The sequence below is a fragment of the Thalassophryne amazonica genome, chromosome 17, assembly GCF_902500255.1.
Source record: "Thalassophryne amazonica chromosome 17, fThaAma1.1, whole genome shotgun sequence".
In the NCBI taxonomy this organism is placed as follows: domain Eukaryota; kingdom Metazoa; phylum Chordata; class Actinopteri; order Batrachoidiformes; family Batrachoididae; genus Thalassophryne; species Thalassophryne amazonica.
Genome location: NC_047119.1, coordinates 1599818 through 1671906, shown reverse-complemented (window position 1 = coordinate 1671906; position 72089 = coordinate 1599818). Strand labels below are relative to the sequence as shown.

Here is a 72089-nt window from a genome sequence, read left to right as displayed (position 1 = left end):
ATGATATGAATGTGGAGCAGGACAGTTCCACATTCAAAGTCAGAGAATTGTGGGAGTTTGAATTTTACTGTAATGTGCAGACAAAATCAGTTTTTCATAAGTGAGTTAACATTGAAACATCACAAAGGCCCCTTTCCTATATAATTGACTAGAGGAGTATTGTCGGGTTGCATTGATAGTTTTTCACCAGAGTCTGACCTGGAATAGGAATATTTAAAATTTATGGTATAACATGAATTAGTCAGATGAGTCAGCCGACTAACAGACGGACTTCTTTTACTGTATTTTACAGGTCTGTTTATATACAAAACCTTTGTCATATAGTTGAGCCATATGATTAATGAAATAATCAAACACCACACTGTGCCACAGAGAGATGATTATTGTTTGCAGGTTTTTATTTTGCAGACTCTGTTCTGTTTTCAGGACACTTCTGCTGTCAGACACATCAAAGATAAAGGGCCCTATCTACCACCCAGTGCAAAATACAGTGCAACTGCCAGTGACAGATTAGAACTGATGCTGATGTCATTTTCTTATCCAATGCCCACATTCTGTAAACAGCAAACTAACCTGTGCTCATCTGTGTAATTGGGGGGGGGGGGGGGGGGGGGGTCAGTTGTAGTATGGGTCAGTTGTAGTATTGGTTCCATGGACTGTATATGTACACTGGACAAACTGCCCAAAGTTTTTCTGAATGCAATTTTGAAGCACATTGGGGCAACTCTAAGTATCTTCATCTTATCGGTGGAGCATGTGACCTGGGAGGGAATCATGAAGCTCAAACACCATCTCCAGGTTTCAAATCCTGCAAAATCTCACAAAACTTCAAAGAGTTCGCCACACCGCATTCAGTCAGCCTGATCAGGCTGCACTTTAACCACTGCACACGGACAACAGCATTAACATCCCAACATAAAACTCTTTGTATATTGTGCCTAAAACCCTGGTGAATATATTCTCTGGGTTTGTAGACGTTGTTATTGTGTTTATTTTATGTAAACATACAAGAAGCTCAGGTTGGTTCTCCGTTATTTTCAGCACAAGTCGCTATGAACCGCGATCACTTCCTGTTCACGTCGTTCTGGGGGAAGTGAAGTTTGCTCTTTAACGTCCTGCTTATTGTCCTTAACAGCACTGTTTGTCCTCTTTGTTTTAGAGTCACATATGTAAGATGTCTGAAATTCGGAATTGTTTAAATTCCATGTAGGTTAAATGTAGCAAACACGGAATATTTGGAATATTTGTTTTAGCAAGTTTTCAGGGTCTCATGCAGCCTCTGATTAATGTGATTGAAAGCATAAAAAATTACATTTTGGTCATATAATGTTCATTTGTAATTGTCATCATGTGGATTCTCTATGTTGTTTTGACTACAGTGACTCTCTGGCATGCAAGGGATTGTGGGATATCTCAATAGGGCAAATAGCAGTGTGTCAGATAATGATGCACCTGTTTCTTAAGGACAGGTGAGATTCTGAAAGGTTTATTTCATGTCGCACCCAAAACACACCCACAGCTTATGTGACTAAATACAGTTAAATGGACTGCATTTATATCGCGCTTTTCCATCTGCATCAGACGCTCAAAGCGCTTTACAATAATGCTTCACATTCACCCTAATATCAGGGTGCTGCCATACAAGGTGCTCACTACACACCAGGAGCAACTAAAGGATTAAAGACCTTGCCTAAGGGCTCTTAGTGATTTTTCCAGTCAGGCGGGGATTTGAACTGAGGATCCTCTGGTCTCAAGCCCAACGCTTAACCACTAGACCATCACCTCCTCAACAAGTCGTGTTCAAAATAACGTGTGTTTAAAAAAAAAAGTGTGTAAAGCTCAAACTCCTCATAATATATTTTGTTTCCATACATGCACATAGGTTGCGAACACTGTACATTCTATTCCAAATCAAAACATGAAGAAAAATGTATCTAATTTGTTGTTACTTTACAGAAAGTGAAGAAAAAAGGAATATTAGGCTGTTCAATAAAATATCAGTGTTTGTATTGTCTTCTTTACAAACTCAAACATTTCCTGTATAAAGTGAAAAATGCTTGAACTCATATTTAGTTGTATGAACACTGTTTCTGAGACCTGCTTCACATCTGTGTTTCATGGAGTCGACCAGCTTCTGTTTCCCAGTCCAGGTCCTTTGGACTACAGCCCACAGTTCCTCTGGATTTCTTGGTTTTGCCTCAGAAACAGTATTTTTGACGTCACCCCACAGGTTTTCTGTTGGATTAAGGTCCTGGGATTGGGCTGGCCACTCCATAACTGTAATCTGCTGGGTCTGGAACCGAGATGCTGCTGACTTGCTGGTGTGTTTGAGGTCGTTGTCTTGTTGAAACATTTCCTCTTCGTGACTTCTTCAAGTGTTCTGATGTGTTCAAACTGGTCCCTGATCCTGGTTTGTGATCAGTAGACCCGAGAAACTTCTCCACATCATGATGCTCCACCAGGCTTCACTGTCTTCACAGTGGACTGTGGCTTGAGTTCAGTTTTTGGGGGTCATCTGATGAGGAAAAAACTATCCTGCTGTCCTCAGTCCACCAAACGTTGTCCCGTTTCTCTTCAGTCCAGTCAGTGTGTTCTTTGTCAAACCTCTTCAACACCTGTAGTTTGTTTTTTGTGGGGACGTCTTGTCCATCCTTTGTCTTCACACAGACGTCTTCTAGTTGTTCCAGGACTCACAGGTACCTTCAGACCTCCTCTGATCCTCCTGGAGCTGATCTTTGTCATTCTGTCTGTTCTTTGATCCATCTGAATGGTGGTTTTTCGTTTTCTTCCACGTCTTTGTTGCCATTTTAAAAACATTTCAGATCATTTTATCTGAGCAGTCTGTCATTTTCTGCACTTCTTTATATGTTTTCTCCTCTCCAGTCAACTTTTTAACCAAAGTACGCTGTTCATCTGAACAATGTCTCGAACGACTCATTTGACTCTGATAGTCAGAGAAAAACACGACGACCAGCAGGAAGAACATTTACTGTCTTAATCCTTCAATAAGTTCCACCTGTACGGGTGAAATGAGGGTCACAGAAAGAAAAAGACAAACACTGATATTTTATTCAACAGCCTAATATTCTTTTATCTTCACTTTATGTAAAGTAACAACAAATCTGACACATTTTTCTTTATGTTTTGATTTGGAATAGAATGTACAGTATTCACAATGTATTTTTGATTTCGGAAATAAAAACTTATAAGGATTTTGAGCTTTACTCACTTTTTCAAACACACTGCTGTTATTTTGAACATGACTGTATTTAGTCACATAATAAGTAAGGGGCATGTTTTGGGGTTTTTTGTTCACATTATGTGATGTGTAAATAGAAAACTGGAGTTAGGACAATTCTTCTTCTTACTTATAAGGTTTTGAATAATCAGGTCCCATCTTATCTTAGGGACCTCGTAGTACCATATCACCCCAATAGAGCGCTTCGCTCTCAGACTGCAGGCTTACTTGTAGTTCCTAGGGTTTGTAAGAGTAGAATGGGAGGCAGAGCCTTCAGCTTTCAGGCTCCTCTCCTGTGGAACCAGCTCCCAATTCAGATCAGGGAGACAGACACCCTCTCTACTTTTAAGATTAGGCTTAAAACTTTCGTTTTTGCTAAAGCTTATAGTTAGGGCTGGATCAGGTGACCCTGAACCATCCCTTAGTTATGCTGCTATAGACGTAGACTGCTGGGGGGTTCCCATGATGCACTGTTTCTTTCTCTTTTTGCTCTGTATGCACAACTCTGCATTTAATCATTAGTGATCGATCTCTGCTCCCCTCCGCAGCATGTCTTTTTCCTGGTTCTCTCCCTCAGCCCCAACCAGTCCCAGCAGAAGACTGCCCCTCCCTGAGCCTGGTTCTGCTGGAGGTTTCTTCCTGTTAAAAGGGAGTTTTTCCTTCCCACTGTAGCCAAGTGCTTGCTCACAGGGGGTCGTTTTGACCGTTGGGGTTTTACATAATTATTGTATAGCTTTGCCTTACAATGTAAAGCGCCTTGGGGCAACTGTTTGTTGTGATTTGGCGCTATATAAATAAAATTGATTTGATTTGATTTGTGGATGAAAGTGGACGAAGCCTGTGACTGGATATTCCCACATGTGATTAATCCTGAAAACATTACATGTTGCAGCATTAGAAAGTGTTTATTCTACACTGAACGATGAGGTAATGATGTTACTGTGGTTCTGGTTTGAAATATCAAAGACGTTTTCTTGTTTTGAACTATAGATACAATAAAAAATAAAAAGCCTCCCAAACTAGAGAAGTGTAGATTTTGCTGCGTCCATCCGAGGGTCTTGGACTTGATCACTGCAGCTTCAGGTTTGTTCTGCTGCTGGAGGTCTGCAGGTGTCCTTCAGCAGGAGGAAGAACCTCCACATTGTAGTTCACCTTCTTGGACTGCAGGAGGCTGTAGCTGTTGTCAAAACACACCACGTCTGCACAAAGTAAGAGAGAAGGACGAGGGCCGTCAGCGGGCATGAGGCGGCGCCCGGAGAGCTCCGTGTTACCGGTCGGTTACTCACAGACTCCAGGCTCAGGACAGGTGAGACAGCTGTCTTCTGGGACCAGGTGTGCATTGTAGCGTTCACTGGGCAGAACCTGTAGCATTTCAGAAAGCTTTTGACTGTCGCCTTCTTTGGTGCGCCTGTACACGCCAAACCCAATATCTGCCCCGTCGCTGGAAAACTGCCACCTGCAAAAGAGCAGGGACATCGATACAGTTCAGACAGGTTTCAGGTTTGGCATTAAAGCCATGAATCAGCCGTTTGTTCTGTACCTCAGAAGGCTGCTGGGAGCTTTAACGTCGTATTCCAGCTGTAATGTTGAGCCGCGGCTAACGGTCACGCTGCTATCGTACTGAACCTTCACAGAGTCCTGAACATAGTACGACTTGGGGACAACACCGCCATATTTGATCTGCAAACACAACAGAACAACCATCACACACACAGTCGTGGTTTGGCAACACTCGTATGCTAGCATGTTACATGAACATTCTACCGCGTCTGGACTTTGCACCAATTGACAGAAAACTGTTTTTAATGTCTCGAAAATGATTTGGCATCAGGTCTCAACATTTTCATGTTCAATGATCAAATATTTTGGTGGACAGAGGATTTTCCTTCAAGTTATACAATTTTCAAAATAGTCATTTTGTAGCTCTGAACCATATTTTATTGTATTTAGTCAGGAAAAGCAAAAAACATGTAAAGAAGAATCGGTCTGTAAGTTGGATTTTTTTTAAGATAATGTGGCACAAGTGCTTCATGCAACAAGATGCAAGATGAATTTAATTAGTGCACCATTTATTTGTAAAGCAAACACTGTGTTAGTGAGCAGAAGCTAATGGGGTTCATTAATGTTATTGAACAAGGCACAAAGAACTCTGTAAACTGCTTCTGGTTTATAGAGTTCAAAGCTAAATGTGTGCATGTTTACTTCACTAAATGTAATAGCATGTTCTGCTGCCATATGCTAACAGACTTGTTATTTCAATAATACAACAAGCTAACTGCAATTGTTTCCTTCTATGTCATTCATTAACTTGCCTTATGACATCACACAGACATCCTACAGGAAAACAAACAGCTGTTGTTTTCACTGCGATCCTTTTATGTGCTTGGATCCACGCCCACTTGAAACGTTACCACTTTGAAACGTTATCCACCCTGTGTGTTGAGCCTCACCTTGGTTCTGCAGCGAGGATCCCCGTCAGGGTCAGTGAGGGTTCCTCCGTACACCACCGGCAGCTGATCTGCATCAATGTTTTGACGCAACACTTCCTGCCAGTTACCTAAAAATGTATTAAACATCTGCAGGAATGTAATCCACCATCAACAGTCACAAGATAGTTTTGCACACTGCAGGAGTCATGTATTGAAAATAAGTTTCTTACTTCCTACAATGATGATCTTATGTTGAGTTTCCTCACACAGGAAGTGTTTGATTAGGTTGTAGGCCACAGGAAGAAGTTTTGGAGCTACAAGACACAAACTCAGATTCATGCAAAAATAAGAAATGCGTCTGTGGCTCCTTAACTTGAGACGTGTTTTAGTACCTTTGATGAGAAAGACCCGTTTCAGCCCCTCTGGGTAATTGTCCTCAAACATGGTGAGGATCTACAGGAGAAGGACGGAGTCAGCAGAGAGTGGCAGCACGGGCGCAGTGTGAGCAGCAGACAAACTAACCTCTCCGTAGACGTCAATCGCAGGCTTCCACATGTGTTTGAGTCCCAGCCCTTCACAGTCGTAGATCAGAGTGATGGATTCAATGTTCCTCCCCAGCTGACAAGAGGAGACGGTCAGAACGGAGACGTCGGGAGAAGGAAGGAGAGGAAATGAGGAAAAGAAAAGGCAGAGAGCAGGAGGAAAAGAACAGAAGGTATTGAATCAGAAAACAGACAACATGAGAAAATGTTCCAAGGACAAGATCAACTTTAAGGACCAGTGAGAAATAATTCAGTCAAATTGTGTATTTCTAACAGAGGGCTGTATGTATCTCTGTTTTCACTCCGTCCAACATAACATTTATCTGATCCTTTGGAGTGCGTGGGATACCATGATTACGTACGATAGTTCCGTAGGTGCGACTATGTTTGTTTGTCTCTACAGTATGTGTCTCTGAGACAGACTGGCGTCCTGTCCAGGGTGAACCTGCCTCACGCCCTGTGACTGCTGGGATAGGCTCCAGCACCCATGCGAGCTCACACAATCGGCACCAGTGGGCACTCATACCATGCAAAAGTACAAAGCTTCGTCTACATAAGTATATTAATTCAGTGTTTGTATTAAATTATTCTCAAAGTGTTACACCTTTGAATCCAGGGATCCATCATCTGCAAACCAACCATCTGTACACAAAGTTTACACATGAATCTGTGTGTATGAACAAACATTTCTATGTGTTTTATCTGCAAATGTATTTCTACTTAGAAATATGTGTTAATATTCACACAGTACTGACCAGGCATACACACAGCACCTAGTGGTCGAACCGGGAAACTGCAACTAGAAAACATTGGTGCTGTTGCAACATGTAGCCTCATCTACATACGTCCTTCATTTCCTCTGGTTAATAAATACACAATTCATAATTATGTTGAGTTACAAACAGACGTGTAGCCTCACTGGCGTCAAAACCAACAAAACGCTCCTGACCCGTGTGAACTAAAACCTCATCAACGGGCATCTCGTTCTCTTCCTGCTATAAGGCACAAACCAAACCGTTTCCCTCCTGAAGTTTTATACTCACAACGAGCTCATCCTATTTCTGCTGCTCAAATTTCATGAGGAGAGTTTATCTTAATAAAGACAGCGCTGTGATGTCACAGGAGCACAAAGCGTATTTTGGCTTAACTGCACTGATAACTAACTGTCCACTTTGTTAATAAGAAAAATTTGATGCTTGTTCTCGTGATGAGCTTGTTAAAGCTTGTTAACATTATGTTCATAAACAAGTAACAACAGGAGGGAATGTCGGCATGAATCATCATCGGCACCGAGTGTTGGCACTCACAGCATTTTTTTGGGGGGGGGTCATTTGTCCAAGGTGGATAGTGTTCGTGTCTTGGTAAAGGCAGCTTGTTGAAAACAGATTTCCGTTACATTTTTCAAAGTATTCCAAACTTGCCACAACAAACACAGCTGGGCCTGGAGCTTATCCCAGCAGTCACAGGGTGTGAGGCGGGGTCTCCGCAGATGGGATGTCTGTCTATTGCAGGGCCATCAATTTAATTCAGTTATACAGTGCCAAATCCCAAGGTCACCCCAAGGTGCTTCACAAGGGTCCAGTCAAACCTTACCAACCTCAATAATTTAACAGTTTCTGTCATGAAACAGAAGAAAAGCTTTCTGTATTTTCTATTACACTCCTGTATCAAAAAAATAGGGGTGCAATGGTACAGAAAAATCAGGGAGTGAAGCGTTTTCAACAGGGCGGAAACAAGAAACACAAGAGTAATGATATGTGGCTTCTGTACTTTAGGCTCCAGTGCGACTGGATACTCGAGTTTATACATGGGTAGAAAATGCTTTTTCTTGAATTCTTTTCTTTTTAAACTTTTTATTCATCACATTTTCAAGGAACATTTTCAGAAAAAAAAACAACTTATTTCCATCATTAACAGGACTCAGAATGACAAAAAAGAAGGGCTACATTAAATAAGGTCAAACTAGGGAAAAAAGGGGTAACAAGTAAAATACCAGAAATGAATCATAAGTCTGTATGTCACAATATCAGGGTATCTTTATGTCGATCTGTTTCAGTAGATAAATACACACACCATTTTTTTCCCCATGTTTTCCCTCTTCATGATACATTTTTACACAGATGGGACTTCCTGTGGTATGACTTAATAGTCCCCAAAACACAGTACTTCAATTTTTGTTTGAACAAGAATACTTCAACATTTCAAATCTAGATTTCTGTTAACTTGCTGTGTGTGTGTGTGTGTGTGTGTGTGTGTGTGTGTGTGTGTGTGTGTGTGTGTGTTGAGGGGATTAAACATGTATTTTCATTAAAATTCTAAAATTTTGTAGAGCACTGAAAGTAAGAAGTCAGTGCACAGAACATGAGAAAAAGAAATGTAATGAGGGAAAATATTGTACTCACCATCTGACTGGTGATGCACAGTCAAGGAAAGGACACAAGGATAGAGAAAAGGAAACAAGAAAGGACGCAACAGGAATTTTTTCCTGACCTTCTCAGACTGTCGCCGACATTCTCTTGCCAGCTTCTCTGTGTGCAAGATCTTTGTCTTAAGATAGTCCTGTTTGGAAGCTGACGACAGAAGGCCTTTGGGATCCAGAGGACCGATGACATCATACCAGACGGGACTTCCCTCGCGGTCGTACCCGCACATCCCTCCAGACACATATTTCTCAATCACCTGGTGACACCAAAAGTGTTGAGTGAAAAGGACACATGACAATGAAAAACACAGGGTGATAAGCACACGGCGTCTGTACCTCTGGAGGCTTCCAGTCTGATACAATGGTGTCGACGTTCATCAGTCTCCTGAACTCCAGGTGCTGCAGAGAGAAACTAGTCAAAACCTTCAGTGAAGACATTCTGCACGGACCCACGGCTCCCTGGACAACTGATCTTAAGGCTGCCGTTGACAAGTAGCACAGCTCTGCAGAAGATTTTAACAAGTTATGGTTCAGTGATTTTTCACCTTTGACCCAAAAACCAAAAGGCGTCTTGAGGTCACACATACACAGTAAATTTTGCTGAGTAAAAATAACATTTGGTCCCAGTCTAAACAGAGTTAAAAAATCAAGTGTTTCTACTCCAATAAGAGTTGATTTTACACTGTAATAGAGTTGATTTAACTCTAATTTGGACTGGAACCAAATGTTATCCCAGAAGAGTAAATTTTACTCAGCAAAATTTACTGTGTAGCAAGTTTAGTGACAATCAGGCAATTCAGAAAGAAGTTATTGTGTTCACAAGCTTTGGTCAAAGCACACTCCAGTGAGCTCGACCTTTTGTTCCCAAAGACAATAAATAGTCTTCCTGGGGTCAAAATACCAAACACACCTACCACATTTTGTGGCAATCAGACAATAAAACAAGAACTTACTGTGCTCACAGTTTTACAAACTACACTTCAGAGACCTGAATGTTTTTGTCCCCACATCAGTATTTTTCATGGAGTCACTGTGTCCTGCAACATCACGTCTGGTGACAATCAGACCAGTACAGCTGAAGCCATCTCAAACCTTAGGTGACTGACTGACTGTCTGTCTGTCTGTCATCCAGCCTACTGTCTGACTGACTGTCTGTCTGTTTGACTGACTGTCTTTCTGACGTCCAGCCTACTGTCTGACTGACTGGTCAGTTGACTGATGTCCAGTCCACTGGCTGTGTGTCGTGGGAACAAACCAAAAACCAAATGGTTGCCGGCCAAATAACAACAAACCCTCTTACCTTACGAATCATTGCTTCAGCTTTCTGCACATTGAAGCTGCGAGCTGCAAAAAGAGGAAAAATGCTGCCAAATTAATTCTGCATGGTCAAAATTCAAGATGACAAAAACTGTTGCAAGTTCAGCTTGAAGCTAGTTAATAAGGATGCTTACAAGCACCTTTCCTGGCACAGAGAGCTGTGTGAAACCCCTGTAGATGTTCCACAGAGGACGTGCCCTTTCTTGCACTCTGTTGCTTGTAACACCACAAGAACCTATCTGAGGATCATCCGTCATGGTATCACACATCCCCACAGCTTTTTTAACGCTCAGTTGTTTCACCACCTTTGCAGTCTGAGATTTTGTGGTCCACATCTGAATCCCATCAGAACCGTGGCCCAGGAGGCGTCCAGTGTCCGAGCAGGAAGACCAGCCTCAAAGTTTATTTTTCTCATTTACAATTTTGGAGCTGTAATGTTTGGGAAATCTTAAAGTTAACCCTCTGAATGCCACAACGGAATACATACATTATATACGTGTGTGTGTGTATATATATATATATATATATATATATATATATATATATATATATTTATGTTCGGGATGAGGAAACTGAAGCTCCTCCAACCACTTGTTGAATATTTCAAGTGATATTATTCCACCTTTTCAAATTTTGTGAAAGTCTTTTTTTACTGTACTTGTATGAGGAAAGCTGGCAGGAATATACCGTGATTTGAACCGTACCATGACCTCCAAACTGTGATTCATACTGAACTGTGCCGTTACACAGAGTAAAAACACAGATTATCATTAGGGTATTACATTTCTGATGGTCCATGAACTAAACTTGCCCATGAACTCATAACTGTTGCATAAAAAAACCTCTGATTAATACAGTAACAAGAGTCATCAGGAGATGACACATTCAATTCCCGCCTGTGGCCTTTCTGTGTGGAGTTTGCATGTTCTCCCCGTGTTTGTGTGGGTTTCCTCCCACATCCAAAGACATGCGGGTTAGGTGGACTGGAATCTTTAAATTGTCCGTAGATGTGCGAGTGGGTGTGAACATGTTTGTCTGTTTGTGGCCCTGCGACAGACTGGCGTCCTGTCCTGGGTGTACCCCGCCTCCTGCTCTCAGTAAGCGGTTGAAGATGAGTGTGTGTGTGTGTTTGTTTGATCTAAATTCTGTCAAAAGCTAAAAAATAAAAATAAAATCCTGGACTCCTCAGCACAACTGTGAAATGTCAATGGGACAAAAAGTCAAGAAACCCTCCAGTGATCAGCAAAGAAATAATAACAACAACAACACTGAAAGACATTAGATGGCTGATGTCCAACCGACAATCTACACACAGATATAAAAATGTACAGTCACAGCGCTTCACTTTTTCTACATTTGGTTATGTTACAGTCTTATTCTAAAATGGATGAAATTCTTTGTCCCTGCCCCACCAACAAAATTCTACACACAATACCCCATAATAACAAGGTGGAAAAAGTTTTTTTTTTTAGATTTTTGCAAATTTATTAAAAATAAAAACTAAGAAATCACACATACTTAAGTATTCAGTTTGTGCCATGAAGCTCAAATTGAGCTCAGGTGCCTCCTGTTTCCACTGATCATCCTTGAGATGTTTCTGCAGCTTAACTGGAGTCCACCTGGGGTCAATTCAGTTGATTGGACATGATTTGGAAAGACACACACCTGTCTACATATAAGGTCCCACAGTTGACAGTCGGAGCACAAACCAAGCATGAAGTCAAAGGAATTGTCTGTAGACCTCAGAGACAGGATTGTCTGGAGGCACAAATCTGGGGAAGGGAACAGAAACATTTCTGCTGCTTTGAAGGTCCCAATGAGCACAGTGGCCTCCATCATCTGTAAATGGAAGAAGTTCAGATCCACCAGGACTCTTCCTAGAGCTGGACGCCCGTCTAAACTGAGTGATCGGGGGAGAAGGACCTTAGTCAGGGAGGTGACCAAGAACCTGACGGTCACTCTGTCAGAGCTCCAGCATTCCTCTGTGGAGACAGGAGAACATTCTGACTACTCGCAGTAGTGCCTGTGGAGTTTTTGATCCAGGGAAACGTCTCTGTGAACCACTGCTCCTTTGCTGCAGAGTGCAGAGGGGCGAGGGGGGTCTGAGCTGAGGCGTGTCCGTCACTGAGACGAGAAGCCTTCATGTGAGACGTCCAAGTGTCTTCCGCACTTAGCAGTTCTGTCACTGAACACCGCAAAGCCAAGACAGCAACGTGCAATATTTGCAAAACCGTTGTTTATTTCAGTGGAAGCGCCAGGCGGAGGCAGATGTGACCTGAATGAAACATTAACCAGAGCAAAAAGACAAAATCAGCCAGGGAACGACGATTTACCCAGACTGGCTTCAAATATGAGTAAATTAAGTACTTTTTAATCTTTTTGGTGGTTTTGTGTTGAGTTTTGTAAATGAGGAAATGCTCTGACCGACCTGAAAGCACTTAATGCATTCAGAGCAGGTGTGCCATCTAGTGTTCAAGAGATGAAACTTCAGCCACTGACCAAAGAATAAATACATTTCTTTAATTCTTTCACCAAAACATCAACTCTAGGCTCACATCTTAGATGTACCTTCTGGCAAACTGTAGCTGTAGTTCTGAGATCTGCACAGTAAATGTTCACAAAATTACATTTGATCTGTTTTTGTTTTTTGTTGTCATTTTAAAAACAAAGATCAATTTAGCTTTGCTAAGGGACTCATTCAGAAACACAATTTTTACACTCAAGTTTATATTGCGATATATACTGTTACCGTGATATGAATTTTAGGTCAAATTGCCCAGCCCTAGGCTGTATACACAGATTGTTATGTGCAGACGCAGGTTGAGGAGCGGACCAACGTCTGACCGAACCCAGCGCTAAATAACCAGAAAGCGTTTCCACAAACAAAATGATTTTATTTCCCCTCCAGTGCAATAATTAGTGTACAACATAAATATTTAGTTTGTCTGGCGGAGTGAAGGATGGCGCGCTCTCCAGCGCCCAAAAGGATCGAAGCCTCGGCGCTTCTGGACTCAGATTCACCGCCAAACACCCCACAGGTGGACACGACAAACTGACTCTGTGAAGGATGGAAAAGGTGAGGTAAGTCAACAAAGCTACAGCAAATATCTTTCAGAGGCACACACTATCAGCAACACATTCAGGTCTGAATTTAAGCTTTATGTAAATGAGCAGCTTCTCACAACAGGTAGAGGATCATCAGTCCGTACGCCACGGCAGTGAGAAACAAACTGCACAATTCTCATCAATGTTCAAATATACTGCGTAACAAAATGCCAAATTACTATTAACGATCATTCAGACAATAATCACCTCTGATGTGTGCTGACAGCATGTGTCCCTCACCCGTCCTCCTTCACAGGCACGATGTGTCAAACCCTGGCGCGGTCCTCAGCGTCTCACAAACGAACATCACAAGGTCGAGTTCCCGGCAATTCTGCTTGAATCACTCATGGCTTAAATGCAGAACGCCATCTAATTATCTGCCTCAGCTGAAAGTCTTTAAGTTTGCACGTGAAACATCCTCCACAGGTGCAGCTAATAATGCTGATGAGGGTGAAGTACTCTTCTGCCAGCACCTTCTCCACAGACAAAAACCAGTTTGCATACCACCTGGAGAGCAAAGAAAAGAAAACACCAAAACATCCAGCCAAACCCCCCAACACACAACAGATATTTCATTTTTAAAAAAAAGATAAATTATTAAATAATTTAAACTTACTTTTTCTTTTGTGATTTATGACACTATAACGGCAGTACACTGAACAAAAGACATTTCTGAGTTGCACCTGCTGCTCATCACAATTGTGCTGTTTCTAAAGAGGTGCAACGAGGTTTAATGTCCAGAGGCTTCATGTTGTTGATGTGAACAAAATCCAACAGTTTCTACTGTAAATCTGCCGATGAACATGATTTGACTTCAACGTTACAGTAAACAACTACTACAACATTACAATACAAAACACTAAACACTTTAAGTCCTTTGTTAATTATTAAAGAACTGCAAATAGCATAAGAGTTCAAGAGTACAAATACCTGCTGACCACAGAGCAGAAAACATGACTGTTCAGAACATTTTACCTGTTTATTGAGGGAAGGACAACATCCGAGGTTAACAGCTAATACAAATATTGAACTATATTAACTATCGACTTATCTGAACTAAAGAAACACCGACAGGCTCAACATCCTGTAGCACAGAAAAGTTACCCAGTAACACTGGATAAAAAAAAATAAAATAAATTACATACGATGGTCAAATGGTTAAAACAGTGAGTGGAATGATGCTTTGGACCAGAGGTTCATTGGTTCAAACCTCTGTCAACCCAGAAAATCACTCAGGGCTTTTTTCTTTTTTGTTTTTGTGTGTCATGGAGTGACGTGTGCAAACAGTGATATGATTATTTTTAAATGCAATGTGATTTATTTGGAAGTCTAATAATCCTTGTCCATACGTTAGTTCCTGTTCTATCAAAAGGGAAAATATTGGTATCCTTGAGAAATTGCTTACCTGTATTTTCCAGACTATATGTCACACCAGAGTATTAATCGCATATGTACAAAAACACGCCATGATTGGGGTGTGTGTGTGTGTGTGTGTGTGTGTGTGTGGCATAAATAAGTTGCACCAGTTTATAAGTTGTATTTATTTTTGAAACGAGGTACTGGCAACAAGTAGCAAACTTAATTTGCTTGGCATATTATTTATAATGCAAACACTGTGTTAGCCAGCAGAAGCTAACAAGCTACATAACATTATTGTATGAGACACAAAGAAGTCAAGTAAAATGATTCTTCACCGTTACCCCCATAATGTGAATCATTTGCAAATCATGAATTATCCAAAACCATGAATTGCAAATCATGAATATTGAAAAATATCTTCCAAAACGTGAATTTCTTGACAATTTGGTGTCTGTGCAAGGCCAAGGAGCCAATGGTGCAAAGCTGCCAACTGTGGGATTATGACTGCATGCCTCCCAGTTTCACTGCACCGCGGGGCTTCACGTCACCCCTCGGCTCGCGCGCGTTAGACTCTTTCACGTTCCCGGTGAACAATCCAACGCTTGATGAATTCTGCTTCATGATGACAGGAAGAATCGACATCGAAGGTTAAAAAGTGATGTTGCTATGAACGCTCGGCCACCACAAACCAGTTCTCCTTTTGGTCACTTTTCTGACACCTGTTGCTTAAAACTCCGAAAATCAGAAGGATGGTGAGGCCCTGCTGTCACAGTCTGTATTCATACTGAGAATCAAGATCAAGCGACCTTCTGCTCCACAGGAGGTTTCTGTCCTCCCTGAGTTTGACACCTGTGTTACTGTTTGACAGGTGCACCGCCCCAGTCAGACTCCCCACCTGCTGCTGTCCCCGGAGCGGGTCACATCCAGCATTTGGGGCTCACCTCACTGGGTGTAGCAACAAAATGTATGTCATGAATGACATTCATGTTTTGTGAGACCTGCGTTCACATTTTGTGGGATATGTTATTCATGGGTTGCAGAAAAAAAATTATTAATGGTTTGAGAAAATTCAGTTTGCACAAATTTTCATTAATTCATTAATGGTTTGCCAATAATTCATAATTTGCAGCAGATTCACATTTTGGGGGTCAACAACCTCACTAAATGTAAATAAAGTTCATAAATGATTATACTTTTTTTTTTTTTTAAGACTTTAGCTCATTTAGCCTCACAGTTCTCCTCAATGCAGTTCTGAATGTCCCACAAAGTGCAAACAAGTGCCAACTAGTATGAAGGTTATTCCCTGTCTTTATTCAAGACCATATGAAAGTTATTGCCTTGCTTTATTAGCGTATGGTCTTTCAGATTAAGAGCATGATTTATTAAATTGTTCATTCTCTCAGACCTAGCACTACTCCTCACACAGACCACCTTGTTTTATGGCAGTTGGCATCCAGCTTAACAGTTCATTGCTGCCACCTTCTGCTCTGGAGTGTGAATCACAGTACTTCTTTCACATCAGTATACAGGAGTGACTTGTCACTTGGGTAGACTGTGCCACAGTGTGCCACACAAGTGCAAACCCTCAACGATGAAACTATTTCTTTTTACATATGTAATTCAGTTCTAAATATAAGTTGCAGGACGAGCCAAACAAGTAAAAAATATAAAATAAATCACAACTCCACATCCACCCTTACCAAAAAGTAGTATATGCAAGCACGTTTCAAGTATACTTTTTATATACTTACCAGTACTATTTTTTGGTAAGGGCAGAACCCCCCCCCCCCCCCCCCCCCACACACACACACCCACCTACCTTCAACTGCTTAGTCCAATTAGGGGTCGCGGGGGGCTGGAGCCTATCCCAGCAGTCATAGAGCTCAAAGCGGGGTTCACCCTGGACAGGACGCCAGTCTGTCACAGGGCCTCCAGAAACTACAGTACTTTTAAATTTTTTGGTAAAGTTCACCCCCAAAAATGTAACAAAATTCCTGAAAAATTAACAAACTGACTTACATTCAAAGTCACAAGGAAAAAAAAAAGACATGTAAACATGGTTTTGCTTGTAACTGCCCTCATGTAATATGACATATATCTGTCTGCCCCCTGCTGGTCACATCTCTGCTACTTCCAGAGAAATTGTGAACAGATGTGGTTGAACTCACATGAAATAAATTTATCAGTTTCTTTCATTTCTGACGTCTGGTGGCCACTAAGGTCATCGCTGCTACTTCATAAGCAGAAGTAGCAAAAACAGCTTCACGCCACATTTCTTGTCCCTCGAGTGTTTGGCCCAAAGAACTGTGGCTCTTTTTGAACTGGTTCTTGTCCACTACACTGTAAACATGCGATAAGACATGAAGACTAAAGGAGTAAATCCTTCTTTCACGTTGCACTGATACACAAAACTGAGTTACTGGTTAACTAGGACAAGACTCGGAGTCTTCTTCATTATTATTTCACCAAACACTGTGTCCGGGCTTTAAACATATCACCTCTGAGTCAAGACCACATAAAACAAACTTTCACACAGATTAGATTGGAACAGTAACCTCAACACGTGTGTGTGTGTGTTGTTAAGACTTTAGGTTACTAGGGCCTCCTGGATCACAGAGTCCGGTCTTAGAGACATCAAACAAAGGCATCAGATTCATAAACCTTTATGTGCCGAGTTCATTTCCATTAAAGGAAACATGAGCAACTTTAATGACATCAGCTAATGACAGAGGACGTTATTTTTCAGAGTACAACGCTTTAAAGGCTGAGTGGTGCAGTTACATGTTTCTAGGAGAACTCAGACATTTTGGAACTTCAGGCCTCTTTTTGGATTGTTTTGGGTTCAAGTTTTTTTTGTGTGCTTTGCTGGAATTTGTGGTTCAAATAAATATGGATAGACGTCAAATTCAAATAGCTTATCTGTATATTCAAAATGATCCAAATATTCTGCCATGACATTGTAAACAGACGTACGGTAACGACTTCTTTGGTCTCTCTATGTGTTAACAGACTGCCACCACAGAGGAACACTGGCGTGAGGTGTTGTGTTTAAACATTTATTTGTTTATGTATTAATTTTCTGGGGTTAGGAAGGGCATCCGGTGTAAAACCTGTGCCAAAATCAACATGCAGGATGTGCTGTGGCGACCCTGAGTGGAAGAACGAGGGAGCAGCTGGAGGGTCTCCCTTACTGGGGTTCAGACGCAGACGTGCACCTCCGTGAGGAAACGCATCCTGACACAGCTAATGACATTTTACCAGCAACAAGTGTTTTAGCGTGACACTTTTAGCTTAGCCGTGTGCTAACAGTGTTAGCTGTGTAGCCTGTGACAGCTTTAACCATCAAACTAAATACGGGAAGAATTCAAATTGAACATGTGCACTGGGCATTAAAACTGATGTGCAAAACTGTGCACTAACTGTGCACCTGTTGCAAGTTTATGATTCAGACCTGAAATGTATTTAGCTCTTAAACAAACAACAAAAGCAAAAAACAGTTTTACCCAACACGATGACTTTAATATAGCTAAAAAAACATAGAAAAAAGCTAACACTTACCAGGCATTTGTCTATTTTTCTAGTCAAAACATCTAATCCACACTTAATACAAGATATAATCACTTAAATAAATTCTCTGTAAAACGTAAGGATACAAGGATGAGATAAACGGATACTTTTTAGATAATACTTCTTAAAATCATGTTAAGTGAAAGTTTCTTGAAACATCTTATTTGGAATTATTTATATCCAAGACAATTTTTTTTTGAGTCACCATGAGATTTTTAGTCAGAAAATTCACTCAAGAAGTTATGGTGAGTCAAAAATACAAAAAAGAGGCTTGTTTTGTGTCAGATACGACTCAAAACAAAGGAGGGGAGGTGGCCAAGTGGTTTGCGCACTTAGTTTCAGTGCAGAAGGTTCCCGGTTCAAACCCCGCCCCCGCCACATTTCCCCATGTAATGTGGAGTTGCAGCCGGTGTGAAACTTGTGCCAATTCAACATGCAGATCCACCTCAGATTTGCTGTGGTGAACCCAAGTGCAAACAAGAGAGCAGCTGAAGAGACTTACAGATAGTTTGACTGGAAATTAGATAAATATGGATAATTATACTTTTTTGAAAATTTTTTATTTTTGTGTTTTCCCTGTAATCAATGCCAACATGATAAAATTCATGTCATGTTCAGTGGTTGGATTTCCAACACTCCTGGTAAACTCCCCCCCCCCCCCAAAAAAAAACTCTGGTTAGTTTTACTTTCACTCTGAGCATCCGACTGGTTTTGTGTCACTGCTAATGGTGCAGACCATGTAGGTGAGAGTGGGCGGAGCTCTCTAGTCTCACCTCTGAGCCAGCGGAGGAGGTAGTGGTCGTGCTGAGCGGGCAGGTTAGGGAGGATGTCCTGGAGCCTTCCCCGAAACTGGAACCAGACAACAGAGAAAATCAAAGACAGCTAATAATCAGATCAAACCATAGGCCTGATAGGACCGAGTATTTCTATGACCAGCCGTAGTTCTACTACTGTGAATACTTCAGACGTAGTATGCAGCTACACTGCAGCCAGGTTATCAGGTTTGGACCCAAAGACAGTCTGTATGTACAGGGTCAGAAACTCAAAACAGATCATGACAGGTTTCTTTAGAAAAGCCTTTGTTGATGTTCTTACCTCTGTTAAGATTTGGGCCTGTTTGGGGCTCAGGACTCCGGCTCGCCCGCTCATGTCTGCCGGCGCTGTTCTTCTCTTGTAACTGAGAGACCATCTGTGAGAACAAACCGGTCTGGAGGTAAACACCCTACAGTCACAGACCCAGGTGAGGCGGTGGACTTTAATCCCTTATCTGCAGCCCCTCTCTCTCTCTCACACACACACACACACACACGTTTGCCTTCTGGAAAACATTATCTAATCAGGAAACTAACGGTTTATATAACAGACTTTTTCTTCACAGGGGACCTGGGGAAGGGAAAGCAAAATCCCACCAGAGAAAGAACTCAAACAACAGTGGCCATAAAGTTTATTTTATTCTTTAAATATACAAGAAAGTGATTTAGGGCCAGATACCAGGTTCACCAAATAAAGCTGGTGCTTATGAATAAATAGGTGATTTACAGAAAACACTTCCAACAATTACAAAGCTTTAAAGTATTTATCATGTTGACAGGACAGAACGTTTTAATCACCCTGAAAAGAAGAAAGAGCTAATAATGCCAAGAACGATGCTGCCCTCTTAAAGAAAACTGAAAAGAAAAAAGTCTCGGCATTTTCCCGTTTCCAATAATAACAAAATTCAAAGATCAATGAGCTCTGCAGAAACTGACACCTGCTCTTTAAGGTATTTTACACAACAGGTGAAACAAGATGAGATTCAAATGAAACCTTTACTCCGGTTGCTCAATAACTCCTTTTGTATTATTAAAATCTGTGGTTGCTGCAGCTGAGAGCACAGAAACTGTTTAGCCGAGTGCGTGGACGCGCCAAAGGTGGACAGATCTGGAGAAAAGCAAAGTTTAAAAGTCAGACCAGGTACTACGTACAAACAGAGAAACCTGTTTGTTTAAATGACTGCAGATCCACAATCATTTTTTTTTTTTTTTGCCTGAGTTATGGCAGAATGTACAGGCTGTGTGGGCACGTTTAAAGGGGTCATATGGTACAAACTGTCAGCAGGTCAGTAACAGTCACCAGGTGTCTTAGAGACATATTAAGATCTGCACCCAATTTACAGTCGTGTTCAGAATAATAGTAGTGCTATGTGACTAAAAAGATTAATCCAGGTTTTGAGTATATTTCTTATTGTTACATGGGAAACAAGGTACCAGTAGATTCTCACAAATCCAACAAGACCAAGCATTCATGATATTCACACTCTTAAGGCTATGAAATTGGGCTATTAGTAAAAAGTAGAAAAGGGGGTGTTCACAATAATAGTAGCATCTGCTGTTGATGCTACAAACTCAAAACTATTATGTTCAAACTGCTTTTTTATCAATCCTGTGAATCACTAAACTAGTATTTAGTTGTATAACCACAGTTTTTCATGATTTCTTCACATCTGCGAGGCATTAATTTTGTTGGTTTGGAACCAAGATTTTGCTGGTTTACTAGTGTGCTTGGGGTCATTGTCTTATTGAAACACCCATTTCAAGGGCATGTCCTCTTCAGCAGCAAATTTTAACCTCTTCTGCACGTCTTATTTAACAGAGGGACTTTGCAGGGGATTCTTCAAATAAATTAGCTTCACACAGGCGTCTTCTAACTGTCACAGCACTTACAGGTAACTCCAGACTGTCTTTGATCATCCTGGAGCTGATCAATGGGTGAGCCTTTGCCATTCTGGTTATTCTTCTATCCATTTTGATGGTTGTTTTCCATTTTCTTCCATGTGTCTGTTTTTTTTTTTTTGTCCATTTTAAAGCATTGGAGAAAATGATTTCAGAATTGCTCATTTCTGGAATTAACTGCCTCATGTTTTAGTCTCATGAAACTTGCAACACTATCAAAAATAGGAACTCTTGATTCATTCATGAAAAGTTTTTTCAAAAAAATAACATTAAAAAAAAGCAAATATCTGATACAATCTCTGCGCATTCAGTATATTATTCTACACATCTGGGAGTCTGAAAGGTTCCTGATTGAACACAGACACTGAGACATGTGGCTCCTTCCACAAAAATGGGATCACATGAAGCTACTGGAAAGAGTGCATGCACACATGGATTTGTATTGTCATATTACAGACTCCGCCTTCAAACAGCAAAGCAGCGATTCCAATTTACTTCCAATTCCGGTGGGATGAAGCTGGTGAAGAAAATGTACAATCTGCTGATGGCACTGAAATGAGACACGTCACATCTTTTAGAAACCAGGCAGGCCATTTTCAGCACATGAATAAGATGATCCCTGAGCACGGGGCGAACAGCGCTCATTACACTTTCAGTCAAAGTCCTCAGACTATTTGCCTCAGACTATAGATATTTGGTACCATCTTGGAAAACCAAAAGTATCGGTCAGTGTCATTTTTGCCTCCCAGAGATTTAAAAATGCATGTCAGACTTATGGAAAACGGAACTACAGCCAGGCAGGGGCTGAAAAGTACACCACGTTTTTTGTACAATCATAGGGATCTCAAAAAGGTCCAACTTGTACTACAGAACCTGACCAATATATCAGTTAGCCGATAAGATCAGCCGATATGAGCCTTTCACAAACATATCTGTATCGACGTTGTTTTTGATGGCATGAAAACACTTTTTTTTAACCAAATAATGTAGAAAAATCATTGTCTGTTGGAAATGTCTGTTTATATTGCTTACAATGCTGTCAAGCATGGCTGGGACCCCCACCACTCCTTGGTCACATTAGCTACAAGAGACAGAGGAAAAATGAGCAGGTGTCATTCATTTTCAAATATTAGAGTGACCCTTTTACAGTCACAAGAGACACGTGGTCGTCCTGCTGTCAGCTAGGCGGGACTAAAATAGATGAGAAGTCTATTTTATACAAATGCTGGGCAATACCACATGGTGACTGCCAATCTGAATGAAGGCAGTGATGGCAGGCTGAGGTACATTGGTTGGATGTTGGTTATACTTGTAGTTATTTCTAATAATGAAGCTCATGAGCCTCAATACAGCTGTATCATTCATTCATTCATATATATATATATATATATATATATATATATATATATATGGAAAAATATATCAGAAAATATCAAAGTATAAATAATACTGAAAATATGAGAATGAGAATAAATTGAAGACTAAACAGAGACACTCCGAGAGTGCAGATTTACATCTTTGACACAGATTCATGCACACATTCTTTGTGATTCAGTGATGCCAGTTTTTGGTTCTGTGTGGTCTTGATATTTGATCAATTCGATCCAAAATGGAGCCACTTAATCCTCGACTAACACACAGCTCCAGCAGGGGACCCCAGACTTCCCTTTCCCAGGCCACACTGACCACCTCTGACTGGGGGATCCCGAGGCCTTCCCAGGCCAGTGTGGCGATATAATCTCTCCACCTAGTTCTGGGTCTTCCCTAGGGATGGACGTGCCTCAAACACCTCCCTACCGCCCAGGAGGCATCCTTACCAGATGCCCGAACCACCTCAGCTGAACAAGACAGAAACAGGATGAGACTTAGAATTTGTTCTTAACTGAGGTGGAGTCGGGGGGGGGGGGGCACCGTACCACTCAAATAGAAATAAAAAGGGAATCAGAGAGAAAGTATAGTGAGAGAAAGTATCAAATTGTGAATTACACAGATTTCCTTGTGCTCTTGCTGTCAAGACGAAAACCTGTGTTTTAAAAATGTTGAGGACAACATGCCTCCCTCAGTATATATGTACCACTTTAAGAAAAAAAAAGGGGGGGCATATATGAAGAATTAAAGAGGAGGCTAACAGAAACTTGGCTGCTTCACTAACTATCAGTGTGCAAAATATTAAAGAATTTGAACATACCATTTTCATTTTCTTTATGACAATCTGAGCATTTTTAATTTATTTTTCTTTGAATTCACTTTAAATGGCATTTTTCTCCAAAAAGGTTCCTTCACGGTTTTGCATTTGAACTCTTCATATAGGAGTTTATAGATGTGTTAAAAGTTATGTATTAAGGAGGAATTTTTCTTGAAGACCCTTAATGTAAAGATCCCATCAGCTGTGTGAAATGTCATTAAAAAAATAAATCAGACAAAATAATGATAAAGTAATTAAACTCTAAAGAGTGAGTGAGAAAGAAATAAGGCTGATGTGTACTTTTAGAGGATTGACCAGCTGCTCATTCAAAAAAGAAAAAAAAAAAAAAAGATCAAAACGTCTAGTCACTGTAGTAATAAAAAATGAAAATGACAACTGTTAAAAAAAAAATAACACCTTTTAAAAACATTTAAAGTTCATTGGTAGACAAATGTTAATGAGCCGTGCCCTACACCTGGCACAGAGCAGTGCAGCTCCGTGACATTACTCATTTCCAACAGACGTAATATTTGTCCTTTTCACGAGGTGCTTTAATGAGGTGTGCTCGGGGGCGGTGGGGGCGCATCACAGTCATGAGGCAGCAGAAAGCAAATGCAACACAGACCACCAGAAACCAGGGCTAAAGCTGAGTGTAAAGGTTTTCTGCTATGTATACAGCACGATATTCAGCTGCACTTACATAGGCAGGATGGCAAAACACCTACGCTCTGCTTGTGCAAACAGGGATGTGTATTAGCACATCAAAATACAACAGAACTGAAATTTTTTTTTAAGAGAAATAAAAGTAAAAACTGGGAAATGTTGCAGGAACCAGGTGTGTAATTACTTCTCAGGGAGCTTTGGTGGCTGCTCCTATAATTGACCTGTTCACAGGTTTTGATGCATTTCACACACATCCGTTTCCTTGGCAGAAAACCTCTCACTTTAGTCCACTATCTAAATAGCAATGTGCCAGGTTCTAGCACATTTAGAACACTCCCTTTCAGCCCTGTACATGATTTAGTGCTCAGCTCATCACAAAATGGAGTTTCATTTGCTCTTAACGCACCTATGCTTTAGATCACATGCTTTAGGGTCATCATGATAGGAGCCAATGCCTTACAACCATGAAAATGGTCCACAGCCCAAATATTTTGCAAAGAAAGAGGACGCTCTCAGTGAGCAGGTTTATACTCTGGATCTTCCTCATGCATATCCACATACTGTGCTTCATTCAGGAGATGCTGATAGCAGATAAAGATTCAGTCTTTGCGTGTGTACAATGTCTATATAAGAACATGTAGCATTGGTCCATGTTTTCTCATTTCCAAATCTGTTTATAGAAGAACAAACCAGCATTACGATACGACGCAGGTGACTTATTTGAACGTCCACAGGGTAAAGGCAGACACTTAGAGTACATAAATGGACATTACTTTACACCTGATGTTTATTACAGATGTCTTGCATACATATGATCATTAAGGATGGCAGGTGTCCCAACCCGACGTTATCTATCCACTGCACACTGTTTGTATTGTTGTGGTAAAGGAGGTTTGTATGTTCTGCATTATCACTGCATGAGTGGAGTGCTGGAGGAGAAAAGAAACAGCTGAAGACTTCACCTCACCAATTTCACTTTAGGGGAGGTGATGGTCCAGTGGTTAAAGCGTTGGGCTTGAGACCAGAGGATCCTGAGTTCAAACTCCAGCCTGACTGGAAAAATCACTAAAGCCCCTTGGGCAAGGTCCCCTAGTTGCTCCCGGTGTGTAGCGAGCGCCTTGTATGGCAGCACCCTGACGTTGTGGTGAATGTGAGGCATTATTGTAAAGCACTTTGACTGTCTGCTGCAGATGGAAAAGCACGATATAAATGCAGTCCATTTACCTTTAACCCTCAGGGGTTAAAGGTAAACCCACATAAATGGTTTTCATGTTTTTCTATCCCTAAAGGTTAACTGTTGAAAATATAATGGTCATTTAAATTTATTTTCTTATGATTACAAATTCACGCAATTCTAAATGAATGATGTTATTAATAAATACAAATGGCTGTTAGTTGCAGCTGTTATTATACAACCCCAATTCCAATGAATTTGGGACATTGTGTAAAATGTAAATAAAATGATTTTCAAATCCTCTTCAACCTATATTCAATTGAATACACCACAAAGACAAGATATTTAATGTTCAAACTGATAAACTTTATTGTTTTTGTGCAAATATTTGCTCATTTTGAAATGGATGCCTGCAACACGTTTCAAAAAAGCTGGGACAGTGGTATGTTTACCACTGTGTTACATCACCTTTCCTTCTAACAACACTCAATAAGCGTTTGGGAACTGAGGACACTAATTGTTGAAGCTTTGTAGGTGGAATTCTTTCCACCTACAAAGTTGTTCAACAGTCCGGGGTCTCCGTTGTGTATTTTGTGCTTCATAATGCGCCACACAGTTTCAATGGGCGACAGGTCTGGATTGCAGGCAGGCCAGTCTAGTACCCACACTCTTTTCCTACGAAGCCACACTGTTGTAACACGTGCAGAATGTGGCTTGGCATTGTCTTGCTGAAATAAGCAGGGACGTCCCTGAAAAAGACGTTGCTTGGATGGCAGCATGTGTTGCTCCAAAACCTGGATGTACTCTGAATCTTCTGATTATATTATGGACTGTAGATGATGGAATCCCTAAATTCCTTGTAATTGAATGTTGAGAAACATTGCTCTTAAACTGTTGGGCTATTTTTTCCACGCAGTTCACAAAGTGTTGATCCTCGCCCCATTTTTGCTTGTGAACGGCTGAGCCTTTTGGGGATGCTCCTTTTATACCCAATCATGACACTCACCTGTTTCCAATTAGGTGTTCTTTGAGCATTCACCAACTTTCCCAGTCTTTTGTTGCCCCATCCCAACTTTTTTGAAATGTGTTGCAGGCATCCATTTCAAAATGAGCAAATATTTGCACAAAAACAATAAAGTTTATCAGTTTGAACATTAAATATCTTGTCTTTGTGGTGTATTCAGTTGAATATAGGTTCACTATTTTATGAAGCCTTTTGAAAGGAAAAATGGGAGAAACATGAATTTAGGTAACGCGTTGCTGGTAAAACTCAATTTGCGACTGTAAAATCCAGCATAAATGTCCGCAAATCAGACACAAACGGTTATTCCCATTCTAATCAAATTCCATCATATGCACGGTTTATTTTTCTGTAAGTTGGTCGGTGAAGCTTACCATAGCAACAGCGTTGTCGCTCCAGCGCCATTATTAACATCTGCGAAGCAAAGCGGTTTTGCCACCGTCCAATCAATATTGGTTTGCGGAACAAACGAATTGGATTAGAATGAGGCTCAATGTATCCTATCATTTCTTAAGCAAAATCAACAATAAACAGAATGTTAAATGGCAGCAGGCAAGATGCTGATTTTGTCATCCTGCATCATCTCCACACGCGTAGCTGTGACACCTCAGCGCCCAACCTACTGCAGTCAGTAGTGCATCTTACATGAACATGTTTTCATTCAATGTGTCCTGTCTAAAATAACAATAAATCCACCCAAACCAATTTCAGAACGTCTGTGGGAAATATTCACCGAGCCAGTGCGGAAGGTTTGTATTTGGTTGACTTTTCATTTTCTGTCAGATTTAGTGTTTGGCTTTTTCTACAAAAGCAGCGTCAGTGACCGTTACACATACAAATGTTCCTTAATAGGAAAAAACATTTTAGATCACATCCCGCCACAATCCAACCAAGGGCACGAAACACTCAGCCTCAAGGTGTGAATATTCTACCAGCAGTGACCGGGCTGCATTCATATGTCCAGCCACAATCAACAGCTCCTGAGGTGCATCATGGCCGGCACGCACGTTAGATGGTGTGTGTGATGTACAGGAGGAACTCCATGTCCATGGCGGTCTGCGGTACACCGGCACTACCTCCGTGGATAACAGGGATCAGGGAGCTGTCCAGCTGGTTCATGTAGTGCTGAGGGAGGAGCCTGCCGTCACAACCAGCCTGGTACTCCACCTGAGGAAAACACAAAAACATCACCTTATTCAACTGAACAGGAGATGACCTGTGTCAGTGGTCACCGAGCTTCTCTGAAGCTCAGATCACCTTTTATGCAGTGGTGAAGTGAGCCTGTGCTGTCTGGTACCATGTACTGCTAAAAGACAGAGGTGGTAGTACGTCGCTGTGGTGAAACCAGAGGGCTGCTGTCTGCCAAAAACCCACATTCAAAAAACCAATCAGGACCACAGTTTCAACAAAAACACATCTACTATCAATATCTCATCAGAAACAAACCTTATTCTCCTCATCAAACGCTTGCAAGTCGTCTCAAAATCCCTTTGAAGTAGCCGTGCAACAATTTTGAGCAGTAATTTTCAAATTCAATTTATTTTCATTTATATAGTGCCAAATCACAACAAAGTTGCCTCAAGGCGCTTCACACAAATAAGGTCTAACCTTACTAACCCCCAGAGCAAGAACTCAGGCCACAGTGGGAAGAAAAAACTCCCTCTGATGATTTGAGGAAGAAACCTCAAGCAGACCAGACTTAAAGGGGTGACCCTCTGCTTGGGCCATGATACAGACATAGTTGACAATAAAAATATACAGGAAATTTTGGGAGTCCATGCTGATACACAGGACAGAAGGCTTGAAGAAGACACCCACTCCCATCTCTGGATGGAGCCGCACCTCAAACAGAGAGAGAGAGAGAGAGAGAAAAAAAAAAAAACACACAATCAAGACGTGAAACGTTATCTATCCACTGCACACTGTTTGTATTGTTGTGGTAAAGGAGGCTTGTACGAGGTCTGTCAATAAAGTATAGGTCCTTTTTATTTTTTTCAAAAACTATATGGATTTCAGTCATATGTTTTTACGTCAGACATGCATGAACCCTCGTGCGCATGTGTGAGTTTTTCCACGCCTGTCGGTGACGTCATTCGCCTGTGAGCACTCCTTGTGGGAGGAGTCGTCCAGCCCCTCGTCGGAATTCCTTTGTCTGAGAAGTTGCTGAGAGACTGGCGCTTTGTTTGATCAAAATTTTTTCTAAACCTGTGAGACACATCGAAGTGGACACGGTTCGAAAAATTAAGCTGGTTTTCAGTGAAAATTTTAACGGCTGATGAGAGATTTTGAGGTGATACTGTCGCTTTAAGGACTTCCCACGGAGCGAGACGTTGTGCAGCGCTCTCAGGCGCCGTCGTCAGCCTGTTTCAAGCTGAAAACCTCCACATTTCAGGCTCTATTGATCCAGGACGTCGTGAGAGAACAGAGAAGTTTCTGAAGAAGTCGGTTTCAGCATTTTATCCGGATATTCCACTGTTAAAGGAGATTTTTTTTAATGAAAGACGTGCGGACGGGTCTGCGCGTCGGGACGCAGCCGGCGCGGTGCGGCGGCACAGGAAAAACACCTCCGTGTTGATAACCATTTGTAAAATCCAGGCGGCTTTTGATGGCTTTCAGTGGAGTGAGTATATGAGAAATTGTTTAACAGCTGGACATGTTCCAACTTGTCCTTAAGGCTTCCAACAGAGGTGTTTTTCCTGTGGCGGAGCGTCGCGGCGGCTGCGAGCCGACACTGCAATCCGCCCGTACGTCTTTCATTAAAAAAAATCTCCTTTAACAGTGGAATATCCGGATAAAATGCTGAAACCGACTTCTTCTGAAACTTCTCTGTTCTTTCACGACGTCCTGGATCAATAGAGCCTGAAATGTGGAGGTTTTCAGCTTGAAACAGGCTGACGACGGCGCCTGAGAGCGCTGCACGACGTCTCGCACCGTGGGAAGTCCTTAAAGCGACAGTATCACCTCAAAATCTCTCATCAGCTGTTAAAATTTTTACCGAAAACCAGCTTAATTTTCGAACCATGTCCACTTCGATGTGTCTCACAGGTTTAGAAAAAATTTTGATCAAACAAAGCGCCAGTCTCTCAGCAACTTCTCAGACAAATAATTCTGACGAGGGGCTGGACGACTCCTCCCACAAGGAGTGCTCACAGGCGAATGACGTCACCGACAGGTCTGGAAAACCTCACGCATGCGCACGAGGGTTCAAGCATGTCTGACGTAAAAACATATGAATGAAATCCATATAGTTTTTGAAAAAAATAAAAAGGACCTATACTTTACGGACAGACCTTGTATGTTCTGCATTATCACTGTATGAGTGAAGAGTTGGAGACCTCACCAATTTTACTTTAGGGGAGGTGATGGTCTAGTGGTTAAGGTGTTGGGCTTCAGACCAGAAGATCCTCGGTTCAAATCCCCACCTGACTGGAAAATCATTAAGGGGCCTTGCCCAAGGGCCCTTAGTGATTTAATCCCCTAGTTGCTCCCGGTGTGTAGTGAGCACCTTGTATGGCAGCACCCTGACATTGGGATGAATGTGAGGCATTATTGTAAAGTGCTTTTAGCATCTGATGCAGATGGAAAAGTGTAATATAAATGCAGTCCATTTACCATTTAAATAATGTGTAATTTGTCAACATTAAGCAACAGGAGAACAGATGAAATACTAAGGTGATCGCCGGTAAGTGCTGGATGTTAAGACCTGACTGTGATCACTGGACTCAATGACTACAGACTGGTGGCACTGACTTCTGTAGTCATGAAGTCATCTGAGCGTCTGGTTCTGTCCCACCTCAAATCTCTCACGGCCTCCCTCCTGGTCCCCTTGCAGTTTGCTTACAGAACCAATAGGTCTGTGGATGACGCCATCAATCTGGCTTTGCACTTTGTTCTGCAGCATCTGGACTCCCCGAGAACCTATGCTACGATCCTGTTTGTGGACTTCAGTTCTGCCTTCAATACCATCCTCCCAGATCTTCTCGAGGATAAGCTTTCCCAGATGAATATGCCTGATTCCACCTGCAGGTAGATTGCCAACTTCCTGAAGGATAGGAAGCAGCACGTGAGGCTGGGGAAGAAGGTCTTGGACTCCCGGACCACTAGTATCGGTACCCCTCAGGGTTGTGTCCTCTCTCCTCTGCCTTTCTCCCTGTACACCAACTGCTGCACCTCTGACCACCAGTCTGTCAAGCTTATCAAGTCTGCAGATGACACCACACTTATCGGACTCATCTCAGATGGGGGTGAGTCCACCTATAGGCTGGAGGTCCAACAACTGGTGTCCTGGTGCAGCTCTAACAACTTGGTGCTGAACACTGAGAAGACAGTGGAGATTATTGTGGACTTTAGAAAGAACACAGCCCCTCTCCCCTTCATTACCCTGGTAGACACCCCCATCACCATAATGGACAACTTCTGTTTCCTGGGAATCACTCCACCATTGCATCATTATCATCACTGCACCATTATCCATTCTTCCTGCTCAGACGGCAAACCAGGGGCGAATCCAGACAGGAAAGGGGGCGTGGGGGAGATGCGCCCCCCCAAACACCCCTAGATTAAAGGTCCACTTTTGAAGGCATTTTTTCAAACTACTACTACTTATAGTAATAATAATTTCAACAACTAAAATGTTTAGGAAGAACTTAAATGTTAGAAAAATGGTAGAAAGAATTTAATTGATACATTAACAATGTAAATTATAAACGGTACACTGGCTGGACTGTTAGTGTTGTTTAGGCACCTTAATTAGAATTGATTGGCTCATACTTGGGTTCAGGCTCATGGACTTTAGTGAATGTAGCATACTATCACGCTTTGTAATGGAGGTTGGACTTTAATAAGATCACCCAGAAGACCCGTCCTGTACGTGACATGTTAAAAACATGATCCGTGAAGCCAAAGCGCAGCGCTGTGAGCATCTTACCATGTCAGTGTGTGTGGACACACGAAGGGAGAGCGAGTTGATGCCACTGGAGGTCAGAACAGCGAGGTGAGGAGTCAGAGCACAGCAGGCAGCGAGAGCGATCTCCTTCTGGAACACGCTGCAGGAAGCCAGCACTGCTGACAGGCTGTACTCCGGAGTCTTCGGCTGGTAGAAAACCTGCAGGGACATTCAGGTTTCGTCACACACCTGGACGGTCAGCTGGAGCATGTGCACTCTGATGCAGTGCAGGCTGAATGGAAAATGAGGACCTGTGGCTTAAGGGTCAGTTTCACCTCAGTGCATCGGATGCTGAATCCGTCTGAGGGAAACTCAGCGTCCTGCTGAATCCTCACACTGTGGACTCCGTCCAAAGGTCTCCCATCAACACCACTCCTTCTGCTGCATGGATTAAAACATGTTCACTTTCCCAACATAACTACAATGCAGCTGAATGTGAAACTCTTTTGTCGTTAGCCAAGCAGGATAGCTAAGTCGCACACCCGGTGTCGCCGACTGATCGGTTCCTCCTAAAAGTCGGTCTGCCCTGAACGCTCTGAAGTTTTGCAAGATTTGAAACCTCAATAGGGCAAATTAAGCCTCGTTCACATGGCAAGAGTTTAAAATTATCTGTAGGTTTCTAATACCTGGAGACCACACACATGGAGATAAAAAAATATATATATATATCATAGATCTAACAGGTTTGGTTGTCCAGTGGGCGGTGTGCAGCCACAGAGTGAATACAACACACCAACATTCCCAGGTCAAACAGGAAATCTCGCAAAATCTCTCAAGATTAAACGTGACCTCAGAGTAAACAAACGGAGATTAAAACTATGCAAAAAGAAAAAGCGTTCTGTAAGTGCATGTTTCCTTAAAATGAATTTTGACAAACAGTGATTATTTTACATTTTCACTAAACACGATATGGGTTATCCAACAGACCTAAGGTTCGAGGACACAGACGATGCAGCAGTAAATCCCCTTTGTTGGCTGTTATTTCTCTTTGTCTGCTGGGCAAATGACGACATGTTGCTCCAAAACAAGATTACATTTGGACATGTCTATCCTTGGGCTCAGACCACTTACCAGTTTAAAGCATGCTCAAACACATGTTCAGTAACTGCGTGCATGTTTGGAGCAGTGCTCTTACCCCATGTTGACAGGTTCAGTCCAGTCTAACCAGCGGACCGTGACATTTTCTCTCAGCTCCCCTGCATCATTTTGCCACATGGTATGTGGAAGTCTGTCTGCTCCCTCAGTGCTGTGCGTAGACACTCCATAGTCTCTGGAGGAATTTGAACCATCAACCCATCTAACAAACAGAGACAAAATTGAGGTAAGACCACAAGTAACAACTTTAATTAGCTACTAAACCAGCAGTCTCAAACTCATTCCAGAAAGGGCCGAGAGGGTGCAGGTTTTCTTTGTAACCACCCACTCCACCAGGTGATTTCACTGATTAACTGATTCCACCTGCTCAAAGTGGAAAAAGTGACGTGCTGTGAAAACTTTCTGGGTGCACTATACAGACTTGATATAACAGGAAAGTGATTTCCAAGCATATGCCTTCAAAGCCCAAAAAGTGTACAAATTGCACAAGGTGATTAAACTGATAAGCTCCTCCCCTTTACTTAAAGGGTGTCACTCAGTGAAACTATCTGCTGGAGTCTTTGGGTGCATTGAAAACCAGCCCTCTGTCTGACCTTGCTGGCACACAGCTGCAGACCAATGTGATATATTCCTCCTGAATCAAGAAAAATACCTTCAACAATGCTGGATTTGGCAGTTAATCCCGAGGAGGCCTTCAGTGCCCCATTGAAGACCACAAAACTGGCACCGGTCACTAACAAAACACAAATGATCACAATATGAGCACATAAAACAAACAGATAAACAGAATCAACAGACAGGCTACATCACTGTTTGGTTTGTTGACGTCTGCTGGCTAATGTATGAGAATAATGTAATGTGTTCTCAGTGAATACATGAATAAATATCGTCACTAAACATCCACAGCAGCAAGGAACGTGTGCATGACATGCCTTGGAATTTCACTCCACCTTTTAATTGAATGAAAAACAGGCTCCTCTCCTGTGGAACCAGCTCCCAATTCAGATCAGGGAGACAGACACCCTCTCTACTTTTAAGATTAGGCTTAAAACTTTCCTTTTTGCTAAAGCTTATAGTTAGGGCTGGATCAGGTGACCCTGAACCATCCCTTAGTTATGCTGCTATAGACTTAGACTGCTGGGGGGTTCCCATGATGCACTGAGTGTTTCTTTCTCTTTTTGCTCTGTATGCACCACTCTGCATTTAATCATTAGTGATCGATCTCTGCTCCCCTCCACAGCATGTCTTTTTCCTGGTTCTCTCCCTCAGCCCCAACCAGTCCCAGCAGAAGACTGCCCCTCCCTGAGCCTGGTTCTGCTGGAGGTTTCTTCCTGTTAAAAGGGAGTTTTTCCTTCCCACTGTCGCCAAGTGCTTGCTCACAGGGGGTCGTTTTGACCATTGGGGTTTTACATAATTATTGTATGGCCTTGCCTTACAATATAAAGCGCCTTGGGGCAACTGTTTATTGTGATTTGGCGCTATATAAAAAAAATTGATTGATTGATTGATATGCACGGTTAATTCCCAAACCCACACGAGGTCCCAGGTGCAAGGCCACACGTGCCCCATTCTCCATGTGCATCTGGACTTGCCTTAAGAAGAGCATCAGGCAGACAGCCGGTGCATCTCCACTTCTCAAAAATTAACCATCTACCTACCCCATCCAGAGGCGTGCCCCCCACCACCATTCACTTGACACAAATCACTCAGTTTAAGAAATAAATTTACACACCATCAGATTCCCCTTAAAAAATTACAAGTACGCCAATATCCTAATTTATGGAGACATTCCAAATATTAGGTCTGTAGTTTTAATTATTTTCAAATTATAAGGCCTTTGAAGCTTTAATGAAATCATTTTCCCTTTATCCTGGAAAAGTCTTTTGGTCCAACCTCCAAGTTTCAGTTTTAATTCAATGGATCAAAAATAAATAAAATAAAATAAAATAAAAAGGGAATACAAATCATCACTTTTGCAGCCAGTTTTCAGTCAGGTGGAAAATACATGATCATTTCCAAGTCATTGAATATGATGAACTTCACTAACATCAATCATTAGCAACTGCAAACAGTGTGACATTGTACAGTAAATACGCCTGCAGTAGGCAGTTCTCAAAAACCCAGTCACCACGTAAGGAGACTAGTGAAGGAAGCCACAAAGACATTCGGACAGCCTCTGAAGATATTATGGGCATGGAGCAGCAATGAATAGAGCAACTTTTACCTGCTGCATTACCACTTACACAGCTTCATGGTGGAGTGGTTATCCTCCTGCATCTGTCCCAACTAAAGAAAAGTGGTTGCAATACACAGTCTGGTGAAGTTGGGACTTTTGAAGGCTGGGGCACAGATAGAGAAATATAGAAAAAGAGGAGAAAGGAGGAGATGTGACCACCCTCACCAGAGTCCCAACTGAGTTTTATATATATATATATATATATATATATATATATATGCACATTTTCTTTGCCTTTACCTCAAATTCATATCACAGCGTCCAAGTTTGTTTTATAAGATTACAATCAATCGACATTTATTTTTATAGCTGTTTACAGCAGTGAGACAGTGTCCAAAGTGAATCAGAGTCAGAATAGCCTTGGGGTGCAGCACCCCTATTTCCTGGTTTAGAAAAACCCCTGTACACTCACTGCTTGTTGTTCCACTTGTTGTAGCCTGCTACATCCATAAGAGATGGCTAAAATTCTTTCTTGCTACCTTAGTAGCCCTACAGATAATATGGTGGTTTTTACACTTTCTTTCTTACTGCTGCCCATGTTTTTTCAATGCTCCCCTGATCTATTCATTACTTATTCCAGCTTTCTTCTGTGCCTTCTTTGTCAAGAATGGAATTGCTTTCAAAGAAAAAGGAACTGTATTTTCCAGAGTATAAGTCACAGTTAAGTCACGAACAGACGTTCATGTATGTTTCCTTGTTTTGTTACTGTGCAAATGAAAAGACGTTCATTTCCACAGCAGAGTAACAACGTCAACAGGAAACAGACATGAACATATGAACATTCTCATACCAGATACAACTGCTTTGTACAGGTGTAGCTGGTTGTGTTGAGGGGGTTTAAGACTCACCTGTACGGGTCTTTCCAGGCTTGCTGGTGGCCTGAGTCTGATAGTTGCCCTCCTCATTCTGGAAACACACTAGATGGGAGTCGGCTTCAGAGCTGAAACTTGCTCCAACACTAATGACGTGCTCATTAGCAACATTTACCACCTTCAACATCTGTCAAACACAGAAACATGTCACCTACAGTGATCTATCTTTGTGCCATGACTGGAAACTTATCTGCTGTAAATCTGTTGTACCTCATTAAAACTACTTTTAGGAATGTCAATATAGCTATGGCCCACTTCCATGTGGATCCTCAGGCCTGCTACAGCTGAAAGACTGTACTGGTAGTTCCTTAGGTCCTGTGTTTAGACATTCACAAGAATATTGGTCAAATGTTTTAAGTTCAAAGATAATTTGACAACATGCATTTGCTTTAGTGAATATTGGCCCTTTCAAGGTGGTCCAGTGGTTAGCACTGTCACCTCACAAAGAGATAGATCCCAGGTTTGCTTTCAACTTAGTACTTTCTGTGCCCCACCCACCCACGCCATGACCAGATGGGCATTTAACCAACTTTATTCAAAAAAGGGGGTGGGCTGATGTTTGGCCCTGATGGGAAAACGGAACATCAAATTTGTAAAAAGGGAGTTAAAACTTATCCTTCACTAAAACCATAGGAATCATCCAGCTGACAGTTCTCTTTACATAAATAAGATTAGTATACTGCAGCATACATAGATAAGTCCAAAATATAGAACACAACACTCCTACTGATGTACGTACAGCAAGCAGATTCATAATGGTGTGTCCCGTCTCCTGATAGACAGAGTCCCTGAAGCGCACACTAACCAGCGTTGTAGGATACACTGGAGAGAAAAAAAACAAAACAGATGGGCCATTTTCAGTGACTACTTGAAACAAAAACTTCATGCGACAAAAAAGTGTCTGATAATATTATTTTTAAAATAGTTCAGCTATTTATCAAAACAGTCCATTGTATAGTGAGTTTCATTCAAAGATTTGGGTTCTCTTGGATGAAGAAGGATGTGGCACCTAAACAGATCCTTGTCATGTGACTCCTGGATTGTATGTCAGGTGACATTCACTATTTGTCCCGCTGTATGACTGAGGTCATTGTTCTCTCACACGTTGCGCTCTAACATAAACGTCCATTAGCTTTTCGTAACTATGCTTCAGCAGCCTGAACGTGCTGTCAGGTAAAGAATTGGATGAGTTTGCATTGCGATGCTGCCCTGGACTGAGGAAGCTGACATGAATTCAACACAGTTTGCTGAACTTTGTTTTAAATTTTTTCTTGATCTTCACTGTGAAACCAAGAACAAGTTTACAAAAGTCGATCAATGTTAATCTGCATACCACTTATTGTTAATTTTGTCAGACAAGACAAAATATATTTGTCAACCACCATTTTTTTTGTGACTAACACAAGAACACTGACAAAGACGATATTAGCATGTATTATTGTTGATGAAAAAAGACAAGACTAAAATATTTAGCAAGAAATAAAAGCTGAAATAAAATCATTTTGTCTACAACCGCTCTATTTCCTCTACTATTGCATCACCCTGTGGCTCCAACATAAAACTACATGGAGTGAACAGATCTTGTGGAAGAAAAGGCTTGATACCTGGTCCAATTTTAAAATTTGATGTGACTGACAAGAAAACTAAATATCTAACTGCATCTGATGGGAAGCCTTGCTGATTTACAATATCAGGGGGGAAACGCCACAAACCTTCAGTCATTCAACAAGTCTGTTTTCTCTGGTCATTATAACACAATTTCCAGTGTTTGAAACACTATATTGACTGAAATGGTAATGAGAAATAATGTAATTTTTTTTTTTTTTTTTTTTTTTTTTTTTTTTTTTTTTAAATCAAAGACAACAATGTCATGACTGAAATGAGACTAAAATATTTTCAGTTCTCTTTGGACTAAAATACACAGACTTTTAGTCAACTAAAACCTGACTAAAAATGGTATGTGAATGACTAAATATAACTAAAACCAAAAAGGACATCTGACACACACAAAAAAAAAAAAAACAGGTGAAAAAAAAAATTAACGCTAGTATCACTTGTTCATTCATTTTGCAATATGAAACTAAAATGAAAAAAAAAAAAAAAAATTCCCCAATATTTGTGTCCAAAACCAAATTCAAAAAATGCATTTTTTTTTTTTTTTTTTTGGCTGAAATCACCAAGAGTCATCAGGAGATGACATATCACCCCGGTGCCCACAAATCTGTAATTGACTGGTGTTGGGGATCACCCAAGTACACACTTATGCTAAATATGAATGAAAATTAGTCAACTGGTTCTTGAGATATCACGCTATCAAGCGAAAACAGACGGATAGACAGATGGATGGACATGCTGATCGCTGTATCGCTCCATATTTCATATTGAGGGGATAAAAATGAAAAGGAAAAAAAAAAAGACATAACAAATGCTTGTATCCCATTTTGTTTTTTTTTCATTTGACACAACTGACCCGGAAGTGAACAGAAAAAGTTACACCTCCTACTAGTACATTCATTACTGGGTCATGTCAGTTGTGTCAAATGGGAGGAATATGAGCAGTTGTTATCCATTTTTGATTTGAGCAAAAAATTAGAAATCAGAAAATGAGTCATTTGGTTTTTTTTTCCATTTTGGTAATGAATACTGAAAAAGAAAAAAAAAAAAAAGAAAAAAAAAAAAAGAATGATACACTGATTTATGTTAGTGCATAAATAAAATTATTCCAGGGTGGAGAAGCATTGAGAAATTGTTTCACTGAAGGATTTTTTTTGGTTTTTGTCATCAAAGTGTTATGATGTGCTCAATGCATAGTGAAACTATACTTGTCTAATGTTTTTAGTTGATAAAGACGGGGATATGAGTGAAAGACGCACCGTCATATTCAGCTCCAAGCCGCAGAAGCAGCCTGAGTGGAAACACTTTGGCCCAGGGTACTTCCAATTTGTGGATTAGCAGACCAATCAGGAAAGGTTGAGGAGGGAGAGCGATGTCCTCAAGAGGCTGACAGGTGGGAGAGAAGAAGAGCACGCCGGCGTGATCCTTACTGCCCAGGAAACTGCCCGTGAATGTCACATTGTCCAGTTCCTCCAAGAACTTCCCTGTAATGTAGGATGGTGACTGGTGACGTACAAACCATGTACTTTGCACTTGGACATTAGTGTCATGAGTTTAAAGTAACAGTATTGCTGTCTACCTTTTTGAGCGTCATGGTAAACGCTGAGATAGAATGTGAAGAAGTCTCTGGGCAGAGTTTTTTCCACTGGCAAACTCTCCAACAGAAAAAACAACTCCTTCTGTCCGAGAGCTCGCAGCCCATTCGAGCCGTAAAACCAGCACCGACGACCGCAATCTGGCAGACAGAGAAGTTAGTAAGAGTTATTATCGGCGAAGACGTCAGTGGGGTGACAACTGACAAGATTGAGAGAGTCTTATACTCACATGTCACCAGCTTGACATTAACTAGCAGGTTGACATTTAGAACAAAGGTCAAAGGGCGGGGTCCTCCTTCCTCCAATAAGTGCTGAATTTGGCACAGGGCGGGACTTTCCTCAACTAATATGTCTTTACAACAAGGAAGAAAAAAAAAAAAAAAACAGTGAGAGAGATAGAATACGGAAGCACTGTTCAAAGAGCAAGAAACACTCTGAAACCCAACATGCCAGGAACTCATGGCACCCTACCTCCTGCTTCATCTTCTCCCGTAGTGATGAGCAGAGGGGGGAGCTCATCCTCACTTTCTGGAAGTAGGCTGGGAATTCTGCTCACAGAAGAACTGAGCCCAGAAAGCAACGCATAATCCCAAGGACCAGAAGCTGGAGGTTGGACCATCTCGTTGTTCCCAGAAAATGCTGGATCAGATGGGCCACCCATCCCCGTGTCTGGGCCAGCAGAACTAGGCTGCAAAGAAAGACTAATTAATCCGGCATCATGGCTACCACACATCAAAGGTGTCCTACTTTGTGTAGTTTTAATCTTCCATTTACAGTTACATATGGTCTGGGTTGAATGTTAAACATCTTTAAATTAAACTTATCCACATAAAGCATGCTGATTTTGGAAAAGGATGTCTGAAAATACTTTAATTCCTTGTTGTGAAGAAACATTGTTCCACCCGTCTGACTGATCAGACAGGTAGAACTGCATCCGGCACTTAAAAGTTGAAGGAGTCACAGCCCTTCATTTGTTCACAGCAGTGTTTACCACAGCCATCAGTCAACTCGTCAGTACTCTGTTTGCGATGAAAATAAATCTCATGATCCACCAAGACAAAAAAAAAAATAAAATAATGTTAAAGAGAATAAGAAAGAAAGAAAACAGTGCTTTTTTTTATAGTGAGAACAGTGAGTACAACATGTAATGCAAAATGAGTGTTTGACAATATTGCATATAACTGAGTGATTGAATGAATGAATACATAATTGAACTCTGTTCAATTATGTATTCATCCTGCATAAGGGGGAGGAGTTAGACAGCCTGATTGCCACAGGTAGGAAGGACCACCTGTGGTGTTCTGTGGAGCACCTCGGTGGTCTCAGTCTGTGGCTGAAGCTGCTCTGACAGGACGTCAGCGTGGCATGCAGGGGGTCGGAGGTGTTGTCTCGTTTTGCCTCCGTGTGAAGTGGAGAAGCCGCACAACACCGTACACGTGCTCGTCAATACTTAAGAGTTCCACCTGCCAAACAAACGGTTCTGCCGGCGTTAGAAATGCAAACCAAGTCAGACTTAACGTTCTGATCCGCACTACACCATGCAGTACCGACCCGAACCACTTAGTGGAAATGGGATTTCAGCATACACGGGATTATTCATCAAGGTGTCACAGGGCCCTAAGGACAGTCCTGAAAAACTAAAAACAAACAATTTCCCTGGTATAGGCTACATCATGGATGCCTTTATAGCTTACGTTTGGTGGATCTAGGGCAACACCACTGAACTCCTGGGGGCTCCTTTGGCTCACCACTGACAGTTTGGTCGTGTCTGCCACCTCTCCATTGGGCAAGATGCCATCAGCAAACCACACCCGCTTCTGTTCACGCGGACAACCTGACAACACAAGTCAAACAGGTGAGTGTTTTCCAAGTCTAGGCTTCACTAAATCCTCCAGTTACCAATAACAGCAAAAACTGTTGAGTTTCATTTCAGCAAACCACACAGTGAACACAATACATAAAAGTATTCATACTGTCGCTGCTTGGGTGTTTGAGAACAGACACGGGCACCATGACAGTAGGCGGAGGAGAGTTAAGAATGCCTGCGGCGTGAGCTTGCTGCAAAGGGGGGATGGTGTTGCAGTACTCAGATGGTACGTTGGGGTTTGGGCTGGGACCCGTAGGACTCATCATCCGCTCTAGGGCCTGAGCTACAAGGACAAAGATGATGTGTTTAGTTTAGTACAAATTTAGAATCAAATTTTAATTTAGCTTTTGTTACCCCATGTTAAGTTCCAAAATTAGTTTTGTTCACTTTAAAGCTGTAAATGTATTATGTGTGTAAAGCTTCATTCACAGTTTTCGGCAATAATACTGTTGCTTTAATACTGTTCAAGCCAACAGCACATAAAACCCCTTTAGAATAAGAGAAGTGGATTTGACACATTTTTGTGGAATCCACTGAGGTCATGTTGGTCGCTGATGCCATTCAAGCAGAACCCAATTTTGTCACGAGTTCACAGACTGCCATTTCAGCAGCACATTTATATACAGTGGTATGTAAAAGTTTGGGCACCCCTGATGATTTTCCTTTATAAATCATTGGTTGTTTGGATCAGCAATTTCAGTTAAATATATCATATAGCAGACAAACACAGTGATATCTGAGAAGTGAAATGATGTTTATAGGATTTACAGAAAGTGTGCAATAATTATTTAAATTTGGGCAGGTGCATAAATTTGGGCACCCTTGTCATTTTATTGATTTGAATACATTTAGCACTAATTATTGGAACACAAAATTGGTGTGGTAAGCTCATTAAGGGTATTAAAGGTGGCCATTTACAAATGCTTCCCCTCTTTGCATCTCTTCTAATGAGTGGCAACATGGGAGCCTCTAAACAACTCTCAAATGACCTGAAAACAAAGATTGTTCAACATCATGGTTTAGGGGAAGGATACAAAAAGGTATCTCAGAGATTTCATCTGTCAGTTTCCACTGTGAGGAACATAGTGAGGAAATGGAAGACCACAGGCACAGTACTAGTTAAGGCCTGAAGTGGCAGGCCAAGAAAAATCTCAGATAAGCTGAAGTGAAGGATGGTGAGAACAGTCATAGTCAACCCACAGACCTGCTCCAAAGACCTACAACATGATCTTGCTGCAGATAGTGTCTCTGTGCATCGTTCAACTATACAGTACACTTTACACAAAGAGATGCTGTATGCTGCTGTAATGCAGAGGAAGACTTTTCTGCGTACACGCCACACACAGAGTCGCTTGAGGTATGCTAAAGCACATTTGGACAAGCCAGCTTCATTTTGGAATAAGGTGCTGTGGACTGATGAAACTAAAACTGAGTTATTTGGACATAAGAAGGGGTGGTATGCATGGCTGAAAAAGAACACAGCATTCCAAGAAAAACACTTGGATGGATGGATAAGATTTATTGTCATTACAAGTGCAACCACAACGAGATTACGTCCACACTCACATTTCCACAGACAACCAGCAATTAATCCACAATTATTACTTGTTTACCGTAACAATGGCACACATCAGAATTAAGACAACACATATACATTTGACATTGTTTATGTGCACTAAACTTGAAACAGTCCGTTTTCCAAATTGAGGCGATGTGAGTGTGTGGTAGCCGCTGCAACTGGAGTCGCGCCGCCGCTAGCTTGGGCGGAACGGGGACCTGCCGCAGCGAAAACCGCGCAGCCCCCAGAGGGGAAAGGTGTGGCGTGAGTGGCGGCCGGGATGGGGTGTGTGATGGGGGGGCAGGAGTTGAGGTAGAAGGGAAAGTGGAGCATGCTTCAGTCTTTGTCCATGTGTGAGTCTGTCTGTCCTTGTGTACTGGAGTAAGAAAGATAAGGAGGCAGCCAATCTTCCCAAGGTCATAGAAATTCTTCTGGAGGAAAAACAATGGGCATTTTATCCTTGACAGGCTGATAAGCCTGCCGTGTTTGTGGTTGAGCAGTGAAAAACACTTTTCCAGCTTCACATGAACAAACCAAATCCCAATTATGAAAAATTCCCTGGCCTCTGAAATCTTCACCTTCTCCTGCATGGCGCGCATTTGCTCCGAGATGTTATCCAATTTGCGTCTGAGTTCAAGGGTTAACCCAGTCTGAGAATGCATTGCCTTACCCAACTCATTAATCATGACGGACAAACGAGGGGTTGTGGTTTTGGCGGCAGCCGTCTTGCCAATCTTCTGGTAGGTCAGGGCCGCACATAAGTCAATAAGTACCAGCCCTCCTACTGTGAATCCAAATATGAATAAATCCTCGACGTCCTTCACAGAGAAAGGCGGAAAGCATGCGACCCACCACGCCCCCCAGGTGTCGAGAACATAGCCCGCAGGGTAAGGTCCAGCCGAGCACGCAGGGTCCCCCAGCCCTGATCTTGTTGTAGAAAAAATGGTGTCAATAGTGTTCAGAGACCAGCTGATCAATTCCATGGTTAATCCAATATAGTCTTAAGAATTCACAGCCTGGTGAAGTAGGGACTTTGAAGGTTGGAGCAGAGATAGAGGAGAGAGGAGGAGATGTGACCACCCTCGTCGGAGTCCCAAGCTGGTGCTTGCTTGGGACTACTTGTTACCTACAGTAAAATTTGGAGGTGGTTCCATCATGCTGTGGGGCTGTGTGGCCAGTGCAGGTACTGGGAATCTTGTTAAAGTTGAGGGTCACATGGATTCCAGTCAATATCAGCAGATTCCTGAAAACAATGTTCATGAATCAGTGACAAAGTTGAAGTTGCTCCGGGGCTGGATATTTCAACAAGACGACCCTAAACACTGCTCAAAATCTACTAAGGCATTCATGCAGAGGAACAAGTACGAGGTCTGTTAGAAAAGTATCCGACCTTATTATTTTTTTCAAAAACCACATGTATTTGAATCATGTGTGATTGCGTCAGACAAGCTTGAACCCTCGTGCGCATGCGTGAGTTTTTCCACGCCTGTCGGTTGCATCATTCACCTGTGAGCAGGCTTTGAGTGAGGAGTGGTCCAGCCCCCTCGTCGGACGTTCATTGTCAGGAAATGGCGGAATGATTGGGGCTTTTTTTCCCCATCAGAATTTTTTCAGAAACTGTTAGAGACTGGCAGCTGGAAATCATTGGAAAAATTTATCTGGCTTTCGGTGAAAATGTTACGGGCTTGGTAGAGAATAAGGAGTGTTACTGTCGCTTTAAGGACGGCCCCCTGCGGCTGTGGGGCGCGCCGCGCTCCGAAGCCGCCATCGACAGGCTGAGCGACCATTTCATTTCTAAACGGATGGTTGTCTGGATCCGTGACCATCGTGTGCCATTTCTCTGGTTATCACAAGAGCTGGACATCAACCATTTTCCGGCAGATTTCACTTTTAACAAGAGATTTTGTCATGGAAAGCCGAGTGGAGGCTTCGCGCATCACGATGGATTTGCTACTGGAGCGAGACAAAACCACCTCCATTTTGGTCTCACAGGACAGCTTTGAGATGGCGTTCAGACAGCTGTCGGTGGTTTTTCCATCGAGTGATTATCCGAGAAATTGTGGATGTGCCTGGACATGCCAGAACATGTCCCGTGAGGCTTCATCACGACGTTGCTGTGCGCCATGCGGCACCGCCGTGACATGCGAAGCCTCCGCTCCTCTTTCCATGACAAAAACTCCTGTAACAGTGGAATGTGCTGTTCATTTCCAAACTGGACGCTGTGTTTTATCCGGGACGTCGTCTGACTAGCACAGGAATTGTGAAAAGACGTGGACATCAAGGAATTCCGCGCACTCCATTCCAGCTGCCAGTCTCTAACAGTTTCTGAAAAAATTATGATGGATAAAAAGCCCAAATCATATCACCATGTCCTGACAATGAAACAATGACAAGGGGGTGGTTGCGTCAGGTGAATGTGTGAATGACGCAACCGACAGGCGTGGAAAAACTCACACATGCGCAAGATGGTTCAAGCTTGTCTGACTTAATCACACGTGATTCAAATCCATATGGTTTTTGAAAAAAATAATAAGGTCGGATACTTTTCTAATAGACCTCGTACAACATTCTGGAATGGCCCTCTCAGTCCCCAGACCTGAATATTATTGAAAATCTGTGGTGTGATTTTAAGCGGGCTGTCCATGCTCGGAAACCAACAAAACAGATGTTTTGTAAAGAAGAATGGTCCAAAATACCTTCAACCAGAATCCAGACTCTCAATGGAAGCTATAGGAAGCATTTTTATAGGCTCTTATCTCTGCAAAAGGAGGATCTACTAAACATTGATGTATTTTTTCTGTTGGGGTGCCCAAATTTATGCACCTGTCTAATTTTGTTAAAAAAAAAAAAAAAAAAATCATTGCACACTTTCGGTAAATCCTATAAACTTCATTTCACTTCTCAGATATCACTGTGTGTGTCTGCTATATGATATATTTAACTGAAATTTCTGATCTAAACAACCAATGATTTATAAAGGAAAATCATTGAAATCATCAGGGGGGCACAAACTTTTACATACCACCATATTTATCATGGACATTGTAAATTTTTAGTGACATATTAAAGCGTACATAATAATTGTTCAATACATTCAACCACAACACTCAAGTACATCTGCATGCTGAGTTACTAAGTGTGCAATGAGGACAGTATCCGTCAAATGTGCACAACAGTGCGTGTGGCCCATTTAGCACCTTTGCTTTCACGCATATGCAATTTACGGTGTGTTCACGCAAGTGCACCAAATTCTAGGAGGGAACATGCAAATAGGTGATGTTTGCATGCACAACCTGATTTATGAAGGTGAAAAACAAATTTAACAGAAGCTGACAGTCTGTATTTTGTGCATCTGAAACCTTGGTGTTAACTTATTGCTCTTGACAGGATTTTGTTCCAGATTGCTCCATGTGTAACAGGTGGGACATACACACACACACATAATGGTCTGTGTGGGACCTCACAGTTCTGCACACAGGACGCACAGTGCTTCAGTGTTCTAGCTATACTTTGACTGGTAGTATATAGACACACACACACAAACACTTATATAATATATATATATATATATATACACGTATATATGTATAAAACAAAGCCTCCCCATTTTCAGAGCCCATAATTAATTGGATAAAACAAAATTAAGGATGACTTTTTTGTAAAAGTCAGCACTTCCACAGCCAGTTTTCTTCAGCAAAGTCAGGTGATGGGTACATGAACATTTTCAAGTCACACATGTCTTCACTGACATCAATTATGAGAAAATACAAAGAATATGGTACATCTATCTGGAGCAGGGAGTTCTCAAAAAGTGAGTAATCAATCATGCAAGGACTACTGAGGGAAGCCACCAAGACCCCCAGACAACTTTAATGGAAAGGTTTCTGTGTGTATGATGGGAAAAAACTGCAACTTCTGTCTGTTCCATCACCAGTTACACAGCTTCATGGTGGCATTAGAGTAGACATATTTGAAGAGAATACATGAAATTTCAGTGACAGTTTGCCTGAAGGCACATGGAAGACTCAGGTCTTGATTTGACCCATTTTCTGGTATGAAAACCTGCTCATTTGTGCCAAAGTGTCTATTTTCTACTCTGTAAATCTTTAAGTGTAATCAAGTTTAAGTACAAGGTTTCTGTTTTCTGTGACAATAACCATTTAATAGAGTCAAATGAAGTCTGAGAACATGCACAGCTGCTGTGCTTCAGAGCAACACCACAGAACTCTTTGAGTCCTGGATGGCAACCACCCAAGAAGATAACCGGTTCATACCAAATTCTCAAACGCAACCATCCGTCTGCTGCAGCCAAGTGAAATGACCTGATGATGGCCAGTTTATGGTGAAATTATGTTCTTTCCATTTCCAGATTATGGCCCTAACAGTGCTCACTGGCACATGCAGAACTTCAGAAACCCTTCTGTAACCAATGCCATCAGTATGTTTTGCAACAAAATAACACTGCAAAGATCTTAAGAGAACTCTTTGCTGTCTTGTGTGACACCTTGGTTATGAGAAACCTTTTTATAGGCCATCAGTTGGGACTGAACCAGCTGATACTAATTTGCACTGATGAGGTGCAGGACTGCTTCAGAGATGAAAGCAAAAAAAAAAAAAAAAAAAAATTGGACTGAATTATTCTTCACAGCCAAATCATAAGCTCTCCACCATCGACCTTTTTATAGAACCTTTTGTGATCACGCCCTAGGATTTAAGGTAAAACAAGGTGGAGACAGTTGAGGAAACAGCAAACTGTTCTCCTGCTGAACAAGATTCTATTTCACTCACTAACCATCGCTGCTCTTTTCTAATGCAGCATCATATTATAGAAAGACTTTAACCTGCACACTATTTAAATATTTCTGGGTAAAACCATTTTAAGGGGACAGCTTTTCTACAGTATTGACTTCATTCATTACTAATTAAAATCTCAGGCCTGTAGCTAGGATCTGAAATTGGGGGAGCCAGAAAATTTGGTGTTTTTGATGTCCAGGGACGCGTTCTGGAGGATTTTTTCATGACTATTTTCTCACCTTGATCCCACTCAATTTAGTTGTTCTGCATAATGTGTCTACTTCTGCTTTCTTTTATTCATTTTCACCTTTTCTTTGACTTTAACCAAAATTTATATGTTCTAGTGGCTAAAGCATTGGGCTTGAGACCAGAGGATCCACCATTCAAACCCCAGCCTGACTGGAAAATCACCAAGGGCCCTTGGGCAAGGCCCTTAATCCCCTAGTAGCTCAGGGTGTGTTGTGAGCATCTTGTATGGCACCCTGTCATCGGGGTGAATGTGAGGTATTATTGTAAAGCGCTTTGGACGTCTGATGCAGATGGAAAAGCGCGATATAAATGCAGTCCATTTAACTTACATGTTTGTTTGATCACATTACCAACCGCAAGGGCTGTAATCAATTTCATCTTTTTGACTTCCCAAATCCTAACGGACCTGATTTTAAAGCTCGCACTCCAAACAGACCCAGTAATACAGCTTAGACATTACATAAAAAGATATTGCTTTACATTCCACTTTAATTATGCATAAAAGTTAAATTAACTAAACTTATTTTTATATGACATCAATTAAACTGAGTCCAGAACTACAGTAAAACTTGAGCCCAGAGTAATACTGATTTAAACATTTTAGTTGTTCAAATTATTATTATTATTAGTAGTAGTACAAAAAATGTCTTCAAAAGTGGACCTTCAATCAAGGGGTGTCTGGATTCACCCCTGGTTTGCAGTCTCTGAGCAGGAACAATCAAGAATTTGTGTATAGAGCATGTGTATGTGCGACTTGACAGAGGTAAGAAGGTTTTATGAGCATATTTTATGTATGTCATCCTCAGGAAGAGATTTTAGGCATATTTCTGGTGGTTAAAAAAAAGCGTTACAGTGTTTGTTGTTAATGTGTTGTGGGGTCTGCAGCTGTGTTTTTGTTTAACCACAGTAAGGAAACTTACAGACATTCAGAGCAGACTTTGAAAGAAATGAAAAGTTAAAAATGTTGTTCATTCGGCTGCTCCCAGTTTTTGTCCAGGGTCGCCACAGCGGATACAACCAGATCCGCATTGGTAATTGGCACAAGTTTTACGCTGGATGCCCTTCCTGACGCAACTCCAGTTTTACCCGGAGAAACACACACAGCTGCTGGTGTTCCAAAGAGGTGTCTCATCCCAGTACTAACCAGTTCCTGCTCTGCTTAGCTTCTGAGATCTGACGGGATCAGACGTACACAGAGCAGAGGATATGTCTGTAAAACTCTTTGCTCGCTGTGCCTTTACTCTGCTGTGAAAAACACACAGCAGGAGGAAAGAGGTGTAGATAAAGTCTGACTTCTTATGTGGACAGTAGTGGCAAATCTGTGAAAGAGATTACAGATTGTATGACATCTGCTGCCTTCTGTGAAAGATCTCACTGCTAACTTCAACTGAAGCAGGCAACAGGCAGTTTACTGCGGCATCGTACTGCTGTCAGCTGACCTCCTGTTAGATCAAATAATACAAACAATAAGCTGGTTAACATCAATTCACTTCAGTTTTTTTTTTTTTTTTTTTTTTTTTTTTTTTTTTTTAAATCAAACTGAGCAGACTTGGTCATTAATGTGAAAATGCTATAGCAGGTGGGTTTTCCATTTGGTAAATGGGTGGAAGTGAGACTGAACCATGTCAGGTGAGTAAGAGTCATGGGACTAGAACATAACTGACTGACATGCACAGACCCTGGATGTTTGCGACAGCTTGCAATTAACTTAACATGCAGAGCCAACGTGTCACTCATTAAAAATAAATAAATAAAAATACATAAAATAAAAATCAGTGGATCCAGGTACCCCTAAATTTGAGTCAATAATGTTACCCCAGACAAATTCTCTTGTCGATTAGACACAAAAGATGTGAACTATGCATGCCCCCCCATTCAACAACACAACAATAACAACAACAAGTTGTAGGGTGACATGTTTGATTTGTCTGACATTGCACATCCTACAATGTGACTATTGCACATGGGCACACCAGAGTGACGATGCTAAACAATATCTCATACAGCTCTACCTGGAACTACATCAGACCACCTCCTGGCTCTCCATTTCTCTTTGAACTGTCACACTGTCAACAGCTGGGAGGACAATGGGTTTATACCTATCAGTTTGGCTCTCAGCTATTAACTTTCAAAGGGTCTAAAGAGTAAATGAATGAATACAAATGTTGGAGTACTTACAGTACGTATAGCTGTGTGAGGCTTTACTCTATTCAACCATACTCACAAATTGTAGCAAATCTCCTAGTTTCTGGGCGGTACAGTGACTTGTAGAAATGCTGGGTGTGACTGAATGGGTTATTCAATGCTTTTTGGTTGTACTTGCAAACATGCTGATTCAGTACTTGTCTAATTTAGACTGATTAGTAACTGATATTTATTTGTCTAATCTGCATCTTACAATAACACTGAATTAGCCAAACAGAGGCGTAGTTAATGAATGAAGATAAACTGACCCTCACTGTTTCTTTCTACAAGTGCCATTACAACTTTTGTGTTTGAAAACCACATGTGACAAGGCAACACAATAAATAAATTCACTGTTTGTACCCAAATGACTAAGGTACAAAAAAAAAAAAAAAAAAAAACACGTACCGTACTGCTGACCCCAATTCAAGTTTAGTACTACAATAAACACACAAATAATGTTCCAATCAATAATTATTCTCATATACCTTAAAAACTGTAACAAACCAATAAAAACAGATGTAACAGAGAAATTTAACAAGCATCTCCAACATGCTTCTTACCTCATCTTCTGTGTCAATATGCAAGCGGTTCATTTCACTGAGAGTCAGTTCCACAGTCTGACCTCAGTCACTCCCCAGTACACCATTTGGGAAGCTGATGCTTTCTTTTTTATGAGTCTATGTGCACCGTTAGCCTCTAGAGCCTGTTAGCTTTCAGCTGGGCTGCGTGCAGCTCTTCACAGTGATGTGACCAAAGAGGGAGAGACAGAAGAATCAAACCACCCTGCTCCAGAATCCACTGGACAAAACATTCTATCAGCCCTTTCGTCTTTTAAATTAAACCGCATGGGGGAGTATCCTCCTGAACCACACACAATCAAGGACAAATGCCAGTGTCCTGCTATAACTCTCCTCTCTCCCCATCCACCTGCCCCTCCCTGCCGTCTGGCTCGCCTCAGTCTAACCTCCTCACTGCAGTCTCTTTAAACTATAAATGGCGCACTCAAAGTCCTCCTTTCATCTTCAAAGCACACTATTAAACCACAGAAACAACAACTACTGAACAGTGACTATGGATTAAGAAAAGACTGATTTCAATTTCATTTACACTATCAGATAAACCAAAACAGCATAAATAAGAGCAAACACAGTTTTATATTCAGAACATCATGATAAAAAGTCTTGAGGCATTACACTGTATGTTATCAAGCTTAATCAACCACAAAATGAAAATCCTATTGTAATTTAAGAACTAGTGTATTTGGTCTATTTTAAACTTTAAAAGGCACACTGCCACTTTAGACTGTCAAAGAATGCAGAAGCAAACTAAGCCAAATAGTCTGCTCTGTAAGTACTGCAACAGTAATCATGGATTTGGAATGAAAAAAATCAAGATGTGGTTGTAATGTCAACTTTCAGCTTTAATTCAAGGGGTTTAACAAAACTAGCAACCTTATTATTTTAAGAAGTACATGCATTTTATACATAGCCCCTCCATTTCCAGACGTGCCAAGTAGTTGGGCAAATGAAATATCAGTTATATCAGCAAACTAAAAATGACGATTCATACAAATCCTCATATTCACAGCCAGTTTTCTTTAGGAAAGTCAGGAGATGGAAATGTTCATGTATCTAAGTCAATGAAATTGTCTTAAGGGCCTTTCACACCGGACGCATTGGAAGCATCAGGCAACATCTCCCAATGCGTCGTGACGTCAGCTGTGTTGCACCAACGCCTCCTGACACCACCAACACATCGTGGTGTCACGCTGGATGCAGCAAGGGGGCAGAGATTTTCACTCTGATTTTTTTTCTCCGAGGAAAGCAGAGCAATTGCCATGTTGGATTTGTGTCGATGAATCACACTTAAAAAAAAAAACAAAAAAAAAAACAAACATACAACAAACAACAACAAAAACAGTAGAATGATTCTCCCATCACCCTGCTGACAGAAGTTTTTTTTTTCAGCTACTTTTCGAAATGACGTGAGCAGAGGGAGGTCTGACGACCATCAAACCACAGCAGAGGGCCGACCCACACAAAGCACCCAGGGTTCAACACTGAAACATTGTTCTGAAACTGTTGGACTATTTTTTCATGCAGTTGTTCACAAAGTGGCGATCCTCACCCCATCTTTGCTTGTGAACGGCTGAGCCATTTAGGGATGCTCCTTTTATGCCCAATCATGACACTCACAATTAGTGCTTATTGAGTGTTGTTAGAAGGAAAGGTGATGTAACACAGTGGGAAACATACCACTGTCCCAGCTTTTTTGAAACGTGTTGCAGGCATCCATTTCAAAATGAGCAATTATTTGCACAAAAACAAAGTTTATCAGTTTGAACATTAAATATCTTGTCTTTGTGGTGTATTCAGTTGAATATAGGTTTTAGAGGATTTGAAAATCGTTGTATTCTGATTTTATTTACATTTTACACAACATCCCAACTTCACTGGAATCAGGGTTGTATATTATCACAGATATGTGTCAAGATGATGACAAAGGACTGCTGGGAGAGGCTCCAGCACTGTATGATGAAGCAGGTTTACAGAATGAATGAAAATCTACAGCAGCTAGCAGCCACTGCTAGTGGGCCCTGAACCTGTTGGCACACAATAACAGTCACTCAAAGTGATCACACCCCTAATTACTCATAACTATATGGCTTAAAACACCTTAAATAGATGAGTTATATTAAAATTCACCCCATGTACAGGTAACATAATTGGGGAAACCAGCTAAAGGAAAAAAAACAACTTGTTTTTTCTACCAGGCTTCATTATTATCAGGTCTGTTTCAGGTGTAACGTTGTACAATTTTACATGACAATGGGAAGTGGCTCACTTTTGCAGCTAATCTTATGTGGCCATTCAAGGAACTGCAACAGTTGGCATTTCCACACTTGCTTCATTTTTCAGCACCAGTGGTTCAGGATTGAATGGAAGACAAAAGTTGAACTAAGCCCAACAGTCATTACAAATGAAAAATTACTTTCAAACACACACACGAACAAACTACCTTATGTACTGACTAAACACATCTTTGATAGACTGGTGAAGAATCACAGTGCTGCTTTTATTTTTGAAGCATTTTTTCCACAGTACAAGTTGAGGTTCATGTGACTTTACAGTGAGAAGAGCACCAGTTCAGCTAAAACAAAGTGCAAGCATGAAAAGCTTTCAAAAGGCAGAGATGAAATGTCATGTTCTAAAAGGCCAAATGCAGTTTTAAAAGCAGAACAAATGCAGAGGAGATAAAGATTGTTTTCTATGGGCTTCTGTCAATGATCTGAAACTAACTTCAGAGCTGAAGTTAGTTTGTTGATGCTGCTTTTCAGTAACTCGGGGGGGGGGGGGGGGGGGGGGGGGTACCTGGCACTTTAATAACAGGCAATTAAAAATGACCATTACTGAATGAAATAATGCTTTACTCCGAGTGTACTATGACAGAGGCTGAATAGTGTGCTGATGGTGTAGTGCTAAATCATAGTGGTTTTTGGTTCATTGTGATGAATCATCTTCTACGTCGTAATGATTTTTATACAGGACACAGTCCAGATTCACCATAATGTTCTTATGCTACATTTGTTGACATTTGTGGTCCAAATCGTGTAAATGAGATGGGACTTCGAAGAATTCACTCATCTCTCACTCATCTTCAACCGCTTATCAGGTCGCGGGGGCAACAGCTCCAGCAGGGGACCCTAGACTTCCCTTTCCAGGGCCACAATGACCACCTCTAACTGGGAGATCCCAAGGTGTTCCCAGGCCAGTGTGGAGATATAATCTCTCCACCTAGTCTTGGGTCTTCCCCGGGGTCTCCTCCCAGGTGGAATTCAATGATTTGGAAATGTTAATGTAACCATCCTCTGACTTATGGAAAGAAACTAGTGGTAAAAATGCTGATTATTTGCAGAAACATTAATCCTTACACTTAGGTTGTCTAATGACTGGTCAGGCAATCCATTGGTCTCTGGTAGATTTGGGGCTCTGATGGATGGATAACATCACATTTCCACTGGTAACACAAAAAGCTGCAGTCCATGGGATTGGCTGAGGTCTGAACACAAACATGACAGAATCCAGCTCTCTTGGGGCTCAGGATGTCATCCTTCCTCACTACATTTGTGCGCTGACAGTCTTCTCACTGTGGCAGTGTTCAGTGCAGCTGCAGCAGCCAGGACAGCAACCAACCTTCTTTCTCTGCTGCACCTTCTCAATCAGAGCAGTCGGAAGACGCATTTTATTCCCATAGCATAGTATGGTACTGTGCTTCCTGTCCTTTTAAATTCATTTTATTAGTAATGGAACAGCTCTTAACCTCACTTTATCAAAATTCTGGGTCTGTTAGTGAAGCTTAGAGTGAGCAGCTGGTGATCACCTTAGTATTTTCTATGCTTTCCTTTAATGTTGATGAATTATGTGTATTTTCCAGCCAACTGATTCTAATATTTTTCTCTCTGTCTGAGGTGCGGAGGGAAGTGTGCAGAAATGGCATCTGTGGACAAAGTGAAAGCTGGACTGACAGCGAGATGCTATGTCTGAAGCGGATACATCAGATGCTTTGATTTCCTGTTTCTTCAGTTTTGTAAAAACCTTGTAACTGTTAGAATGGCCTAATCAGTGGGTCACCCCTTTGAGTCTGGTCTGCTTGAGGTTTCTTCCACAATATCATCAGAGGGAATTTTTTCTTACCACTGTCGCCTGTGTTCTTGCTCTGGGGGTTGGTAAGGTTGGACCTTACTTGTGTGAAGCACCTTGAGGCAGCTTTGTTGTATTTGGCATTATATAAATGTAATAAATTGAAGAGCATCCATCAAATGTGCTGTGACGTCCAGTTAAAAACACACACCACACACAGCTGCACTGTCTTTTTCTTCAGTCTGACTGTTGCTAAATCAACAGCTGAGTTGCATGTGCTGCACTGCAAAACTGTCCTCCCTCCTCTGAATGCTGAATTCACACCCACACGCCGGAAGCTTTGGCCAATCAGAAGCCCAATCTGAAGCATCAAACACACCTTAGGATATAAATGCATGAGGCATCATCATAGTTTAAAAAAAGAAGTAGAGGACAAACGGTAAACAAACATGCAGCTACTGGGAAAACTCTGTCTGAGCCTACTCAAAGTTTTGAGCACGTACAAAGCTTTCGATGGATTTGTTGATATCAGCTGACAAGAACACTTTAGGAAATGGGAAAAGGACTTTTGCAGAACAAAATGAACGCATATATTCAACGGACATCCCATAGTTGTATCAGTCCACATACGTTTCCTTGATCCCTCATGGTGTGACAGGTGCTTAAGGGGCAAAAACCATGATGAAGTGGCAAAATGGTTACAACCATGACACACATTCTCCCCCCCCCCCCCCCCCCCCACACACACACACAAAAACAAACCCCGAAGTGGGTGAAATGACATATTATATGTCATTATACATATGTTCTGTAATACTATATATATTCCAGAACATATTGTATTTGCAAACAAAGAATTACATTTACTGGCATTAGGCTTTCCTGACTCACAGTACTGTGTAAACATTTCAGATGTTGGCCAAAATTTGAAAGCTGACGGGAAAAAACTGCGGGATAATATTTATATAACAAATTCAAGATGCATTTATTCAGTTTATGATCAGGTTCTCATCAGCAGCTATCCATGTGTTGTCATGAATACGTTTTTTTTCCTGTTGAACCCGCTTGATTAAGGGGGATAAAGTTACATCAAACACTAAAACTTTTTGCACAGTACTGCATGTGCAGCATCGTAAACAAAGGGCAGCTGAGCCGTGGTGTGAAATCAGATTAAATGAGGGACTTACTTCTCTGTATGGCTCTTCAAAGCAGACGACACATACCCGGGCTTCTTTTTCCAGGTACTTCAGCATACATTTCCTGCTGCACGCAAACAGCACAATAAACCTGAAAAACATGAGGAAAAAATCAGCGAGAGGAGGTGTAGCACTAAAGTAGGTAAAATACCACAAAGGATGTGTTTTGAACAATGCAGATACTCAGCCAGTCCTATGGTAATGCAGATTTAATCTCAATGGCCTCCTTAAAATATTCCACTCCAGCTTGAGGACATGCCTATATGGAAGAGCAGGGAAAAGAAATGGCGACTCATGCCATTTCCGTCTGAACTAAGGGTCGACCGATTATTGGCGCCGATTCAGCATTTTGAGGATATCAGTATTCACCATTTATAGTGGCCGATATGATGTTATTTTTCTCAGCGCTGGATGTAGCGACTCACCGGTCACCAAGTTCAGCCTTCACATGTTCACTTTTATGTGTGCATGTGTATGCACACAGCCATGCCCTCATGCAGACGTCGTTAAAAGGTACATCCTCATAGAGCAGAGGGTATTTTAGCATTGTGTTATATTTCATGTACAACCCCAATTGTGTAAAATGTGAATAAAACCGAATACAATGATTTTCAAATCCTCTTCAACCTATATTCAATTGAATACACCACAAAGAAAACATATTTAATGTTCAAACCGATGAACTTTGTTGTTTTTGTGCAAATATTTCCTCATTTTGAAATGGATGCCTGTAACACGTTTCAAAAAAGCTGGGACAGTGGTATGTTTACCACTGTGTTACATCACCTTTCCTTCTAACAACACTCAATAAGAGTTTGGGAACTGAAGACACTAATTTGTGAGTGTCTTGATTGGGTATAAAAGGAGCATCCCCAAAAGACTCAGCCGTTCACAAGCAAAGATGGGGCGAGGATCACCACTTTGTGAACAACTGCATGAAAAAATAGTCCAACAATTTAAGAACAATGTTTCTCAATGTCCAATTGAAGGAATTTAGGGATTCCATCATCTACAGTCCATAATATAATCAGAAGATTCAGAGAATCTGGAGAACTTTCTACACGTAAGCGACAAGGCTGAACAACCAACACTGAATGCCGTGACCATCGATCCCTCAGGCACTGCATTAAAACTGACATCATTGACTACGTTTACATGCAGCCAATAACCCTTTCATAACCCCTCATAACCGGAATATTAGCAATAACCCGGTTGCGCATGGCCATGTAAACACCTGCAAAAACCTGAATGTGCTCATATTCCAGTTATTAAAAACCCGAATAAGACCCCTGGGTTACTCCTTTTCTAACCCGAATATCAGGTCATATAAACACACATCAGGATATCCCCACAGAAAGGAACATTATTTTGTGTTCTGTGCATGTCCTATCTGCAAGGAATCTTGGTCTTCTGAGTACGGCAACTACTTATATGCGGCGCGCGCAACCCACCAGACACCACAGAAGCAGAGGTAAACAGCGCATTGTGTTCTGCGTCCTTATCAGGCGGGCCGTTCGCTGGCACTGGTCTGGCATCACCGTGATTGCTCTCACTGCCTCCGATGCGCTTACTGAGTCTGCGGGCTCGGTAAACGCCGCAGCGGGCCACTCACACCGCCCCCCCTCTCTGCTGTGCGGAGCTGCGCCAACTCTGGCAACAGGTCCAGAGACTATGCTCGCTGTTTTGATGCGCTCCGGCAGCCCGCAAGGATAGATTTCTTGCGGAAAAATCCATAGTGCCGCAGCGCTCCGTGGCCATGACTTGGATTCTTTGCAGGTCCTGCATTCGTACTCCCGGAGGCAGTGAGCGAAGGGAGAGCACGCGCATTGTGTTCTGCGTGTGTCTTTTTATAATCTTCTCGCCCAGAAGAAAAAAGAGAGTGTTTACACAGGAGAGAAAAGTGAGAAAATGCTAATGCCTGTTTGAGAAAAGTGTATAAAGTGTGTAGTGGAGGGGTTTTAACAGCCTTAAAACATCTATAATAATTGGTAAAAACTAACGTTGACTACTTCGCGGATTCGCCTATTGTGGGTTATTTTAGAAAGTAATTCCTGCGATAAACGAGGGACCACTGTACCTTCATTAGTATTGTGAAAGGACATGAATATAATGTCTATTATTGACGGAAGAAAGTACCGAGATAGCGACATTTACAAGAAGGTGGCCAAAAAGTACGCGAAGCAGGATTTGCACGAACACCAGACTAAATCAAGCACCGGTGGAAGATGTGCATCACTGTTTAGATGGGATATTACAAATGATACCAATGACCATGTATACACGAGTAACTCTGTCTGCTTAAGCATGGTAAACGGGTTATTCCTAATGATTCAGGAAACCGGAATATTGACCTTAACCCAAATATTAACAGCATGTAACTGTAGTGTGTTGTGTAAAGGATCATACAGGAACACTTCAGCAAACCATTGTCAGTTAACACAGTTCGTCGCTACATCTACAAGTACAAAACTTAAAACTCTACCATGCAAAGTGAAAGCCAAACATCAACAACATCCAGAAACACCGCCGCCTTCTCTGGGCCCAAGCTCATTTGAAATGGACAGACGCAAAGTGGAAAAGTGTACCATCCAGACTGTTACCAGCACAAAGTTCAAAAGCCAGCATCTGTGATGGTATGGGGGTGTGTTAGTGCCCATGGCATGGACAACTTACACATCTGTGATGGTACCATCAATGCTGAAAGGTACATCCAGGTTTTGGAGCAACACATGCTGCCATCCAAGCAACGTCTTTTTCAGTGACGTCCCTGCTTATTTCAGCAAGACAATGCCAAGCCACATTCTGCACATGTTACAACAGCGTGGCTTCGTAGTAAAAGAGTGCGGGTACTAGACTGGCTTGCCTGCAGTCCAGACCTGTCGCCCATTGAAAATGGATGGCGCATAATAATAATATTAATAATATTTTGTGAAGCGCAAAATACGACAACGGAGACCTCGGACTGTTGAACAACTTTAGTCGTACATCAAGCAAGAATGGGAAAGAATTCCATCTACAAAGCTACAACAATTAGTGTCCTCAGTTCACAAACGCTTATTGAGTGTTGTTAGAAGGAAAGGAGATGTAACACAGTGGGAAACATACCACTGTACCAGCTTTTTTGAAACGTGTTGCAGGCATCCATTTCAAAATGAGCAAATATTTGCACAAAAACAAAGTTTGTCAGTTTGAAAATTACATATCTTGTCTTTGTGGTTTATTCAATTGAATATAGGTTGAAGAGGATTTGAAAATCATTTTATTTACATTTTACACAACGTCCCAACTTTATTGGAATTGGGGTTGTAGCTGAAGTACAGCGTCAGAGAAGGATGAAAAGGATATCACTGTGAGGGACTTCAAAGATATACCTGGACTCCAAGCACATTCCTCTGATGAGGTTTAAACTCTTAAGTTATTTGCTAGTTTATAAATGTGCTTTGAGTCTATATTTTTGCTATTTGTATTAAATGATGATTCAACCAACAGTCTGAAACTAATTTAAGTGAAACCAATGAATAAAATTGAATAGAATAAACAAAACCTGAAGAGATACACTAGCTAACATACCTTCCCACAGGCTCGGCAGTGATGTCTCCTTTTGGTGAAAGTGAATCTCTGTGTGCAGTTCATACATTTGGGAGCTTCAGAGTCTGGCACCCAAGCAGGTTGTCTGCTCCCCAGTTGCTGCACCTCGCCTTTCTTTCCATCCCCAGACCAGACATTGTCTCTGTGGGCCTCCCCGGGATAAACTGGGGGCTCTGAGAGTTCATCATATCCCACACTATAATCCTGACTCTCCTGAGCAGCATATATGGGGACAGAGTCTGTCACTTTGGAAAGCGCCCCTGTACAATCTGGGCTTGTGAGTGAGGTTTGATCATCCTCTGCTGTACTTGGCTCTTGGGGAAAATCATAGAGTGTCTGAGGAGGTTCCTCTCCCACTGGTAGCGATCTAGAAGTCTGGCAGTGGAGCTGTTTCGGTCGAGCACCTCCACAGGAGTGTTTCTGATCTGGGCTACCACTCTGCTGAGACTGGAAACTGTTGCTGCTGAAGGAATGGCTACCCCTAGAAGAAAGATCTGATTCTAAATGAACCGTATGACAAGATTCCTGTGCTGAAGCTTGAGCCCCAAGGATCAAACTGTCCTCAGCAGACACACAAATCATCCTGTCACTCTCTGGTGAAGCCAGACCCTCTAGCTCCTCCTGCGCGTCATGGCCAGAGTTCCTCAGCTCTTCTTCTGCAAGTCTGTCTTCCAAATCCCCATCTGATTCTGCAAGTCCACAAATAGCTTGTCTAAACTCTCCAGAGCTGAAGCAGTAAGAGACACCTTTACTTTGCTCTGCCTCAGTGTGGCTCTGCAAGAATGCATCTAACTCTTCATCTGTAACCAGCATCCCGGCCTGGTCGCTCTCAGGGAGATACTCAAAACCAAAATCAGGTGGGTCAACTGCGATGGGTTCTGAGTGGTCCTGTGTGTGAACTGGGATGGGTTCCGAGTGGTCCTGTGGGTGACCTGGCCTGGGTTCTAAGTGGCCAGGTGGTTCGATGGGGCTGGTTTCTGATTGTGTAGAGGAGGCATGGTCTGCAGAAGGCGTAGGAAGAGATCCTACACAGTGATGTTGTCCTTCTGGTGACTCCCTGTCTTCTGTAATCTGCTGTGCTTGAGACACTTCTGAGTTAACACTCTGATGTAAAGAGGAACCAGCTTCTGCCTCTGTGATTTCATGTATTTCTTCTTTATCACACTGGCCAGACTCAGCTTCTCTGGACTCTGGGTTCATGACAGCTCTGCACATGGATACAGCTATGGGAAGGCATGACAAGCCAACCGGACTGCCATCTGTGGATCTTGAATTGGAACCTGCAGAAGACTCTGTCTCACTGAGATCCAAGGAGGATGGTAGAGAGGTTTTAGTGCTGTCAGCAGGCAGGATGTCATCCTGGTCACAATGAGCTGTGGCATTATCCACCAACTGGTTTAGCTCGACTCCTTCCTGATGATCCTTTTCTACTGTGTCAGCAGACTCTGTGGTCTTTGGTGAATGTAAAACACCCGGGAGCTCACAGCTGCGCTCCACTGCTGCAGGAAGAATGACATCCAGTAGACTGAATGAGGCCGTGCATCCGGACACTTGCTCCTCCGAATCAAGATCCAGCAGTTGGTCTTTCACAGCAGAAACTTGTTCTTCCTTCGTATCACTACAACCAGCTCCCAGGCTTACGCCCCCCACAGTAACCACAGGGCTGTCAAAGTCCACAAGCAGTGCCTCCTGCTCCATCTGCTTTTCTGCCAAATCCAGCTCACTGAACACATCATGGCTACTGGCCCTGATCAGGATGGCAGAGCTTGTGTCATTCACAAGGTCACACACAGGCTTAAGAGCACGATCTGGGCAGGGAGGTGCTGAACTTTTCATTGGCCTCTGATCCAAGGAGGACAGAAGGTCCACTCCAGTGAGAGGTTGACCTTTGGTCTCTCTGTCATCAGTGTTTTGGTCATGACTGGGGGTGATGTCAGAACAGCTTGTGGGAGAGCCATAATGAAGAGAATTAAGATCAGGGAGGTTCTTTGGGGCAGTGGACACCTCTGAGGTCAAACACTGAGGTCCCAGTGAGGTGAAGGGGTAAGTCGAGGTCTTCAGGAAGACAGATTTGCATTCATGTTCCTCTGTTATAAAAATAAATAAATTAATTAACTTCATGTACGATACAATACAGTTTAAGAAGAGAAATTTCACAAGTAACTCAAATAACAGGCATTACAAGAATTACAAAATTTCTTGTTATAATTGAAGACTTGGGTTTATTGTTTTTGTTCTTGCTTTTGGGATTGTGGGTTGTGTGACAGTGTGTGTCTGGTAGGATTCTGAAAATAGTGTTTATGTTTGCATGCTTGTATAAATGTGTGTATATAATTTTTATTTTTAGTATAAGGGGTGGGCATTTATAAGCTGTGCTTCTGCCCTCACCCTTTCAGCCGCACGGGATCTTTGTAAAGTTGTTTTGTTATGAGGTTTTTTTTGTTGTTGTTGTCGAACAGTGTGCCGAACAAATTCATTCATAAATCGGCGTTTTGAGGATTTAAACAGCATTTCAGGTGCGAGAAAGAAAAATTCAGCATCGATACAGATCCAAAATCCTGGTTCAGGCCTTACGGGCCTGTCATTGTCTTCTCAATGATCTCACCAGGATTGAGCTCAAAATCATCAAGCAGCTTGTCCAGGTCACACACAGCTGCCTTGAAGAAACTGTCCATGCTGGGATAAAACTAAAAAAAAAAGAAAAGACAGAATTTAATTATTTTTGTCTCTTTGTGGTAACTGATACTGTTATTGATAGGCAAGTGTTACATTTGCTGCTCATAGCTTCAGAGCTGAGTGGGGCAGAGAAGGATTTCCAAAGAAAACAGATCAAATCTAGGCTTAAATCTCCCAACTGCTTTCTGCCAAACCTCAGGTGAAATTTGACTTTTTAAAATTTTCCTTAAAGAAGATCCTTCTCTGTGTCACTCCACCATGAAGATGTGTAACTGGTGATCCAACAGCTAAAAGTTGATTCTCCATGACGACACCAAGTTGATGCAACCTAACACCACAACCCATGAAGGACACAAAGGGTGACGCGAAATGGATGCAAAAAAATACACGTGTTTAATTTTTTCTGCATCAAGCACAGGACGCAGAAAGGAAGTAGTTTTCTCACAAGTTGAGGTAACTTAACAGTTCTTAACGTGACTGGATGCCACACCCACACAATATAACATTATCCGACGCCAATTTATGATTTCTGCTGTGCTCCATTGTTGCCGAGCTATAAAATCACACAGGACTGTTGAACTTCTTATACCAATGCAGTAAATCTACACCGCACAAACGGCACATGGGAACAATGAAAAGAAAGAAAAAAAGCTCATTACTGCATGCACTCATCTGCTCAGGTTCTGTCACGACTGTGTTAAATAAAACCCATTCTGCTCACAGACAGATTGCCAGCAACAGGACATGTCCACATACAGTATAACTCCTCACAGAAGACATCTCTATGTCCACCCGTGGACGGTTCATGCACGCGTGCACACAAACACCAGCTGCAGCTCCGCGATCACAGGAAGAATGATAAGCTTTAACAGAAGTCAGAGCGCACACCCGCACTGGGAAACACAAACGAGAACAGTAATCAGAGCGCACACCCGCACTGGGATACACATAAACGAGAACAGAAATCAGAGCGCAGACCCGCACTGGGATACACATAAACGAGAACAGAAATCAGAGCGCAGACCCGCACTGGGATACACATAAACGAGAACAGAAATCAGAGCGCACACCCGCACTGGGATACACATAAACGAGAACAGAAATCAGAGCGCAGACCCGCACAGGAAGACACAAACGAGAACAGAAATCAGAGCGCAGACCTGCACAACAAGACACATAAAGGAGAATAGAAATCAGAGCGCACACCCGCACTGGGATACACAAACGAGAACAGAAATCAGAGCGCACACCCGCACTGGGATACACATAAACGAGAACAGAAATCAGAGCGCACACCCGCACTGGGAAACACAAACGAGAACAGAAATCAGAGCGCACACCCGCACTGGGATACACATAAACGAGAACAGAAATCAGAGCGCACACCCGCACTGGGATACACATAAACGAGAACAGAAATCAGAGCGCAGACCCGCACTGGGATACACATAAACGAGAACAGAAATCAGAGCGCACACCCGCACTGGGATACACATAAACGAGAACAGAAATCAGAGCGCACACCCGCACTGGGATACACATAAACGAGAACAGAAATCAGAGCGCAGACCCGCACTGGGATACACATAAACGAGAACAGAAATCAGAGCGCACACCCGCACTGGGATACACATAAACGAGAACAGAAATCAGAGCGCACACCCGCACTGGAATACACATAAACGAGAACAGAAATCAGAGCGCAGACCCGCACTGGGATACACATAAACGAGAACAGAAATCAGAGCGCAGACCCGCACTGGGATACACATAAACGAGAACAGAAATCAGAGCGCAGACCCGCACAGGAAGACACAAACGAGAACAGAAATCAGAGCGCAGACCTGCACAACAAGACACATAAAGGAGAATAGAAATCAGAGCGCACACCCGCACTGGGATACACATAAACGAGAACAGAAATCAGAGCGCACACCCGCACTGGGATACACATAAACGAGAACAGAAATCAGAGCGCACACCCGCACTGGGATACACATAAACGAGAACAGAAATCAGAGCGCAGACCTGCACAACAAGACACATAAAGGAGAATAGAAATCAGAGCGCAGACCTGCACAACAAGACACAAAGGAGAATAGAAATCAGAGCGCAGACCTGCACAACAAGACACAAAGGAGAATAGAAATCAGAGCGCAGACCTGCACAACAAGACACATAAAGGAGAATAGCTCCTCCACAAAAGCGCTCACAAACCGGCTTCTGTACTGTGTGAAAACATTCAGCTGATTGAACAAAGTCAAACTAAATGCTAACATTACAAAATTAAGCAAATGATAAAAAGCCATCAAGAACAGCAGCAAAATGAAATATGGACGAATTGAAGATTTCTGCGGCATTTGTTCAAATTTTTCAACTGTTTAAAAATCCTGACAAAGAGCCAGCTGCAGGAACAAAGCTGGGCAAAGGTTAATGATGCCAACAGAAGTCCAGATTTCTTGTTTCTTTGGGCTTCATTGCCCTTTGTTAACTGCTGTGTGACCAGGCCTTCACATTTACAGCTCTTTTAAACAAATGCAGTAGACCTGAATCATCAAGCCCTTTAACCTGTGATAACATCCACCCTCTCAACCTGTGAGACACACAGATGACCCCCATCTTGAATTTTGCTTGAACATGACCCAGATTCTGACAACAGGACCTCAAGGATTTATAACACCTGCTCCACACTCTCGGGGACAGTCCTCTTGAGATGTAGCTGGGACCACATGGCCTAGCTGATCTTCATGTGAATATTTTTAGTTTTCCCTTCTCATTTGGAAAGGTGATTTCATTTTGGAAAGGTACACGTGAGCATAAATATGAAGTCCCTGTGAGGGAGACGGGGGGACAGGGTGGCTTTCATACACATTTCAATTTTTCCACTCATTCTCCAACAGATACAGTTAAATCCATTATACAGACAGGTCCATCAGTAATTGGACAATGACTATTTTTTTTATTTCATCTCACTGTAAGTACTGGAAATAATGAATTTCTCAGAGGAAATGCTCACAGCTGATTAATGACACAGGTAGAGAGCAGACAACATCATCATGCAGGTTGTTAAAAAACAAAAACAAGCAAACATCACTGTCCCCATCAGTAAGACAATCAATAATAAAGATTACAGTTCCTGGGCTGAACCACACAATCCAAACAGCATTTCAAAAATCAGTTACAGCACCAAAGATCTTCAGAGATCACCTGATGTAGACTGACTCTGCCAATTGAAACATCTGTGAAGCTTCCTCTTTTACCAGGACAGCATGACTGTAGCTGCAAATTTAGCAGTAACTTCTTTCACTTCTTTTGTGTCACATTAGCAGATAAGTTAAAGATGGAGAGGAATGAGGAAGTCATCGCCTTACTAAAAATAGACCTTACTGTTACCATCAGTGAGAATTATGAGCAGCTGTAATTCTGCAGTCACAGATTGTCAATAACTGACACCTGTTATTTCTCTGGGGGAAAAAAGGTTGCAGAATACTAGAAAGGGTCAAGCTAGGGCTGCGCCTTAACATACCGTCCACAATAATGCCAGTATAAATTTTTACATGATTTAAAAAAGTGTCATATCACGATAAAAAGAGCTGGGTCTCTATTACAGAATAAGGGAGTAGCAAAATGGGATAGGTGTGTTTGGCAAGCTGTCCGCTCTTTATCCAATTTGTTTGACTGTTTTTGTTTGGTTGGCAATGTTTCTCCTCTCTTGACTTTTTAACATCAAGCATTAGAATCCCACATTTGCTGTTTTTTTGTTGTTTTTTTACAACCCCAATTCCAATGAAGTTGGGACGATGTGTAAAATGTAAATAAAAACAATGTAGTGATTTGCAAATCCTCTTCAACCTATATTCAATTGAATACACCACAAAGACAAGATATTTAATGTTCAAACTGATAAGCTTTATTGTTTTTGTGCAAATATTTGCTCATTTTGAAATGGATGCCTGCAACGTTTCAAAAAAGCTGGGACAGTGGTATGTTTACCACTGTGTTACATCACCTTTCCTTCTAACAACACTCAATAAGCGTCAATAAGAACTGAGGACACTAATTGAAGCTTTGTAGGTGGAATTCTTTCCACCTACAAAGTTGTTCAACAGTCCAGGGTCTCCGTTGTCGTATTTTGCGCTTCATAATGCGCCACACATTTTCAGTGGGCGACAGGTCTGGACTGCAGGCAGGCCAGTCTGGTACCCGCACTCTTTTACTACAAAGCCACACTGTTGGAACACGTGCAGAATGTGTCTTGGCATTGTCTTGCTGAAATAAGCAGGGACGTCCCTGAAAAAGATGTTGCTTGGATGGCAGCATGTGTTGCTCCAAAACCTGGATGTACCTTTCAGCATTGATGGTGCCGACTGGAGGACACGATGTCCATGATTTCCAAAAACAATTTCAAATGTGGACTCATCAGACCACAGCACACTTTTCCACTTTGCGTCTGTCCATTTCAAATGAGCTCGGACCCAAAGAAGGCGGCAGCATTTCTGGATGTTGTTGATGTTTGGCTTTCACTTTGCATGGTAGAGTTTTAACTTGCACTTGTAGATGTAGCGACAAACTGTGTTAACTGACAATGGTTTTCTGAAGTGTTCCTGAGCCCACACGGTAAGATCCTTTACACAACGATGTCGTTTTTTAATGCAGTACCGCCTGAGGGATCAAAGGTCACGGCCATTCAATGTTGGTTTTCGGCCTTGCCGCTTACGTGTAGAAAGTTCTCCAGATTCTCTGAATCTTCTGATTATATTATGGACTGTAGATGATGGAATCCCTAAATTCCTTGCAATTGAACGTTGAGAAACATTGTTCTTAAACTGTTGGACTATTTTTTCACGCAGTTGTTCACAAAGTGGTGATCCTCACCCCATCTTTGCTTGTGAACGGCTGAGACTTTTGGGGATGCTCCTTTTATACACATTCATGACACGCACCTGTTTCCAATTAGGTGTTCTTTGAGCATTCATCAACTTTCCCAGTCTTTTGTTCTTTTGTTGCCCCGTCCCAACTTTTTTGAAACGTGTTGCAGGCATCCATTTCAAAATGAGAAAATATTTGCACAGAAACAAAGTTTATCAGTTTGAACATTAAATATCTTGTCTTTGTGGTGTATTCAATTGAATATCGGTTGAAGAGGATTTGTAAATCATTGTATTCTGTTCCTATTTACATTTTACACAACGTCCCGACTTCATTGGAATTGGGGTTGTAGTTGCCCTCATTACAGAAAAATGAGCAAGTCGCTTAGAGTGGTTGGGGGGAACAGGAGAGAGAGAATAGCTAGTGAGTGACAGTCAAAGCAACTTTTGTTATCTTGTGAGGAAAAATGCTACACCTGAGTAGACTGTAGTTGGAAAAGTGCAGTGACACGTTCATGACTAATTCACGCACTTGCAGGACCTGTGTTGCGCAGGAGCGTAAACTCATCTTTAACAGGTGAGGGGGCGCAATTGTGCAAAGAAAATTTTCAAACGTTCAAAAAAAAAAAAAAAAATCCTTCACACATAAAAGTGCTACGTGGCACGATCTGCTCGCCAACACAACGTGCAGCTCGTCAAGTGGAGTAAAGAAGAAGTGAACTGAGCGAGTAGCTGCATCAGCCGATCGCATCAGAGCGCAGCTCGTCTGAACGATTTTAACGAGATGTTAAATCTATCACAAACATACTTTAACAACTGTAGACAAGAAGGAAAGAAAATGCAACTGTTTTACCAAGCCATGACAATATTTAGAAACATGAGAAATAATTACCTTTTTATACGGTTCCAAATGCTTTCTCCAGCTCATTCAGCATGCGCGCAAGCAGCGCTGCTGGGGCGGTCCTCTGTGATTCAGGGAGCTATTAGAGCCATTTTTCAACAGACAATTTGGGCAATTCTAAGGTAACGGAATTACAACAGCAGCAAAATCTGGACATTTGGCATCTAACCATGACAGATTAGTTCAGATTATAATTATGTTACCGTAGAATTGCCCATTTGCATTAATCCACTACAAAATAATTATTTTATATATGTAGCGTCCAGTGTAGCGCACGTGGCAGCCAGTGGAACAAAGCATGGCATCCAGCTGGGAACAGAGCAGCTGGGATCATCATGACGACGTACGTGCAAGTGCATGAATCAAAGTCATGCACGTGTCAGTACACCACAAGGCTTTAAAATCCACTCACTGTCAAGACTGACTGGATTTAAAGTGTGACAGATCCTCCACAGCCATCCACAAACAGGCCCCGTTCTGTGTTGCATGTAAGTGAATCAGCTTCGTCCTCAAACTGACTGGTGTTAGCTGCTAGGATGAGTGACCCTTGACACGATGGATTTAAAACAAGCACAATAGGGTGGTCAGCCAGATCACAATCAAGAGGTACTAGTGGGGTCCAGTAAGGGTAGAAATTTGATGTTCCTATATTAAATTATTTACACTCAGAAAAAATTATTAAAGGTGTTGTCTAATAAATGCCAAAATATCTTTTTATTAACTTCCTGAAAAGCTCGAGCTGATTTCGAAATGCATGTTTTTTGTGACAAAGTGTGGTGTACGGACACTACAGTTTCATCATTTGTTAAATGATAAGATGCTGTTATTTAAATAGGTGATGCATATATATCAACCTGAAATGATCTTTAGCGTGTGTGTGTGTGTGTGTTGGGGGTGTGAAGGGTGGGGGGGGGGGGCATTATATACACTCAACAAAAATATAAATGCAACACTTTTGGTTTTGCTCCCATTTTGTATGAGATGAACTCAAAGATCTAAAACTTTTTCCACATACACAATATCACCATTTCCCTCAAATATTGTTCACAAACCAGTCTAAATCTGTGATAGTGAGCACTTCTCCTTTGCTGAGATAATCCATCCCACCTCACAGGTGTGCCATATCAAGATGCTGATTAGACACCATGATTAGTGCACAGGTGTGCCTTAGACTGCCCACAATAAAAGGCCACTCTGAAAGGTGCAGTTTTATCACACAGCACAATGTCACAGATGTCGCAAGATTTGAGGGAGCGTGCAATTGGCATGCTGACAGCAGGAATGTCAACCAGAGCTGTTGCTCGTGTACTGAATGTTCATTTCTCTACCATAAGCCGTCTCCAAAGGTGTTTCAGAGAATTTGGCAGTACATCCAACCAGCCTCACAACCGCAGACCACGTGTAACCACACCAGCCCAGGACCTCCACATCCAGCATGTTTACCTCCAAGATCGTCTGAGACCAGCCACTCGGACAGCTGCTGAAACAATCGGTTTGCATAACCAAAGAATTTCTGCACAAATTGTCAGAAACCGTCTCAGGGAAGCTCATCTGCATGCTCGTCGTCCTCATTGGGGTCTCGACCTGACTCCAGTTCATCGTCGTAACCGACTTGAGTGGGCAAATGCTCACATTCGCTGGCGTTTGGCACGTTGGAGAGGTGTTCTCTTCACGGATGAATCCCGGTTCACACTGTCCAGGGCAGATGCAGACAGTGTGTGTGGCGTCGTGTGGGTGAGCGGTTTTCTGATGTCAATGTTGTGGATCGAGTGGCCCATGGTGGCGGTGGGGTTATGGTATGGGCAGGCATCTGTTATGAACGAAGAACACAGGTGCATTTTATTGATGGCATTTTGAATGCACAGAGATTGTTATGTGCAGACGCAGGTTGAGGAGCGGACCAACGTCTGACTGAACCCAGCGCTAAATAACCAGAAAGCGGTTCCACAAACAAAACAGTTTTATTTCCCCTCCAGTGCAATAATTAGTGTACAACATAAATATTTTGGTTTGTCTGGCGGAGTGAAGGACGGCGCGCTCTCCAGCGCCCAAAAGGATCGAAGCCTCGGCGCTTCTGGACTCAGATTCACCGCCAAACACCCCCCAGGTGAACACGACAAACTGACTCTGTTAAGGATGGAAAAGGTGAGGTAAGTCAACAGAGCTACAGCAAATATCCTTCAGAGGCACACACTATCAGCAACACATTCAGGTCTGAATTTAAGCTTTATGTAAATGAGCAGCTTCTCACAACAGGTGGAGGATCATCAGTCCGTACGCCACGGCAGTGAGAAGCAAACTGCACAATTCTCATCAATGTTCAAATATACTGCGTAACAGAATGCCAAATTACTATTAACGATCATTCAGACAATAATCACCTCTGTCCGTGACGAGATCCTGAGGCCCATTGTTGTGCCACATCCAAGAACATCACCTCATGTTGCAGCAGGATAATGCACGGCCCCATGTTGCAAGGATCTGTACACAATTCTTGGAACCTGAAAATGTCCCAGTTCTTGCATGGCCGGCATACTCACCGGACATGTCCCCCATTGAGCATGTTTGGGATGCTCTGGACCGGCGTATACGACAGCGTGTACCAGTTCCTGCCAATATCCAGCAACTTCGCACAGCCATTGAAGAGGAGTGGACCAACATTCCACAGGCCACAATTGACAACCTGATCAACTCTATGCGAAGGAGATGTGTTGCACTGCATGAGGCAAATGGTGGTCACACCAGATACTGACTGGTATCCCCCCAATAAAACAAAACTGCACCTTTCAGAGTGGCCTTTTATTGTGGGCAGTCTAAGGCACACCTGTGCACTAATCATGGTGTCTAATCAGCATCTTGATATGGCACACCTGTGATGTGGGATGGATTATCTCAGCAAAGGAGAAGTGCTCACTATCACAGATTTAGACTGGTTTGTGAACAATATTTGAGGGAAATGGTGATATTGTGTATGTGGAAAAGTTTTAGATCTTTGAGTTCATCTCATACAAAATGGGAGCAAAACCAAAAGTGTTGTGTTTATATTTTTGTTGAGTGTAATTATGTGGTATTTCTTTATCAGGGAAAATATAACATGTTTTCTCATACATATTTGAATGTTACATATATTACAGCATGGAAGTAAGCATTGCATTATTTATTGTAACTCTAATACAACCGGTTTCTATGTTTGTCGACCAGACTTGGAGCACAAATATCTTGGTGTACGGACACAACATTTTGCAAACCTGAATTCCAAATCAGCCTTGCTGATTTACACTAAATATCAGTTGTTGCATGTAAATATAATTTTAGTTGTTACTAAAGAAATTTGAACTTTTCAATTAAATAATATTGCTAAACTAAACTAATATTGCTGGACAGTTCCAACAGGTTCCATTAATACAGGTAACAGGTGGAGGACAAAAGAGCTTCTTAAAGAAGAAGTTACAGGTCTGTGAGAGCCAGAAATCTTGCTTGTTTGTGGGTGACCAAATACTTATTTTCCACCATAATTTACAAATGAATTCTTTAAAAATCCTACAATGTGATTTCCTGGATTTTTTTTTCTCATTTTGTCTCTCACAGTTGAAGTGAACCTATGCTGAAAATTACAGACCTCTCATCTTTCTAAGTAGGAGAACTTGCACAATCAGGGGCTGACTAAATACTTTTTTACCCCACTGTAAATGTTGTGAAATAATCTGGAAAAAGTGAAGGGCTGTGAATACTTTCCTGATGCACTGTATGCTGAGATGCTGAATTTATTTATCCATTTTTTGACCCATGTGTCGTACAGGTAATTTCCTGAAAAAGGTTGGCGCCATTGAGAAAAAAATGCATGAACAAGCCCCATTTAATTTCAGTTATTTCTATTACTTGCAGCAGTTATTTGTGTTTGTTTTGTGTGTTTTAAAAAAAAAACTTTAGGGTAAACTATAAGTTGCCCCTCAATTCCCTTCCATAGACAGAACTACATATATGTAGAGAAAAGAGAAAAAGTTGGAAGATTTTTAACATCAGAGCAAATGTGTTTCGCCATAACAAACACGACAATTCAATTAAATGTTTTTTTAAACTGACATTACTAATTAAGACATACTGATCAGTTGTCTGACGCCAATATGTAGCAGGCTGAAAACAGCTGGTGAACCAAAGTTAAAAGTCTTATTATTATTTACTAGCAAGTTAGCTGGCTAATGCGGCTAGCTACCTTTTTTCCACGGAATTTCTTACCAGCACCGTTTTTAGTCCATAACTTGAACGTCGTCCTCAACAAATGCGCCCTTTGTGGGAAGGAAAAGAAAAGAAAAAAAAAACAAACAAACAAACGCAGCTGATATCTTTCCGTATTTTCGTTCATAAAACGGCTGAAGCTTTTTGTGAATTTTAATGCAGTCTGGAACTTGAGCGTCGAAGTTCGTGTCGAGCACCATGTTGCCATATATGATATGAACAAGCCCCCAAAGAAAGAATTGTGCTGAACCAAAACCAAGTTCAGAACGAAGAATCTGTACTTTCATCAGTCACAAAGGAATTATCCTTGATTTTTTTTTCCATGAATTCTGCAATTGCAGAAATTAGTGGAAAACAAAAATGACTTTTGAAACCTTGCTTTGGTTTGGTTTTATTCGAATCAACTTGATTTGATTTGAGGACAGTCAAATAATCCATACAAAAACGACTAACAAATAAACAGAGGTGGGTAAATAGGCAAATGTCAGAAAACTATTCAACTATTTTGAAAACCCTAGTAATCTATTGAGTAAAATATATTCACTGTTTAAGAACAAATGACACTGATTTTTATTTGTTTTATATTGCTAAATGTGATGTTTTCCTTTACATTCAATCTTAATATAAATTTAAGTTTTTGTCTGGCTTTGAAAACAACAATAACAACCAAAAGCTTTGCACATTAGACTCATACTTGGTCAAAATTAGAAATTTAATTAGGCTGTGAATTTCATGTTTGGGTTCTGGAAAAAGTCAAACTGGCATTTCTTTCAAATAAATAAATAAACATATTTTACAGAATAAACTATTAATTGACAAAAAAGTAGTCAGTTGTTCCACAGTAAGAAGAGATGTTACGTGAAAATGTGTCCAAAACAAGCGTCCATATTTGTAAACACGCACCTGCTTATAAGTTGCTGACCTGGCAACAGCAGTCAGGCAGGTCCAGGGTATCTCGGAAACACTGAAGATAGTTTTCCATTCGACAGTTAAGGAGAACGTTAAAGACACGTTTCAAATGCTTAACATAGTTGCTTTCACAGTAGCAAAAGATGCAAAATAACAACAGCAGCAACAACTGGGAATCCGTATCTTGACGTTGTCCGAAGATTTTTTTTTCCCAGAGGTCTGGCTTTTAAATGTCGACTCGATACGATTGAGAAGCGCACTTCTGTGTTTGTCTGTGGGGCAGTTTCAAACATAGTTTCGAAGCTCTGTATCGACTCTGTGGAGTTTTTC

The 72089-nt window shown here is 41.7% G+C and overlaps 2 protein-coding genes and 1 long non-coding RNA gene across 3 annotated transcripts; all 3 read right to left on the bottom strand.

Annotated features, from left to right (window-relative positions):
• Nucleotides 1–4156: 4156 nt before the first annotated feature.
• Nucleotides 4157–19143, bottom strand: LOC117529058 (SEC14-like protein 2). The gene is made up of 12 exons (XM_034191759.1): nucleotides 19075–19143; nucleotides 18753–18828; nucleotides 9932–9975; nucleotides 8968–9030; nucleotides 8700–8888; nucleotides 6190–6285; nucleotides 6060–6120; nucleotides 5898–5981; nucleotides 5689–5795; nucleotides 4779–4918; nucleotides 4525–4694; nucleotides 4157–4437 (listed from the first exon to the last, which is right to left on the bottom strand). The coding sequence occupies exons 1-12, from the start codon at nucleotides 19126–19128 to the stop codon at nucleotides 4307–4309; spliced, it is 1215 nt and encodes a 404-aa protein (XP_034047650.1). The 5' UTR covers nucleotides 19129–19143; the 3' UTR covers nucleotides 4157–4306.
• Nucleotides 19144–20746: 1603 nt separating this feature from the next.
• Nucleotides 20747–25067, bottom strand: LOC117529065. Its single transcript, XR_004565928.1, has 2 exons — nucleotides 24763–25067; nucleotides 20747–24500 (listed from the first exon to the last, which is right to left on the bottom strand). It is a non-coding gene; the product is annotated as an uncharacterized LOC117529065 (long non-coding RNA).
• A 1597-nt stretch (nucleotides 25068–26664) lies between these two features.
• zfyve16 (zinc finger, FYVE domain containing 16) lies at nucleotides 26665–71044 on the bottom strand. The gene is given in 21 exon segments (XM_034191763.1): nucleotides 26665–26900; nucleotides 30661–30837; nucleotides 30954–31059; nucleotides 31814–31886; nucleotides 31889–31975; nucleotides 32426–32506; nucleotides 34858–35008; nucleotides 35092–35196; nucleotides 35621–35703; nucleotides 37755–37979; nucleotides 38075–38230; nucleotides 38320–38442; nucleotides 38562–38778; nucleotides 39785–39924; nucleotides 40064–40240; nucleotides 54569–54653; nucleotides 54655–54672; nucleotides 58152–60256; nucleotides 60775–60856; nucleotides 66394–66399; nucleotides 70853–71044. Coding segments are annotated over 19 exon segments (4338 nt in total). The 5' UTR covers nucleotides 60845–60856; nucleotides 66394–66399; nucleotides 70853–71044; the 3' UTR covers nucleotides 26665–26741.
• Between the last annotated feature and the right edge of the window lie 1045 nt (nucleotides 71045–72089).

Coding starts and splice junctions, on each gene's coding strand:
- LOC117529058 (XM_034191759.1), bottom strand. CDS start 19,128: ATGAGCGGGCGAGCCGGAGTCCTGAGCCCCAAACAGGCCCAAATCTTA. Junction 8,889..8,967: donor CAGACTGGAAGCCTCCAGAG/GTACAGACGCCG, acceptor TGGTGTCACCAG/GTGATTGAGAAATATGTGTC. Junction 4,919..5,688: donor ATCCTCGCTGCAGAACCAAG/GTGAGGCTCAAC, acceptor TTGTGTTTGCAG/ATCAAATATGGCGGTGTTGT.